Source organism: Nicotiana tomentosiformis, chromosome 2 (assembly GCF_000390325.3).
Source record: "Nicotiana tomentosiformis chromosome 2, ASM39032v3, whole genome shotgun sequence".
NCBI classification, from domain to species: domain Eukaryota; kingdom Viridiplantae; phylum Streptophyta; class Magnoliopsida; order Solanales; family Solanaceae; genus Nicotiana; species Nicotiana tomentosiformis.
In genome coordinates, this window is record NC_090813.1 from 126929983 (window position 1) to 127002071 (window position 72089).

General features: G+C 39.0%; 3 protein-coding genes and 1 non-coding gene across 9 annotated transcripts; 1 reads left to right on the plus strand and 3 right to left on the minus strand.

The window, feature by feature from the left end:
• Positions 1 to 9259: 9259 nt before the first annotated feature.
• TRNAN-GUU (transfer RNA asparagine (anticodon GUU)) lies at positions 9260 to 9333 on the minus strand. The gene has a single exon. It is a non-coding gene; the product is annotated as a tRNA-Asn (tRNA).
• Positions 9334 to 9420: 87 nt separating this feature from the next.
• Positions 9421 to 18447, plus strand: LOC104091701 (protein RIK). 6 transcript variants are annotated; one of them, XM_070196090.1, is made up of 13 exons: positions 9422 to 9675; positions 10480 to 10568; positions 10676 to 10892; positions 11316 to 11414; positions 11525 to 11559; positions 11641 to 11716; positions 12440 to 12535; positions 12612 to 12698; positions 13212 to 13305; positions 13446 to 13563; positions 13708 to 14224; positions 17029 to 17269; positions 17891 to 18447. In XM_070196090.1, exons 3-13 carry the CDS (start codon positions 10758 to 10760, stop codon positions 18016 to 18018), a joined length of 1626 nt encoding a protein of 541 aa, XP_070052191.1. In that variant the 5' UTR covers positions 9422 to 9675; positions 10480 to 10568; positions 10676 to 10757; the 3' UTR covers positions 18019 to 18447. The 6 variants fall into 6 exon arrangements, 4 of the variants coding, with proteins under 4 accessions (XP_070052192.1, XP_070052193.1, XP_070052191.1 ...); XR_011414229.1 differs by lacking the exons at positions 10480 to 10568; positions 17891 to 18447 and adding an exon at positions 16427 to 16668 and having other exon boundaries at positions 9421 to 9675; positions 17029 to 17248; XR_011414230.1 differs by lacking the exons at positions 10480 to 10568; positions 17891 to 18447 and adding an exon at positions 16500 to 16668 and having other exon boundaries at positions 9421 to 9675; positions 17029 to 17248.
• A 144-nt stretch (positions 18448 to 18591) lies between these two features.
• Positions 18592 to 21255, minus strand: LOC104114302 (glycine-rich RNA-binding protein 4, mitochondrial-like). Its single transcript, XM_009624710.4, has 5 exons — positions 21045 to 21255; positions 20018 to 20161; positions 19870 to 19938; positions 19607 to 19713; positions 18592 to 19391 (listed from the first exon to the last, which is right to left on the minus strand). Exons 2-5 carry the CDS (start codon positions 20151 to 20153, stop codon positions 18921 to 18923), a joined length of 783 nt encoding a protein of 260 aa, XP_009623005.1. The 5' UTR covers positions 20154 to 20161; positions 21045 to 21255; the 3' UTR covers positions 18592 to 18920.
• Positions 21256 to 53387: 32132 nt separating this feature from the next.
• Positions 53388 to 54794, minus strand: LOC138905581 (uncharacterized). Its single transcript, XM_070194101.1, has 3 exons — positions 54411 to 54794; positions 53794 to 54293; positions 53388 to 53742 (listed from the first exon to the last, which is right to left on the minus strand). Exons 1-3 carry the CDS (start codon positions 54792 to 54794, stop codon positions 53388 to 53390), a joined length of 1239 nt encoding a protein of 412 aa, XP_070050202.1.
• Positions 54795 to 72089: the final 17295 nt, after the last annotated feature.

A 72089-nucleotide genomic window follows, 5' to 3' on the forward strand; every position in this document is an offset into this window, starting at 1 on the left:
ACGTTAAAGTTCCGTCGCAAGTTAATCGATGTAAGCTCGGGAATGAGATTATAAGTATTATGCTATTTCAAGCAAGTGATAAGTAAATTCGTGAAGGTGAGAGGGTAAGCAAATAGATGAAAATGAATTTCATCGAAATTTGGCATTTTGAGATAAAATATGGTTCGGGTTATAAATACCCGTTATTTATGGACTAGTGTCATACAAGGTACCACATGACCATGATAATAAGATGCATGAAGTGTGTTAAAAGTGAGTAGTATTCTAAGTAATTTGGGATAATTTTTAATTATGTGGGTAATTGATTAATTATTGGATTAGTGAGGGATTAATAAAGTTAATTAAGTTATTGGATAATCTTAAAGCCAAAAATGTGGCAGCAAAATGTAGTCAATCAAATGACTCTTAAATTATGTTGCTAGGTGTCATAATTTGGACATTATTTGGCCAAGACATCCCTATCAAGTAGGGCTCACATATATCCTACAATTTTAAGAAATTTACCTTATTAAGGTATGATTCTAAGTATGGTTCTAAGTATGGCAAGAGACGGATTAAGCTTCAATTCGGACTCGCAACTCTAAGAGATTTGCAACAAAGCTATTCGGTGTAATCGCAATGAGATTTGCAATTCTAAGAGAGCACGGTACAATCTTTATCAAGAACATTATACGGATTTTTTCCTACTTCGATCCGCCATTACGTGTTATCGTAATTGACGTGTGTTTGAGGGATTGTCAAGAAAATTGGCTCAGGTATGTTAAGGCTAAACTTTTCTTCATTTTGGCATGATCTTGTAATTACATGTGTTTGATAACGAGGCATAAAGAGAAGTTCATACTCCCGAATTTATATACATTATCCTACTCTCATAAATTACAGTATTTTTCTTATCGGGACTTCAGATTTAATTGAGTATTGTCTTCTTCCAGTCAAGAGAGCAGAGAGCCTATATTTACAGTATTACAGTATTTTCATTACTATCGAGCTATAATCGATGGGCAGGCCCCTATTGGGCAACCTCTGATCAGATGGTAAGTTATATACCGAGCCTACTGTGGCCTAGCGCCTATGAGCAAGCCCAGTTGGCTGAGATACAAAGCCTAGTATGGCCGAGCGCCTATGAGCGAGCCTACTACGGTAGAGTAGTTATATATACCGAGCCTTACAAGGCCGGACAACTATTTTACTTACTATATTGAGAGATTTGAGTCAGTATCAGCAGGTGAGCATATCTTCAGATTATCTTTGACTCCCAGTTACTTTCAGTTATTATATTATCATTTCAGTTTCAGCTTTCAGTATATTTCCTTACCTACTCGGTACATTATTTCATACTGGCGTCCCTTTTCTGGGGGCGCTGCATTTCATGCGTGCAGGTTCAGACAGACAGACGGGTAGACCTCCTCATTAGGTGTTGCCCGAGTTCAGCTTGATCGGTAAGCTCCATGCCCTTCGGAGTTGCCGAGTCTAGAGATCTATGTACATCTTGTGTATATATGTATATATGTTATGAGTAGGTTGGGGCCCTGTTTCGATCACAGTATATCCATCAGTAGAGGCTTGTAGACATATCTTGTCAGTTAGTGCAGTATGTTGGGCTTGTAGGCCTTTTATGTATAATTTGTTGGTTTGCCAGCCGTAGTTATTATGATGGCCTTGTCGGCCCAGCTTTATATTGATATTTAGTCAGCATTCGCAATTGTCTTGAAATGTAGCCCATGGACAAAGTATGACATTATATGTTCAGAGTACCTTAGTCACAAGTTGGTACGTAAGGATAGGTGAGGCACCGGGTGCCGGTCTAGTCCCCCAGGTTCGAGGCATGACAAAAGTGGTATCAGAGCAGTTCTGTCATAGGGATTCTACAAGCCGTGTCTAGTAGAGTCTTGTTTATGGGTGTGTCGTGCACCACACTTATAAGCAGGAGGCTACAGGGCATTTAGGACTGTCACTCTTTCTTCTTACTCTAGATCGTGTGGTAGAACTAACTTGTAAGAATTCAGATTCCTAAATTCTATTATATTCGTAATACAATGATACCGACATCTAGAAAGACGGTTGGTAAGGGATTGAATATGGTTGTGGAAGAACTGAGTCAGAGGAACTCAATTTTGCATCATGCTTATGATGAGTAAATGTAAGGTCTCCAGTAGAACATGTGGATACTAAGACGTGTAAGCTTCTTGATAAGGATCCCTAAGGCAAGAATATCTATCCAATGTTATGGTAAAAAGGAATAAGAGATTTAGAAGCTAGATACAAGTTTCAACAAGTAAAAGAAGCAAGGTGAAGAAGGGTACGACGCACCCAGTTAATGAAGATTATCAGTATTTGCAACTAAGGCAGAGAAATATAAGCATTTTGAGTTACCTTCAACGGTAACAGAGGTATGTACAATCGGCCACACCCATCTCAGTTATGCCCTATGGGAGCTAACAGATATAGTTTAAGAGAAAGACGGGATATCAGGATCCGACTGGGGTTAGAGTAACCCAAAATGATGGATGGATTGTCTGCGTTTGTTGACATTTCTGAGGGATATTGCAAATATGCTAATGAATCTTCTTGTGAAATACCCAGATGGTGCACTCCAGAATAGTACAGCTAGATATGAATACTGGAATGTTCAAAGACATGCACTAAAATCCTGAAAGGAATAAATATTACCTTAGTATGGCTCCCGTCCCTAGTAGAGCGAGAATGCTAGGCAACCCGAAGAGCCAATGAATGAAGCAAGGGGAGCTAAAAGCAAAAGAATGTCTTGTTGAAGTTTTCAAAAGAAAGTGATCGGCAGAAATATTTCAGGGAAATAAGAAGAGAGATAAGGAAGCATTATGAGTAAGATGTGATACATGGATGACAATGGTAGAAAAAAAATGAAATGACAGTATTACAGAGTCTATAGTTAAGTAAAGGAAAAGATGAGAGACGACATGCCTTGTGACAACAAAAGAGTATGGGCCATAAAGTCATCCTCATTTCGAGAAATAAGTTCGTGACTCTAACGTGATTACCAGAAGGAAAAGTTAGATCCTAGAGTAATAGAAATCGGTATGGACTGATGAACAAGATAAACTAAACATGAATTAGGGACTGAGTGATTTAACAATGGTCGGCATCATGAGAATTTCAGATTTCATTCCAGCGATAATGGAATAGACAACATAAGAAAATTCATGAGAAATTCAGAGAATGGTCATTCAGGAAGACGCTTCCCTAAAGCAAAGAAAATCGCAGTTACATTTGACCCAAAGTTTCAGTAAAACTTATGAACGTAACTTGTGATGACTTTTATCGACTTTTGTTCCACAACTCGCTTGACTTCAAAACATAACACACGACTATCATACGACTAACATAAATCATAACATAACCTCCTTATCATGTTAAGTACCCTAGTCTCACCCCAAAAGTACATGTTATAACATTCCCAACTTGTCGACTTTCAACGAAATATTATTTTCTTCAATTCCTTTAGCTTCTGAACCTTCCAACCCTCTTTGTACTTGTTGTTCATAATCTTCAACATTTGTAACCTCCGAGGTAATATGATAACTTACTTTATATACTTCCAAAGATGATCTCATTTTTGGTCTTACATTAGTTTGCTTATGACGCACTTTTATATATGAAAATATAGGGTGTAACAGGTAAGATAGTGTCAGCTAGCGTAGTTTGGGAGAATATGTCTAGTAAATTATGGTAGTTGCTCGGGAGAGAATTACGACATCTAAAGTGCTCACGATCAGTAGCGAATAATTAGGCGAAATTATAGGAGACGTAGTGGGAAGGATTCCGGCAATTGGGGAAATCATAACTCTAGACCTCCTTAATCTTGTCTCCAACCCTTAGTATCTTTAGTTGTTAATTTACTATTTTAAGTTGTTAGTTAATTAGTTAGACATATATTTATAACTTAGAAATTGTTCGAGCTTGTCTTCTTAGTGATAGTGAATAGTTATAGCTAAACCTTAGTTCTCTGTGGGATTCGACTCAGACTTTTAGACAGGATTATATTTGCAGCAACCGCTTATCCTTTTTAGGACTAGAGTTGGGCGTGATCAAATTTTGGCGCCGATGCCGGGGAACTAACGGTGTAGCTGTAGGTGTACATATTGCTAGGTTTCAAGTTTGAACTTTTATTTTGTTTTCTAGTATTTGATTTTTTTTTGTTTTACTTGGTAATTTGAGAAACATGACATCTTGAAATTATGAGAGTTTTGATGTTGGTACTTCCACTTTTGATCCTCCTTATGCATATTGTGGAGGAAATCACCCATGGCAAAATTATCAAAATATTTTCGAGAGCGAGTTATGTGCACCAACTCAATCTTATAAGTGGAAGGTGTGTGATATGTGTGGTGGTCAAGATGGTCACTTTCATGGTTGTGCTTATATTTCTTATCCTCCCCCAACCCCTCACTATAATGGTTCTACTTTTTCTTGTGAGGTTAACAGGAACAAAGAACCCGGGGATGACAACCTGAAAGAGATCAAGGATATGCTAAGGTACATTATGGAAAAGAATGATGAGACACAACTGCGGGTACAAAGGCAAGATACAACTATTCGCAACTTGGAAGCTCAAGTGAGTCAACTAATTGAAGCTTTTAATGCTCAACATGTTAATATTATGGATAGTAGCCAGGAGCAGTGTGTATTAGAGATGGAAATTGAGGTGCCAATGGAGGGGTCCAAAGTAGAATACCAACACTCTAACCAGCTAGAATTTGAGGATGCCGATGTTGAAGAAGTAATACTAGAGCCAACCAAGGACATTGAGTATACAAATTTAGTTGACTCTAGTGTGATTGGTTTTAAGGATGTTGAAAATCTTGAAGTTCATGTATTTGAGCGCGTTGGACCTCATTCCAAACACTTCTCTACATTATGTTCGGACAGTGAAATAAGAATGGATCTTTACGAGTATAAAAAGGAGTCCAAGGAAGAGGTAGATGAGCCTTATATTTTAAAATTTTCAAGGTCATCTAGGCAAGGTGACACTCCTCGGCGGAGAGCCAAAAAGTGCATGAGAATTTATTTAATTTTTGGCTCGCAAGAATTTAAACTGTCCCATGAGCATAATCATAAACTTGAAGAAAAACTTGGGGTTCAATTCATATGCTCAAGGTGGAGACAAAAAGTGATTCGCGTCATGCCACGACGTTAAATCAAGCGCTTATTGGAAGGTAACCCAGCTTTACTGCTTTCTTTTATTTTTAATTCTTTTATTTTTATTATTTTATTATATTATTTTTGTAGTGTCATTTTTTATTTTCTAGGAGCATGGGAAGCAAAGCCATTGGAAGAAAGCAAAAGCAAGTGAGATGGTTAGAACTAAGTATGGGGTGCCCTCACAAAGAACCAAGTCTGGGGGGAAGTCTGAGTACCCCATGAGTTGCTAATACTTCGGCCTTTGACCTATCAGGGAGTTTCTTTTACCCTCTTGTATTTATGGGTGTGCATTGAGGACAATACATAATTTTAAGTGTGGGGTGAAGAGACTGTTTGGGTGATTTTCTATGCTATTTTAGTTGTATTATTTTATGTGAGTTGAAAAAAAATCAAAAATCAAATAAATAAAAAAAATTAGGTAGAAATAATCCCTCTTGGTTTTTTTTATGGCCACGGTTCTTTTTCAAGGGATGACTCTTTGAACCGGGTAGCAATTTTTTTTCTTGTATGCAAAAAGTTTTGGACTTTTCCCGATGATGGACCTCCTAGATAGTTTTTTTGAGGGTTTAAAGTCCAAAGAAAAATAGAAAAAAAAAGTCCATTATTTTTTATTTTTGAACTGATAATGGAATGGGAAGAGCTTGAGTATCTATGCTTTTTGACATGTTTTATGTCGGGGCTGGAACATTTGTGCTGAGTACTTTCTTCTTGAGTCTTGTGACTATATGCCTTGAGAGTATATGCGACTTATTCTGACACTTGGGCTCGTCTTTTGACTCCTATTATGTACCTCCTATATGATTGAATTATATTATGACTGTGCTAGTTGCTTTAACTTGAGAGTGGGGTCTGAGCCGTCCTGAGTAAGTCATGTGCATTGTGTGAGGTGAGATTTGGTTGTACTATGTGTCGTCCCTTGCTAGTCTAGAACTTGACCTGTGTATGAGTTGAAGCGAAATAAGTAAGCTTTGCGAGTCTAGAAAATGATATAGGCGTTTCTTTGATTGGCCTCTGAGCTACTTGCCGACCAGTGATAAAATTATCCATTGTTAGCCTGTTTGAGCATGTAAACCTTTTCTTTGGTACCCACATTACAAGACGAATCCCTTTTATTCTTAATTAAATCTTGTTGAACCTTTACCTCCGAAAGTACTTAAGTCGCTAAAAGTGAAGGAAAAGAGATTGGGTAATTTTTTAGTGGAATCATAGTAAGGCCAAAAGGTGCATGTGTGAATGGAGAGAGCTACTAGTTGGAAATACCAATTTATGAAGGGTGTTGAAAAGATTTTGAACAAAAAAAAAAAAAGGAAAATCCCTCCAATTCACTTTGATATGTGCTAGTGCTTATGTAGATGTGCTTAAAGTCAATGGGCTACGTTATTTATGGTGTCATAGCGATATGTTGAGTGATCATGAAAAGAATGTGCTTAAAAATTAAAGTGTATTGTATTAAAAGTGCTTAGGAGGGTTAGTCACTATTATCCATATCTATCCTACCCGTCCCTTAGCCTACATTACAACTCATGAAGACCTAATTGATCCTAGACTTTGCGAGCTTAAATTAGTAGAGACTTACATTACGGGCAAGCCTATGGTATGAGCTTTGGGGGAACGTGAGTTTCTTTGCGAGAGTGAGTGAATTCTTTCATTCTGTGAGTCCTTAAATTATACTTGAATTCATATTTGAGTGTGCGAACTGATTACTCTCTTTGTTTTGTTGGTGAGGGCACATGCTTTACAATGGATTGGTAAGAAACTCGTATCTTTAGTTTGCACAAGAAGCGAGTCACAAAGAGGAATGTAGTGGAGTCAATTTTTGAGGCTAGGATGTTAGAAGAATCATACAATAATTTTAAATAGTCTTGGCATTGGTCTAAAAATGGAAAAATTTATGAAGAGTGCATATGATGGGTTCTAAGCGTTGATATAAACCATTGTCATTGGTGTGATGCTTGAGTATGTTTTGAAAGGTATTTCTTGCCTATGCGCTTAATTTTAAGTTGCTCGAGGACGAGCAAGAGTTTAAGGGTGGGGTGGTGATAAATGATGAAAAGTACATATTTTTGTGTATATTTGCATATTAATTCTTGTGTGAGTCGCGGAAGTTACATAATTTTTAAAGTGAAATATGCTCATTATGTATTTTTATGTGTAGGAACGAGTTCGGATGAAAGTAGAGTAAAAGAAGAATTATCGCAAAACAGAAGTAAGGGAGCAAAATTGGGAGCTCGTCTATGCCCGTGCGTCGCGCAAGGGCAGACGCGCCAGATGAGACAGAAGCGATGCAAAACAATGAAGTATGGCAAAGGCGCGAATCACTTCGCGAACACAAAACTAAAAGCGGTGGGAGCTCATCTGTGGTCGCGCGCTGCATGAAAGTTGACGCGCCCTCCAGTTCTCCTATCCGATTTTGGATTGTATTGGATGAACCTCCACCCTACCTAGGTCATATAAATACACTCTAAATATACTTTTTACATAACGTTGGAGGAGGAGACACTACTTTAGTGTTACACGACATCTTTGGAGCCAAGAATACACTAGGAGCAAGGATGAAGATTCAATCACGAGTTTTTCCTTTCTTCTTCCTGTTTTCTATTGTTGGTTATGAATTTTAGTGTTGTATTTTCATACACTAATATGAGTAGCTAATTTATCATTTAGGATTTTGATGGAACCTTTTGGAAGATGAATTCTTGTTAAGTTTGAATATAATTTAGCCTTTGAATTTCTTTACTTGTTTAACTACATGCTTATTTCTGTTGATTGAATGGCCATCAATTGACTGTGACTATTTATTATGTATTGCTTGGGAAAGGATACATATTTAGGTAGTTATTGAACAACGTCACTCCTAACATATATGAGGAATCAATACGGCAGGTTTAAAGGTGGGTTTAAGAATAACAAAGCCTTGACGTGGTCATAGTAAGCGGTAAGATAATGCCAGCTAGCGTAGTTCGAGAGAATATATCTAGTAAATTATAGTAGTTGCTCGGGAGAGAATTACGACACCTAAAGTGCTCACGATCAGTAGCGAATAATTAGGCGAAATTATAGGAGACGTAGCGGGAAGGATTCCGACTATTGGGGAAATCATAACTCTAGACCTCCTTAATCTTGTATCTTTAGTTGTTAATTTACTATTTTCAGTTGTTAGTTAATTAGTTAGACATAAGAATCTTAATATTTATAATTTAAGAATTGTTCGAACTTGTCTTCTTGGTGATAGTGAACAGTTGTACCACCAATTTCATTCCCAAATTCGCCAGATCCAAAAATCTCCAATTTTTCGATTTCCTCTCCTTAAACGATATATCAAAATAATGAGGCTTTGAGAGGAATGGAGAAGAAGGGAGACGACCTATGTGTGAGAATACAAGAAAAGCAAGCCGCAATGGAGGATTCAGCTGTGGGAATGGGGATTGGGACGGCAGAAACGACGGGAAGGGTTGGGGATTTTTTTATTTTAAATATGAAAATATTAGGCTTACAAAGTGTAATAAGTGAAACATTAGAGATAAAGACTGAATTTTCCCCCTTCACTTTATAATCCTACTTAAGCACTAATTAAGCATGAAAGTCAATCCTACAATAATTAAAACTTGGCCAAATCAAGTTTGAAAATGGATCATGTGGCCAAGAGGCCCCACTTACTATATATGAACTTTAACAACTTAATTACACATCTAATCTCACAAATTGTCAAAGAAGGACTTTTGTTAATCTTTTGCTTGTTATTTGGAGCATTAAATTTGCTCATATTCGAACTTTTGTGGTAAGAAAGAAAATAGATATTCCAAATGAACAAAATGAAAGTTTCTAATACAAAAGAAAAAAGAATTGTTGTCGATTGCTCATATCTTTTCTAAAGCAATTAAAATTAATTGCTCGAAAGAACAAAACTTAAAGATGAGAGAAATCAATTCCATATTTATTAACGAAAAGGTTACTTCAATCACTCGTGTAATATGGCTATATACAATGCATTTTAAAATTAATCACGTATATTCCTTATCCTTATACTATAAAAATCCTACTCCAAGTGGTATTCCGAAAAGAAAAAAAAGATGATTTGAAACGCTAGAAGGAGGGCTTGAACCTCCGACCTTGTGGTTAACAGCCACACGCTCTAACCAACTGAGCTATTCCAGCTTTGTTATTTCTGTATTGCATAAAGTTATATTTATTAGACCGTTTAATTCTTAGCACGTACATGTCACGAGATTCACATCCCTGGCAAGCAGCGCCTCAGCATTTGGCCGTTCGCACCGAAATCCAAATGCAATGTGGAGTCTCGACGCCACTAATTCTTACAATTAGATGCGTCTGAAATCCTTGTTTTTGTGAAATTCAATCATTCTTCCGCTCCGTTGAATCAAAAGAAGCATTGCAATCAAACGAACTAGAAATTTCTTAAGCGATGACGGAGGATAATTGCCCTAGAGTTTCATCTTCCGAATCCTTAGACTCCAATTCCTCATCAACGAAGCAAAGGTGCATAAAATTTTCATCTTTAATTTTATTTATCGAAGGCAATCCACTTCAATTGAGATCTAAGTTTCCCTTAATATCATTGACTTAGGTCAGAATTGAAACTTCACGTATTGATTAAATTTTGTTCCCTATCTCCTGAACATGTTTTTGATTGATCGTGTATACCTTCACTAGCTTGGGATTTGGCCTAGCTGATTGAAATTTCACATGATTGTGTCTACTTCTCCACGGTTTATTCCTTTTAATGTACTATTGGCTTCATGAGATTGTCATGTCCTTTTAGTCTGATGCTAAGCTGAAAAAATTGGACAGCTAAATTTGTATATACAATTGCAACTCTATAGGAACAACTAGTATTGAGGTAATGGCAGTAGTATTTGCACATGGAAGATCTTATACTCGCTAGTAGTGGTTTAACCTTTCAGAGATTTATACATTTAGAAACTGTACAGAATTTCTAATACTTTTTTATTTTTATTAACATAATATTGGCATTAGATGATTTAAATTAGTGACGTGTTCAGTGAGAATCCCTATAGTCGACCCCAACTTGTTTGGGGCTGAGGGGTAGTAGTAGTTTTTGTTTTTGTTAGAGAATCTGGTTTAACACAATAAATATTAGTGGGGTTGTTTGCATTATGCTGCAGAAGCAGAAAAAAATAAGCATAAAAGATTATGTACTGGGGCCAAATAGAGCTGAATTGATATAGAGATTCACATAACTGGACCCAGCTACTTTAGGATTGAGTCATAGTTGAGATTCATATCATAAATTTGATTGGTTTTGTGTTGGTGTACCTACAGTAACCATCCTCTCTTTTTGTGCGCTTGGTACCGGCATGTGACGCAAACTAGATGCGAAGCTCATACCGATGAAATTATTTGATTGATTGGTTAGTATAAGAAAAAAAAATGTTCAATCATGTCGGCAACACTTCATAGTCTAATAAGAAGTTCTAAGTAAGCTCTTCTGGTGGTTTAACTTTTCAACATCTTCCAGGAAGAGGAGAAAGTGGGATCAGCCTGCGGAGACATTTGTTCCAGATGGAGTTGCAGTATCTGGGATTTTTCCAGTGGCAAACATGGGATCTCTTGCTGGTGTCCCATTACCCGGTGTAGCTCCAGTCTTAGGTGCTGCTTTTATGAATCCTCTTACCGCTATTGGTGCTACTACAGTGCAGCAGCATCCTCTCATTGTTGCCCAAAACTTAATTCAAGTAAGATTATCGGAGAAGATGCTGCTTATTCTTTTCTAGCTTGGAAGGTTTCCCCTATTACTTGAGGGTTGTTACCTAGCTCTATGAGTTATTATCCAAATGCATGATCCACATATCAGCCAACATGTGCTTCTCTTTTTTTTTTCTTTGGGGGCGGACATTATTTCTGTTGTCAGTAGCCTTTTCCCATTATCTACCTCCTTGTATTGTCATCAAAATCAACACGTTTTCTGGTTCACTTTCCTGCGGTTGTCCTACTGCAAATCAACAGTTAATGTGTTTGTTATGCGTCCTTTGAGTTTATATTGAATCTGCCATGCGCTTTATGCCATTTTTCCATTATCCTTCTACATACTGTTGTTTAACATCAGCTTCCTTTTTTGTTTGGGTCACTTCTGATTTTCTAATCATGAACTATTGCAGCCGAAAATTCAGGATGAGTTGATAGCAAGAGAAATTGTCATTAATGACGCTGATCCGGCTGTTCGCTACAGGCTCACAAAGCGCCAAACCCAGGAAGAGGTGAATATTGTTAATGGGTTCTATAATACTAAAGAGGAGTCAAGAAGCAAATACTGATTATATTAAGGTTATGCACCTTATTTATTGATTAATTATCATTGTTTCTGCAGATTCAGAAGAGCTCGGGTGCTGTGGTTATAACTAGGTAGTACATCATGAAGTCTTATATTGCTCATTGTTTAGCTTTTATTTGTAGTATAATACCTGTTTAACCTGGCTATTGCAGGGGTAGATACAGGCCTCCAAATGCACCATCTGATGGTGAAAAACCCCTCTACCTTCATATTTCTGCTGGGGCACATGTAAGCAATTTTAGTTGTTTGCTTTTAAGATGCACCATTTGATTCAGGAAGATTGCTAATAAAGTTTGTCCGTCACCAAATTGCATAGATGAATCATTTTTGAGCATTTTAATTACTCAACACATTTGCCTATTGTTAACTTGTTTCTCTTAGTTTCGTTTCTGTGTTTTTCCAATCATTGAAGTGGTTACCACCAATATTTCTTTTGTTCTATTCTCTAGCTTAGAGTTCATTTACTGCTAGTTTTTTTCCTGATTTATCCAATATATACGAATTACTACATATGACGGTAGAATCTTGGAAAATCTTTTCTCTTTTAAAGCAAAAGCTGTGGCACATTTCTGAACCTTTCTAATTTTTTGTTTTTTAATGTCTACATTTTTTGTCTATCCATCTCAAATTTAATGCTCACGTTTGACTTGGCTAAGTTTAGAGTTACAAGTTCACTAATAACTTTTGCTTTCTTAGGAACAAATTAAAAAAAGAAAAGTTGAGTAGAGAAATGTAAAAGGGGGCTCTCATTAACTTTTTGGTGATGATATATTCGATAAAAATTTCCTCATAGGGAAGTTGAACTTATCTTGGGTCACATTATGAAGAAATATTGACATTCATTGAAGTGGGACTTATCTCTGTAATCTTTCAAGTTCTTAATGTTTTGACCTCACTTTACTGTGTAAAGTTATTGTTACGGTGTATTTACATGTACTATGGTTGGTTCAGCTAGAAACAACACTGGAGAGGATCAAAGCAGTTGATCGTGCTGCTGCTATAGTGGAGGAAATGCTGAAGCAAGGTACTGTTAACAATGGATTGAAGGTAAGTAGTATCTGGTGAGGTTTGATAGGAGCTGAACCCAGAAAATTACTGTAACATCTAACTCTTTTACCATCAGGTCAATCATCTGCTTAGCACCTGTGTCTACCTGGGCTTTGATGCTGATCCATCAGCAAATATTGCTGCGCGCATTCGTGGACCAAATGTGAGCTCCCTCTATCAAACTTTGCCCTTTTTCCCCTGGTTTGTTGAGTTATGGTGGTATGGTCGAGGGTTAACTGTTTTGGGAAATTTTCAACGGATAATCTCTCGCATTGTTAGCGACATAAAATGGCGGAACCTTTTATTGTATGATTTTTTATCCATTTGCCTTTTCAATTTCTTTTCTCTATTTGTTATGAGTTGCTTGCAAGTTCAGATATCGGGAATGTACAACCAGTCGTTACTTCTCTGTTATTGATCTGATGTTGGAATCAATTAATTATTGTTTCTCTTCATTGATCAGATTCTGGTCTGAGTAATTATATGATTGTTTCTTTCCAGTAGTGTAATCTGTTTCCCACCCTGTTTGGCATGCATTGATGCTTGATGTACTCTTCTTAAATTTATTCTAATTTATAGAAAGCCAAGAGATTCTAATGTTCTGAGCTTTCTCTGACATCTCCGTCCATTTGGAGAGTTTTTCTTCTGTGCTGGTGGTTGGCTTTTGTAAGTGCAGGATCAGTATATAAATCACATTATAAATGAAACTGGAGCGACTGTCTTGCTACGAGGGCATGGTACGGGATATTCAGATGGAGAACAGGGTGAAGGTGCCTATTTGTTGATTTTTGATGCAATTTTTCCCCATGCTCCGTAGTTAGCATGACAAGATCAGTTATCAACTGTGCACCCTGGGGGATTTCTTGGTTATAACAAAGATTCCTCTTGAATGTTTTCTTTTTATGTGCAGATTTGCATCAACCTCTGCATTTACTCATATCAAGCAATAACAGTGCAAGTCTTGAGCGTGCAAAGCTTTTGGCAGAAAATCTTTTGGATACTATATGTGCAGAGTGTGGTGCTTCTAGGTATGCATGTTTCTTTGAGTGTATAAAATGTGATTGCAGCATTTTGTTAAGAAGAGGTTTATATGGGTTGTTGTTTGGTATGATTCTGTTTCTTCTGTTGTTAGACATACCCGAATCCTCATTTTTGTGACTGTCATTGTGCAGAGTCTCTTCTTGTAAGGTTTATGGTGCTGTTCCACCTCCACCACAACCATTAGCCAGCATTCAGGGTTCTGGAAGTGAATCAGAAGTCAATAACATACCTGCAGCCAATGTAGCTGCACAGATTCTGAGCTCCACAACAGCAGCAGCAGTTCCCGTGACTGCAGCTGCAGGTGTGACTAATGTTGTTTCTCAGGGTACAGTGCCTCAATCTGTTGGTTCACTGAATCCTGTGCCATCTCAACCTCCCACCGGTTGCTATCCTCATCAATTAGTTACAAGTAGAACAAGCTATATTGGTTATGATGGTATATATCCACAAGCCACTCCTCTGCAGCAAGTTGCTTTGGCTCTTAGGCATTCTACTTCTCCAGTCACTGCCACAGTTGCTCCGGCAACAACAGGAGCAAGCATCACTTCACAGACAAGTATAGGTTCTGAGAAGGACAAGCGCCCTGCACAGAAGCGTAAATTTCAGGAGCTGCCGGCTGCTGGAAAGAGCCAAGTAACTGTAAACCAGGTATGTGCTAAATCTCCTTGACCTATACTAAGGTCTCTCCAGGCAATTGCCTTTTACTAGCTTTTGATGCGAAGATTATATTGGTAAGAAATGAACACTGAAAGCATTTCTTGTTATAATTTCTGGCAAAGGAATCTATACTGGAGTATTCAGGGGTTCTTCTGTTATCATTTTCTGCTTGTTGAAGTATGCAACGGGGCACTAGCGGTGCAAAAAGTTTTGCTCCAATAGCCTTTCTTTTGGATGAGGACTAAAATGATAGATGATATGATCCAAAATTAATAAAAAGGTAGATTATATATGAGTACTGGCACTACTACAGTTCCAACTACATAGTGGAAGATTGAGGCGTACATGTATCACTAATCTGAACGGATCAAAAGCACCTCTCCAAGTACTGCTCTTTGACCATTCACTATGTGGTATCTGGCTAATCGATTGCTAGAATGATGATATAACTGAAAAAAGATGTCAGTTTGTATAAAACAAGTTTCCCTTAGTTTTTGGTGTAAATTAGAATATATACAGTGTCGTATCTAGAAGGGGGTTCCTGGGGCACGTGAACCTATGCTCCCCTCCCTAGGTCGTGTATAATAATGTTATATTTTTTCAAAAATAATATATATATATATATATATATATATATATATATATATATATATATATATATATATATATATATATATATATATATATGTGTGTGTGTGTGTGTGTGTGTGCGCGCGCGCGCGCGCGCGCACCCAAGCTCAAAGTATCATATGATGCAATGGTTATTTGGTGCACCTCTCTAAGTAAGGTTGGGAGTTCAAATCTTATGTCACTCTTGTTGTTTTTTTCCTTTTTGTTTTTCTAGAATTGGGCACAACCACTGGAGACGGGCATGTCCGGTGTCACTTCTTGCGTATTAATTAATTACTTTTTTTTTTGTTTGGTTTGGTCTTTGAAAATTTCCAAGTCTGACACATTCCTATTCTTCTTTTATCACCGTAAAATTTTATATAATTAAACCAAATGTGTATATTAAAACTAGTAGCAGTAGATTATGTAACATGTTGTCAATGGGTTCAACTAATTCCACCATTTTCTACACAAAGTACTAGATATATATGTAAGAAAATTACTATTACTATTTTTAGAAAAATTAATTTTGAACTTATAATTCCAAAAGCTAATGAGTGCAATAGTAAGAACTAAAGGTTAAACCCGTAAAATTTATATCCTGGATCTACCTCTTCGTAATAGTGCACTCATCTTCCCAAAATCCTGGATCCACCTTTGAATATGTAGATGACCCCGATTCAATTCTAAAAGTTTTAGAAGAACAAGGATTGTAGGTTTTTGGCTTTTCACTGATGTGATGTCCATATTTTGGTATCCAGCACAAACTTTGTGCTGTTGATTATATATATACATGTTTTCTCAAAAAAAACGAAAAAAAGAAGAAGTTTCCCTTAGTGGTTGTGGCTGAGAGGTCACTGAAGTTGTATTGATTCCTATTCCTCATTTGGAGGGCCTCTTCACCTACTTTCGAAGCTCCTGTGGTTTCTCCAAATTTATGCTGAAACCAACCTTTCATAAACTGTGGCATCGTAGCAATAGCCTGTATATCTGCCTCGTTGTATAATAAGTTATGTCCTTAATTATTTCTTACAGCTTGAGTGGTCTTCTGCACAGGAGTATCCTGTGTATGTGATTAAATTCTTACTTTGCCTTCACTATATCAATGGTATTAATAAAGGATGAAGTGCAGCTTGTGTATCATGATGATAGGCAAAATCTGTTTTTATCAGATTCTCCTATTTTTGGGTCTCTTTTAAACTTAGTTTGCCTTCACCGAACATCTTAGTTTCTATTCAGCCCTCACGTGTGGCAACTAGCAATCCATGGGCTGCATACCGATCTGGCTCTGAAATTCCAATTTGCTAGTTAATTTAAAGAGCCTTATATCCATCCCCTTAGGAGTTTATTAGTTTGATTCTTTCCCTTAATTGCTTTGGCTATTTTGTAACATTTGCCTGTTTTGGGGGGGGGGGGGGTAGGGGGAGGAGACAAAAAGAACGTGACTTCCTTGGTTCTCACTTTAAATTTGTATTACATTGCTGTTCCAAATTGAGCATCTGAAATTCCTCAAATTTCCTTACATTTTTCAGATAAAATGCATATATTTATTTCTGGTCTAACCTTTTCTACTTGATATTCCAGGTAATTTCTCTGACCTTGTATGAAGCTAACAGGCTGATAGTGGAACTCTGTTGGACCTTTGTATGTTTCACAGGATTCTGGGATATGGAGGAGGCATGGGTTGCTGCATGCTATTTCAGTTCTTTTTTATGGTTCCGATGAATAGAGACCATACCCCTTCTGGTTTTGGCATTCTGTCAATTGTTCATACACTAATTTGAAATGCACATGCGTAAACCAATAATGCTTCAACTATTCAAAGGGTAATAAGACTGAGGTCACATTACATTCTGCACGGGAGGCTTTCAAACAATTTCTACTTCACTCTGAAAATGTTTTTGTTTTGGGCATCTGCAATTTTTTGATTTTCCACACATAATGATCTAAGCTCCTTGTAGCAAGTGATAGAAGAAAAGTCAAGTTGCATATCCCACGCTTCCAAGTTATTCAAGTTGAAATCAATAATTCTTAGGATCACACATTTATTTTAAACTTCACTTGCCTGCTACTATACAAGTAAAAGAATGTTCAAGTATGTTTTCGAAAAACTCAAAACTTTTACCTCCCTTTCCTTGAATTGATAAGTTTTATGGATGGACTCCATCTCCCCCTTTGGTTGTCAGAATTCATTGCAGGGTTCAGAGCTCCCAACGCCTCAGAAACGAATGTCAGACGCAGGTGATAGATACAACATTGGAGCGGCTCCGAAAAAGTTGGTTCAGCCATTATCCAGTCCGATGGCACCGCCACCTCCTAGAACGATGCCTTCACCACCACCACCACCACCACCAAAGTTTCATTCATCAACAGAGAAAGTGCATGCTAACAATGTAGCTCATAGAACACCATGTAAAATTGTTCCAGGTATTTGCCAGTACTCTAGCTTTTTGGTCTCAAGATTTAAATAACTCTTGTTAGACAAGAGTGGGTTGCTCTAGTGGTAAGCACCCTCCACTTCCATCTAAGAGGTTGTGAGTTCGAGTCACCCCAAGAGCAAGGTGGGGAGTTCTTGGAGGGAGAGAGCCGAGGGTGGGTCTATCGGAAACAGCCTCCCTACCCCAGGGTAGGGGTAAGATCTGCGTACACACTACCCTCCCCAGACCCCACTAGTGGGATTATACTGGGTTGTTATTTAAATAACTCTTGCTTGGCTTGTATATTAGTGAGACCTACAGACCTTCATCACCCCCTTCCTTTTCTTGCATTTCTTGTTACTAAGGACGTGGTATGAAGGGAGACAATGTTTTTCAATTTTTCCATGTCTGGTTAGTCAAAATATTTTGGAAAACATTTTCTCTAGAAAAAAATATCAGAAAAATGACTTCCCTGGTGGGAGTAGGGAAAACAAGTTTCATAAGTAGCATTTCACGCTGATTTTTTCCTCCCCTCCCTCCACCCTTGACTACTATCCTCACCCCCTCACCCTGCCCTGCCCGCTACTCCATGCCGATTATTTAATGGTTTGATACAATTTGTGCATCTCAGATACTTTAGTCCAGCTAATGGAATATGGGGATGATGACGACGACGATGACACTGATGAAGCAATTGACAGACCTTTGAAAAGCAGCTCAAATGTGGTAGCAGCTCCGAAACCATTTTGGGCTGTTTAATAATGATCATTGCACTTCTCTTGAAAATTTTGGCAACAACGCAGCTTCTCTTGAAAATTTTGGCAACAGCTGAATGTTAACTGGAAACTGAATGGTCGTTTTCAATGGACCTGGAACTGGCTGGTGGATTTTCCTTGGCTGAGGATCATGTTTACTGTGAAATATTTAATATGTACCCATCTCCCCCCCCCCCCCCCCCCCCCAAAGAAAAAGACGGGGAGGGGGGCAACTAAAAGGGGGGAAAGAGGAAAAAAGAGAAGGTTCTGTAGTATTGAGGACTATGTATTTGTGGACACAGCCTTGTATTTCCATTATCCTTCAGGAAGTAACCAGAAATTCTTTGATGCTGTTGCTTGTAGTTTCAGTCTGAAAATTTGAAGGAATTTATCTCACCGAAACAAAGAAATGGTACCCGTTTCGTTGAACTAATTATCTGTGTATTTAGTAACAATAAGCAGCCATTGAAACTCGCAGGTAATCAGCAAGTTATGAGTGTTTATATAACTTTATCAACGTAAAAGTTAGAATAAAAACAACTTGAAGATCCAAGTATGTGTTTAACTCTACCGACTGTAAAGTAAAACATTTACACTTAATAATTATAGGATCTAATCAATTTAACATTACAATACCTGTTTCTTGTTCAAATTTCAGTTCGAGTACACGCCCAAATGTCTAAAGAAACTAAAGAGTAGCAAACGATGAGCACTGCACAATGCTTAAAATCGGTACTTGGAGAGCTCCATTAAAATGAACACCGTTTAAAAAGAAAGAAGAGAGATGGTAAAAAAGGCTAGAGTTTAATCCTACGCATACATAAAACTAGATAAACTAAGCTATCAGTAGCAACCCTGCTGGAAATATAATATACTTTTGTTGCCTCAATGGCAAGATAAGACATATTATGAACCCCTGGAGTTGGCATAGCCATTTGGCTCATCATCGTCATCCCTGTAACTTCCTTCTGCACCCGCTGTGAAATCACTGTTTACAGATTCAGTCCCTTGGTCTGCACTAAGCTGTTCTTCCACACCATTGTCCACCATACCCGGTGTGAAACTAGCGTTGTAATTTCCAGTATTCCCACCACCATATCCACCGCCAAAACTGCCTTGTCCGACACCTCCAGCATCGTTGTCACCTTCACCACTACCATACCCCACTCCTCCACCATAGTTGCCACCACCTGCAGAATAACTGTTGTTGGTACCGTAGTTACCACCACCTCCATAATTGCTGGATGCATAACCTCCAGCACCTGCAAAACTTCCATCTCCCCCACCATATCCACCACCGCTACCATAACCACCCCCAAAACTGCCACGAGGCCTTTCTGTGGCATAATTAACCCTTATCTGTCTCCCATGGAGATCCTGAAAAGTTAAATAAATATCACCTGATCCTGGTCTCAAAAAGCTAGTTCGAAAAAATTCATCTCATTTAACTGAAGAAATAGACAAAAACAATTTGGTGACAATATGAAAGAAAGGCACCAAAAAGTGAAGGTGAATAAAAAAGCTGAAGGCGTTTGTCATTCTTCGAGAATAACTCTCACCAGCAGTTCAGAAAGAAACCTGGACATAATTACCTGGCCATCCAAGGCAGTCAATGCACTTGCTGCTTCTTCAGTTGACGTAAAACTAACAAAGCCAAATCCTCTGGATCTTCCTGTGTCACGATCCATAATAATTCTAGCTGCACGAACCACAGATTTTATCCTTTCATCAATTTCAGTGATATATATTCTAATTTGTTCAGAACAAAAATTAATTTCATAGGCTCTGTGAACCACGCTTATGGAGTCCACTGTAAAATTTTACAGTAACAGAGGTAAATTCACAAGACAAATACCTTCAATCACTTCACCATGTTGTGAGAATGCCTCTTTCAGAGAGGTTTCATCAGTGCCCCATGAGAGACCTGCAGTCAATAGTTGACAATTATAGAGCAACAAAAATAACATAGCTACTTCGTACAACGGGGAACAAAATCCTTTTACCTCCAACAAAAAGCTTTGAAGAAGACATGCTTCTTATAGCCTGGTAAAGTGATGTTCTTGAGGCACACAGTTCCAAGTTCGCATGCCTGCTTACACTCTGTTTAAGCATATTTCCAATTCTATTGACAAAAGCCATCTTTAGACCTATGAAAAGAACAGAACGCCAAGAGTCAATATTAAACATCAACATTAAAATAAACATTAAGATGTTAGATACAGAAGAAATTTTTGGTCATAGAATCAATTCCATTTCCACCATAAACTGCTGAAAGGCACTTAGATATTATGAACCAGTGCATAAAAGAAAAAGAACGGATCGTTACTTTTCTCTAAGTTCATATTCCTTTCGTCCCAATTTATACGACAGTCTTTCCGTTTTGGAACATCCCAAAATATGTGATCCATCCCGTTAACAATATTATTCAATACAACTTCAAGAATCCAAATTCATTCTAATACCAAACACATTAAAATTAACTTTCCAACCATTATTTCTAAATGTTCTTCCACTTGCAAGAATATCATAACTAGCTCAAATTAACATGTTCAGTCAAACAAAATCATATAAAATAGCATGAAGGGAGCACATAGAAATTATTCCACATTTTTCATATAACTAAAAGCAGGAAATCACTAAAATAGACGGGTCATGAACTAATCGTTCTAGCATTCAAAAAATCCACCAACCCCACCAACAAAACAATTAAAAAGATGAGTTTATTTTTTTAATTAGCAACAATCGGCATCCAAATGTGCTCACCATTGATATCTAAAATAACAATTTTGTACCGGGAGGAGCAGGCATAACTAGTTAAAAAGATCATATAAAAAGTGAAAAAATCCAAAACCAAGACTTATTGTAGTAAACTAGTACTGGTATTCAAGAAACAGAATGGAAATGGCTAAAACCCTAACCTTTTGACTAAAACTAAACAACTGTGGCAACAAATGAAACAAATTGAAATAATAACAATCTATGTAACGGGAGACAGATATACAGGAAGAATTTGCAGAAGAAAAAACGTACCTTTGTTGTGTTGATGAGAACTTTTCCTTAAACCCGAGCTCAGTCAGTACTCAGTACTCAGTAGTAGGGTTTTAGAAGTTTGTGGGTATAAATATTGTAAAATATCTTGGCCGTACGATTATAATCAGCAAGACCTTGGCCGTTGATGAAAGAGAGTGTACACGTGGCGGTCGTCAACAGAACATTGGATTAATTGGAAAAAAAAAAAGAAGAAAAAAACTCCCTCTATTTCAATTTATTTAAGCCCTTGATTAGGGCATGTTACGTTAAAACACATAAGGTGCTACTGCAAACTTCCTTCACATCCACCTAACTCCTAGTGAACCAGAACGAGTTGGCGAGAGAGACCAAGACTGATTTATGTTCCTTTTTTTTTTTTTTTGATCATAATTAAGAATGATCAATAAAAATCCCTTATTTTTTCATTTTGACATGGAAATGGTTCACTCTTTTTGAATTTGTTACTAGCACAATAGATTTTACCTTCAATTTGTTAGAAAAATATAGATTTGGGAACAAGAAAAATCGACAGTAATTAATCTTTGTCCGTAAGGAATTTAAAACCGCACCGCCTTGCTGCATGGATTTGTGGCATAATGAATTTAAGTTACAAGACATTTTTTACATACTTAATGCGTATTAATGGCAGTTTTTATGTACTTAACGCGTCTTAAAGATAATTTATATGCTCTTAACGCGTCTTAAAGGCAATTTTTACGTACTTAACCAATGAAATAGCCGTGAATCTCGCCAAGATGTTCAAACTTTAAAGAAATCAATAAATTTTTCGATGAATAGGTGCATCGAAATTTTTTAAATCAAACTACGCAATATTTAGCTAAGCAATTAAAATAATTGCAAAAGAATTATAGTTTCCTAAATCAAAACTAACATAAAACAAGACAATAAAAGAAATTAGTCACGATCCAAAACTCTGACCTGTCGTGATGGAGCCTAACATGGTACTAGGCAAGCCGACATTTATGAATAATTCTAATACTTTTGACAAAAATGGGTTTAAAGCAGTTTAAATAGCAATTTCTCATAAGCAGAACAGAAAGACCCAAAATACAGCGCAGAATAATAACTCCCAAATCGGGGTGTCACGGAGTACATGAGTGTCTACTGTCACAAGTCTAGAATACACTGTCTAAGATAGTCCAAAAACCAAATACAATATAAGGAAAGATAGGGAGGAAGAAACAAGGATTGCGAACACTGGGCAACTACCTTGAAATCTCTTAGAAAAGTCAACTGTGCGAAGCAATCAACACCCATCGTGCCCAGAAGCACCTGAATCTGCACACGAAGTGCAGGGTGTAGCGTGGGTACAACCAACTCAGTAAGTAACAATACTAAATAAGGAACTGAAAGATAGTGACGAGCTACACAGTTATAGTTCAATTTCAGTTCAACAAAAGAAGTGATATATGGCAGCTAAGTGCAACAACAATGAGATCAAATGCAGCCACTCAGAGCAACAGTCACTCAGTCCTCCCCTTCTCTCCAACCTCACCATCTCTCATTCCTCACAGTCACTCATTCCTCTCAGTCGCTCGGCACTCAGCACTCGGCACTCGCACTCAGTAGGTACCTGAGCTCATTGGGGATGCGTATAGACTCCGGAGGGGCTCCTTCGGCCCAAGCGCTATATCAAGCTAAATCATGGCATAAAATCAATGAAACATGATGCAGCGTGTAGCCCGATCTCATAAATATTCTCACAATCAGGCCCTCGGCCTCACTCAGTCATCAATATCTCCAGTCTCTCGGGCTCTCAGAAAGTATGAAAGAAATTCAGCCCAAACAGCAATAACATGATGTATCAACAAGGAATAATGGAGTCTGAGATATGATAGGAAATTAGAATCTGAGACTGAGTACAAACAACAAATAACACGTAATTCAATAAGTACACGGCCTCTGTGGGTTCCAATAGTACCAAGACATAGCCTAAACATGATTACTAATATGATTTGCAGTCAAATTTCTTTAACACATGGGGAGCATATAGCTAATTAACAAATTATTCGACTTCACAGGTCCATGGAATGGACCAAGTCACAATTTCTACGGTATACGCCCGTCACCTAGCATGAGCGTCACCTCCAACTAAATCACAATACACATAACATGGGGTTTCGTACCCTCAGAACTAAATTTATAACTGTTACTTACCTCAATCCGAGCAAAATCCCTACTCCAATACGCCTTTGCCTCACAAATCGACCTTCGAACGTCTTGAATCTAGCCACAAACAATACAATACAATCAACACGCGCTAAGAAATCAATTCCATAAGAAATATTCGAAGTTTTAATAAAAAATCCAAAATCGGCTCAAAATCGGCCTCCGGGCCCACGTCTCGGAATCCAACAAAATTCATAAAATTCGAAAGCCCATTCAACCACGAGTCTAACCATACCAAATTTACTTAAATCCGATATCAAAATCCCATTCAAAACCTCAAAAATCTAGCCTAAGAACTTTTCTCCATTTCCCCCAATTTTCACCCCAAATCACAAATTAAATGATGGAATCAAAGGCATAATCATGAAAATTAACCAAAACCAAATATGAATCACTTACCCTAAACACCCACGCAAGAATCTCTCCAAAAATTACCTTCTACCGAGCTCTCAATTCAATTTTGTGTTATGAACTCAAAACCCTCATTTTTGAATCTTTTATTCTGCCCAGGTACGCCTCCTTCGTGAACGCGGAAGCACCCTCGTGTTCGCGAAGCACAATTTCCTCTGACCAAGAATCACTTCTTCGCGAACGCAATGAATCACTCGCGAACGCGGACCTTTACTCTATCATCGTGAACGCGACCTTACCTCCGCGAACGCGTAGAACAAATGCATGGGGTCCCCAGTTGCCTTTTCTCTTCTTCGCGAACGCGTCGCCCATCTCACGTTCGTTGTGCACTCTCCTCCTAGACCTTCACGAACACGTCCTATTCTTCACGAATACGAAGAACAAACCTTCCTCAGCCTCCATTTACACTTCGCGAATGCGAGACCATTCTCGTGAATGCGTAAGAGGAAACCAGAACCAACAAAAACCAGAAATCTTCAACCAACATGCCAAGTCCAAAAATGATCCACCAAATATCCGAAACTCACCCGAGGCCCTCGGGACCTCAACCAAACATACCATCAAGTCCCATAACATCATACGAACTTAGTCGAACCCTCAAACTACCTCAAACAACATCAAAACACGAATCACACACACATTTAAGCCTAATGAACTTTAAAATTTTTAATTTCTACAACCGACGCCGCAACCTATCAAATTATGTCCGATTGACCCCAAATTTTGCACACAAGTCACACATGACACTACGGACATAGTTCAACTTCCGGAATCCCAATCTGACCCCGATATCAAAAAGTCCACTTCCGGTCAAATTTTCCCAAAAATTCAACTTTTGCCATTTCAAGCCTAAGTCCACTACGGACCTCCAAAACATAATTCAGACACGCTCCTAAGTCCAAAATCACCCAACGGAGCTAACTAAACCATCAAAATTCAAATCCGAAGTCGTTTACACATAAGTCAACATCCGATCAACTTTTTCAACTTAAGTTTTCAATTATGAGACTAAGTGTCTCAATTCATTTCGAAATTCTTCCGGACCCAAACCAACTAACCCGGTAAGTCATAAAATATCAGTAAAGAACAAAATAAGAAATAAATGGGGGAATGAGGCTACAACTCTCGAAATGACCGGCCGGTCGTTACAAAATTTACTAATAAAGTAAGCATAAAACCAAAGAAAAGAGAGACTCAAGAGGGTTTGTAGTATATAGTGAATTTTTGTTGAAGAAAGTTTTGTAGAGCTTGAATTTTAAATTATAAACACTGTTTAAGAAGCAACTTTTTAGATTAGTTGTTTGTTTTACACAAATTTTAAGTTTTAAGAGTTATTTATTAGGAATTTTTTAGATTGAAAAAGAGTTAAATAGACCACACATGGTGGTCTCCATTTTATTTTGGCAAACAAAATGAGCAAATAAAAATGATAGGGATTCAAATCTGTGAACAATACCTCATTTTGAACGCCCTTGATTGTTGGATTACCTCACTCAATTGTGTTAAGGGTATTCAAAATCTTATATATAGCCATATAAAGTAATATTTAACCTATATATATATATATATATATATATATATATATATATATATATATATATATATATATATAAAATCATCCGGCGAAGAGTGTTCGCTTGACCATCCTTGGCATTGTGTGGCTACATCATTGTACTTGATGAATCTTAAAACAGTTCACATACTTAACGCGTGTTAAATATAGTTTTTACGTACTTAATGCGTCTTAAAGACAGTTTTTACGTACTCAACGCGTCTTAAAGGCAATTTTTACTTACTAAACGCTTCTTAAAAATAATTTTTACGTAGTTAACGCATCTTAAAGGCAGTTTTTACGTAGTTAATGCGTCTTAAAGGTAGTTTTTACACACTTAACACGTCTTAAATATAATTTTATGTACTTAACGCATCTTAAAGGTAGTTATTACGTACTTAATGCGTCTTAAAGGTAGTTTTAACGTACTTAAATGCAATATTTATCTTCACAGTAATTTTACGTACTTAACGTGTCTTAAAGGGAATGTTTACATACATAACATGTCTTAAACGCGAATTTTACGTACATAACGCGTGAGAAATGTAAGTTTTACGTATTTAATGCGTCTTAAAAGTAATTTTTACGTACTTAACATGAGTTAAATGTAGTTTTTACATACTTAACACATCTTAAAGACAGGTTTTACGTACTTAATGCCTTTGAAAGATAATTTTTACCTTTACGGTTCACGATGCACCATTCCCGGTTCACAAAGCACCATTAATCATTCCGAAATATCGTTAGCATCGTTAACCATTCATACCGTTAGCGGTTCACAAAACATTGTTAGCGGTTCACAAAGCACTGTTAGCGGTTCACAAAGCACTACTAGTGGTTGCAAAGCATTGTTAGTGGTTCATAAAGTGTCATTAGTGGCTCATAAAGCAACATTAGTGCCATTAGCGATTTACACAGTTAACAAAGCTTCATTAGCAATTCACAAAGTTGCATTAGCGGTTCATATTGTTAGTGGTTCACAAAGCATCGTTAGCGATTCACAAAGCACCATTAGCGGCCCTCGACGTGTCATTAGAACCACTACAAAGCACTGTTAGCGGTTCATAAAGTGTCGTTAGTTGCTCATAAAGCTCCGTTAGCTCCACTAGCAGTTCACGTAGTTAGTGGTTAATAAAGCTCTGTTAGTGCTTCACAAAGTGGTGTTAGCATTTCACAAGGCGCCATTAGAGGTTCTCAAAGCATCGTTAGCGCCATTAGTAGTTCATGTTATTAGCGGTGCACAAAGAACCGTTAGCGGGTCACAAAGCATCAATAGCCACTCATAAAGCGCCGTTAGCAATTTACAAAGCACCGTCAGCATTTTCTAGCGCTGTTAGTGGTTCTCTGTCACGATCCTGTTTTTTCTCCGTAGGATATCGTGATGGCACCTAGTATTAGGGACTATGTAAGCCTAACACTTACTGAATTAATAGCAAAATTCAACCAACAACAGTTAAATATTAAATAGAAATCTCTATACAAAACTTACAATCCCAAAACTGGTAGTACAACTCATAAGCTCTATAGAGTTTGCTAGAAAATCCCTAAATACAACTATTCCGAAAGAGAAATAAACAGTACAAGAGAAAGTTTAAAAATGTGACTCTGAGGCATGTGAACGCGATGACAGGTTTACCTTGAGTCTCCACAGCAATACTCGATCAACTAGCTAATAATCAATAACATCCGAGGCACCTGGACCTGCACAAAAAATATGCAGACGCGTAGCATGAGTACACTACAGCGGTACCCAGTAAGTATCAAAACTAACCTCGGTGGAGTATTGACGAGGAACAGTCAAGACACTACTGGACTAAACAACCTTAACAAGTATAAATGTTAAACTAACAGGGTACAATATCAATTTAAAGCTAGGCATGATGACAATAATAATACAATATTTTGTGATAGGAACTAAAAGCAACAGTTGGTAACGAGACACAACAGTAATAACATTGTAGAGTAAGCTGAACACAGTTCAAATCCGGTGAAACCAAATAAAGGAAAACAAGTGACAACTCAATAGGAATAACCGCTTTCATAGCAGGTTTATCCAAGAATTTCCACGAGGTACCAAACCTCAAAATCACAAATTACGGGTCCCAATTCGTGAACCCTAATCACTTGGCATCTTGTGCCCATATTTCACTTCATAACAGCACGGACGACTCACGTGCCAAAGGAGTGACAATATCTATCATCCGTACGGACCACTCACATGCCCACAATAATCATGACTCATGACTGCATGGACAACCTACGTGCCAACAGAATAACTCTCACACATGAGGCAAGTACACGGGAGAACATGTAAATGGTCAAAACATCAGGATTCATCTTCTTAGACCGATATGGGTGATTTATTTACATGTATGCTTGTGTAAGTGTTCTACCATAATTCAAGTCGACCAGTAAGAGTAGAGACAATGAATGGAACATAAGGAATGATCACCACAAAATGTAAAGTGTAATAAAGACAGTAATGAAATTGAAACAACGAATAATATAACAAGGTTAGCTACACAGAACTAAGCAAATAGTGCAACACCGACAAAGACAATTAATAGTATGCTAAGAAAATAACTATCAAAGACAAGAACAAAATAATAGGAAAATGTCAACAAGAGTCACTACCGAGGTACCGCCTCGTAGTCTTAAATCACAAAATGAATCACAATCTTTCCTTATATCACCGCGGAAGTCTTTACATTTAGTTTTAAAAATCATTTTTCGCGAAATAACATCCCGCAATTTAGCTAACCTTATCACATGGCATGGCTTCTATTAGTTCTCCTACTACCCACACGTATTAAGCCCACCTTATCTCACCGCATGCATTTCAACACCCTGACCTTATACCACCACATGCATATCAATATCACAACGTATCATAAGTCGATATAACGACCCAACCGGTCATTTTGACTGTTAGAACCCCGTTCCCCTAAATAAGACTCCCCGTATGTGCTTTTACTAATTTATGACTTGCGGGGATGGTTGGTTCGGTATTTGGAAGTGTTCGGGTTGAAAACGGAGCATTTGGTTCCTTAATTGGCTTTAAAATGGGCGAGTTTGACTTGGGTCAATATTTTTAAAAAACGACCTCAGAATCGGGATTTGACGGTTCCAATAGGTTTGTATGATAAATTTGGACCTGGGTGTATAATCGGATCAGGTTTTGGATAACCAGGGAGCATTTCAGCGCCTATTGTGGAAAGTTGGTATTTTGGAAGAATTTCATAAATTTGAGTTGAAATGCATTTCAATGTTATCGATGTCCGTTTGGGATTCCCAGTATGGGAATAGCTCCGTGTGATGATTCTGGTCTTAGTAGCGCATCCGAATGTTAATTTGGAGGTCCGTAGGTAATTTCGGAGTCATTTGGCGAAAGTTAGAAATTTAAAGGTTTTTAAGAAGTTTGACCGGGAGTGGACTTTTTGATATCGGGGTCGGATTCAAATTTCGGAAGTTGGAGTACGTCTGTAATGTCAATTGCGACTTGTGTGCAAAATTCGAAGTCAATCGGATTTGATTTGATAGGTTTCGGCGTCGAATGTAGAAGTTTGAAGTTCTAAAGTTCATAAAGCTTGAATTGTGGTGTGATTCGTGATTTTGATGTTGTTTGATGTGATTTGAGGCCTCGAGCAGGTTCGTGTTATGTATTGGGACTGGTTGGTATGATTGGACGGGGTCCCGGGGGCTCGGGTATGATTCGGGGTAGTTCCGGACCAAGTTTGGGTGTTTTGATGCTGCTGGTTCTGGTGTTGTTCTTCGCATTCGCGAGGAGCCTCTCACGTTCGCGGAGAAGGATTTTGCTGCTGGGACTTTGTTCTTCGCGTTCGCGAAGAGGCTTTTGCGTTCGCGAAGAAGGAATTTCAGCTGTCCATCGTTTGACTACGGAAGCTTATATCTCTTAATCTAGAGATGATCCAAAAATAAAAGTTGTAGATATTGGTGTCTAGTTTTTAGAAAAGTAAACCATTTATCATTTGGACTTGTGTACAAAACATTATGGTGGATACACTATAGACTATCCGGAAAGAGTTTGGAAATCTCTACTGCACATGGCTGACTTTGGAAGCTTTTATCTCGTAATCTACAATGAATTGGGAGATGATCAACATATGCAAGTTATATCCCTTGATGTGTAGTTTCCATAAAGTCAAACCATTTGTGATTTGGAGTTTTGTACAAAAAGGTTATGACCATTATACTAGAGGCTGCCTGAAAAGAATTTGAAAATGGCTTTTGAGAATTTTGTTCATCGCGAACGCGAAGAAGACCGGGTCGCCTGGGCAGTGTATAAATTTGCAAAAATGGGTTTGGCTCATTTCATCTCATTTCCTTCATGGGAGCCGACCTAGGAGCGATTTTGGAGCTCCATCTTCATCATCTATGTCAAGGTAAGTGATTCCTACCTATTGCAAGTTAAAAACTTGGTTTATATACGAATTTAGGCGAAAATATTCATGCAAATTAGTAAAAATTTGGGGTTTTGAAGAAAAACCTAGAAATTAGTATTTTTTAATTTTTACCATGGAATTGGACATGGAATTTGGAATAAATGATATAATCGAGTTCGTGGTGTTATGGGTAATGTTTATCTTCGAAAAATTTCGGAATCCGGGCACATGAGCCCGAGGGTAAATTTTACTGACTTTTCAAGCGGAGTTGAAAATTATTTAAATTGATTAATTATGGGTATTAGAACACATATTTATTGATTTGCACATTGATTGCATAGTTTTGGATCGACAAACATCAATTTGAGGTATTAGAGTGGCGTTGGAGCCGGCTATGGAGCTTCGGAGCGAGGTAAGTCTCTTGTCTAACATTATAAGAAGGAATTTACCCCATAGTTGATTTAAATTAATAATTGTTGCTAATTGTGGGGGGCTACGTACGCACGAGGTGATGAGATTCTGTGCGTAGCTACTAATATTGCTAAGTTCGGGTAGGTTAGGACTCAAATCATGAATTACTTATGATAATTGTATCTTTATTTAATCAAAGCATTGGGATTATATTGTAAATTGTTAGAGGAAAATTGAAAAATTCTGAAAGTTTACATATTTGAATTTTGTGAAAAAATCTTTAACTGCTAATGGAAATTGTACATCCTTATATGTTAATCTTATAATATCTTCTCATTCCGGAGGATCATAAGAAAATAACCTCCTTTCTTTTGGAGCGGGCCGAACGCCTCGGCAGTATAGATGCATCTATGGATCGTGCCGCACATCCCTCGGCAGTGTACACGATACTCTGGATCGGGTCGTACGACCACAGCGAAAATCGTACCTAATAATAATAATTTACACGATACCTTGATATTTTATTGCAGCTTGTGAAGCTAATTGATAAATTGAGAATTATTTGAATTGAAAGAATTATTATTTCTGCTTATTAAGGAAATTATTGTTGTTCACATAAATCATGTTTATTTAAATATTTCTATTTTAATATTATTGACCCTTAGTGAGTGTCAAAGTCGACCTCTCGTCTCTACCTCCGCAGCCAGTAGAGTCTCCTTCAGAGTTATTTATATTTTTCCTGTCTAATTTGTATTCCGGACAGTTGCTGTATTTTATTTTATATTCATAGTAAATGTTCATGCACTTGTGACACCGGGTTTTGGGAGGATTTCGGGTTGTTCTGTATTGAATTTGTTAAAAGTATTATTATTTAATCTGTAAATCCCCATTCTTTACTATGTATATTAAAGGTAAATATGATTTCAAAAGTAATAAAAAATGAGAATCCAATTTAGTATTTATTATTGGCTTGCCTGACAGTGGTATCCGACGCCATCACGACCTTAATGGATTTTGGGTCGTGACAACATGGTATCAGAGCACTAGGTTCACTTAGGTCTCGCGAGTCATGAGCAAGTCTAGTAGAGTCTTGCGGATTGGTACGGAGACGTCTGTACTTATCTCCGAGAGGCTACAGGGCTGTTAGGAGCACTCCCCTTCTTGATTCCTCATCGTGCGATTCCATTCCTTTGAGGCTTATGCCTTCGTTTCCTTCCTATTCAATATGAATATTATGCGGCGTGAAGAGCTTGTTATAAATTGGGAATCGAGGAAATTTAATGGTACTACAGATCTGGTGCAGGATGTTTCTCCCTGCGCATTTGATTGAGCTATTGTCACCGTCTTGCGGAAGGCCGCTCTGTCGTTTCAGCTCGGTATCAGTATTACCTAAGGTTTTGAGATTTAGCATTAGTTGTTATAACGATTCGTGCGTTGCTATCGCACAATGTTCATGTAATGGTAGGATGCTTGACTATGCGTCGAGGCAGTGAATGACTGGAAAGTAGGTTTTACTCAGTGCATGATTCAGATATTCAGTATTATTATTTTCGGCGGAGGAAAGGCAATCGGACTACGAATGCTCAGGTTTGGGTCGATGGGGTAACAAGACTTGGTATTTTCAAGCGTGGTGGAATTTCCATCTATGATGTGATGACATCATCCTTGATGGAATGTGTTAAGTTCGCCGGTGTTATGGTCTTCTTCAATTCGCCTTTGGGGCAGAGTATTGTGAAATGATATCGGGGAAGCGGCTGTAAGAGACCGCGATGTGCAGTGGTTCAGGACTGAAGAGGTGTTCCTAGTATTAATGGCTCGAGAAAGATGATCCACGGAAAGGCTTAAAGTTGGTATCGATCGATTGGTTCAAGTGCTACAGAGATAGATTTTGATTTAAGGCAACAACTGGGCAGCGAAGGATGAGGAAGAACATGTGGGAGGTGTCTTGTGGTGGTTAGGTTCCTAGAAGGCCAAGCGTGAGAAACAGAAGTCGAGTAGTTGCTTAAAGGAGAGGGTTTGACCAAAGTGGGAGAGTTGCAAGGTAGCATATGGATTACGTGGTAGGATAACTACATATTTTGAGGAAAGTTTAGAGTGATTTGGAACTCATGGTGGACAGTGACTAGGTCTACGGGCTTAATTTGGAATATTGGCTGCTATACGGAGAAAGGTTGGATACGACAGAAAGGAGCTACTTGATATGAAGAGAAATGCAACATGACTTCGGGTTGGAATGTATTGTCGCACTTGTAGTTGATGTCAATGGGGAGTGAACGTACTTGTACAACTGGTGAATGAGCACGGGCTCAGGATGTCTTATTGATTTTGTAGTAATTGTACTCAGCGCAACGTCATTGGAAGGTGTCGGCATGGAATTTCTATAGGTAAGTTATCTCTGGTGAGCAGGTTAACGGTTGTGTGGTGTTGACGAAACTCCTACGAAGAATTCTACTGGCTAACAGTAAGGGATCGAATATGTGAATATGGCTAGTGACTCAGAGTGCCCATGAAATGTTTAACAGAAAGGTTGCGAGAAATTTGGCAGGTTAGTTGTGCAAGATTATGTCAATGGGGAGCAAGGAGTATCGGTGGGTTATGGGGTTATGTAATGGTAGCTTCAAGCTAAGTGGGAGAGCCCCACAGTCTACAATTTGATTGCATTTTTGTCTATTTATGAGGTTTCTGGTTAGCAGCATATTGATAGGTTATTACGACTAAGGAAAGAAAACATCAGTGGTAATTTGAGCAAAGGATTTGAGGAATGTATGCTATATTTGGCCTTATCGATTCATGTTCAGGCTATGGAAAGACTCAGAGTTTATGCTTTGTGTTGATGTGATGTACAAGGAAGGCGATTCAGCCAGGTGCTTCTTTGAGAGAGTGTTCAATTGCTAGCAGAGCCTTAGAGTTGATTATATTCTGGACCAGGTCAGAATGGGTGATCCTAGTGGATTCAAAACGTTAAAGTGCGGTGCCTAAGGATTTCGAGCATGTAGTATGGTTAAGTATCGAGCTTTTGCAGCAGATTATGAAAAGGGTTTAGTGTGTTCTATGTTATCTTCGGTCTGTGGTGTAGCATTGGAGAAATAGGAGAAAATGACTTCAGATTCATAAAGGAAATATTAGAATGGGCGTATCAGTTGAAGATGCGAATGTGCGCACAAGGAGTGTATGAGACTGTTTGTGGGTTTTAAGACAATGTGGTCTCATGAAATGGGGTCACTCAGAACGAGTGCAGATTTGGTTCGTTACGTTGGAATGGAGCTATTGTTACTATTTCTAAGGCAAGTAGATAATAAATTGGAATAAGCGGGGTCGGCTAGTAATGGTTGAATCAGCATGATTATGGCAGTGATCAGTTTCTTTAGCGTGAAGTTATACATGTAGTTTGTGGTTATACACTTGGGCTTGAGCGCCACCACCACTTGGTTGATTTGGGAGGTATCTGATTCGAATGGCTTTATTGTGTAAATGGATCCCGGAAGAGTTATGGCGGCTTAGATCATGACTTGAGGTTTGTATTTTCTGCGGTTTGAGAATTCAGTTACGTGTTATAATAGTTCTCCTGAAATGAGTAAAGTGAAAGGTTTCTATATGAGATATGTATCCTATTAGTGGTTCAGGAGTTATGATGAAATTCTTGGGCTTTTGCGTATTGGTAAGGCGGGTGCGGTGAGTGACACAAAATTTGAAAGTTGAGGATCAAGGTTACAATTCGGTGTTGACAGAGATGTCATGAGCTCGGACGAGAAGGGAAGAATTCAGATGTTTAGAGTAAGCTAGTATTGTCTTTAGCGTCACGTGAGATCGGTGTCATGTGTAAGAGGCTTTGTGTATTGATTTGCAGATTTTCGATTTTGCTCTACAACTTTAGTGTGGTTGGCGGTATGGATGTGCAGACTTGTTGCCTGGTAGAGAAGGTCGTGGGAGCATATCCCACGGGGAGATTATATAAGTGTGACATGTAGTAACTTGATTGGTTAAAGATGGAAACCAAGTATGGAGATTGTGGTACTATCGCTTATGTGAGAATTTGTGCCTGAAGGGCGCTCGGTTCATTTGGTTGTGAACTGTGGAAGGTTGTTCCGAGATTGGCGGTTATTTTTGCGTGTCAAGGGAAAGAGGGTTATTGTGGATCCTTGAAAGGTTATTTAGTCCAGTGCTGAACGATCAGAATTGGTTTGAGGTCCGTGGATCAACCTAAATGTGAATGTAAGCTCTATATCAGGCCGGATGTTTTCATTTCAGCATAGCGTTGTTTGTGGAGGAGTCTTAGGGACTTGGATGCTATTTCTGTCGTCATCTATTCTATGTAATACCTTATTGTGCCATGTGAGTTGTGAGACGACTTGATTATTCGTACATGTGTTGTGGTCCCGAGTAGCTTGCAGTGTTATATGAGCAGGATGGCTCTCGATATACAGGTCATTTATTGCACCTTAGTTGTGCTTGAGTTTTATAGCGTATGGTGCTACCCATCTCCCCAGGATTTATATTATGCACTTGGTGTGCTTATGGTTTATATTCAGGCATTACGTGAGTATAAGCGTTCCTGCACGATGGGTGTTTTCTTTAGATTATTATGTGTGGATCAGGTGGCATACCGCCACGGGTATGTTGTTTGGATCGGGTGGCAAGCCGCCACGGGTATCATGTGTAGATCGGGTTGCACGCCGCAATAGTGTGATGATGGGTACAGTTCCCCATATCTATCTTGGGTGTTTAGTTTCTCATTTCTGAGGAAGGTTCATAACATCCTTTCGGTTGTTTAATTAGTTACGTGGGTTGAGTGGTTCTTTCCAGAGTTCATTTTCTTTATGTATCACATTAGAGTTTGTAGTTGTTGGGCACATTGTGGCATCATATGAGATTTTTGGTAGTATCTGAGATGGCTTATTACCTGAGTAGCTTATGCTGGGGGAGACGAGATTATTGGACCTGGGATCAGTGCGATCAGATTTATATGAAACATATTAAAGAACAAATATCATTATTTGGTTCACAATGAGGTAATGGTTCTTGTTAGAAGGAAAAACTCAATGATTTATTGACTCGGCAGTTGGTTATGAATTTCTACACATTTCTTCCATCGTGGAAACATTGCAAGAGTTGGAACATGACTTATATGTGGCATGAGGTGTGTTGTGGGCATCAGTTTCATGGAATTTCGGCTATTGTTATCAGAGGATGTTATTATGGTCATGTGAATTATGTGATGCATGGTCTAAATTCAACAAAGGTATGCAATCCTGTATTGGTGCTTCGTGTAGTGATTGATACGGTGTTCGTATGTTGGAAACATGCCTGGTGGAGAATTCTGGATGCTAGAATTGGGTTCTAAGGCTTATTTTCCTAAATAAAGGGGAGTATATTTAGATTGGCTCGAGCTAATGTGCTCAACTGAGTAGTGGTAGCACGGGCAGGTGCACGAGGTGTTAAACAGTGATTTCGGACAACTCCAGAGCAGTTCTTAGCATGTTCGAGGACGAACATATATTTAAGTGGGAGAGAATGTAATGACCCAACCGGTCGTTTTGACTGTTAGAACCTCGTTCCCTTAAATAAGACTCCCCGTATGTGCTTTTACTAATTTATGACTTGTGAGGATGGTTGGTTCGGGATTTGGAAGTGTCCGGGTTGAAAACGGAGCCTTGGTTCCTTAGTTGGCTTTAAAAAGGGCGAGTTTGACTTCGGTCAACATTTTTAGAAAACTACCTCGGAATCGGGATTTGACGGTACTAATAGGTTCGTATGATGAATTTGGACTTGGGTGTATGATCGGATCGGGTTTTGGATGACCCGGGAGTGTTTCGGCGCCTATTGTGGAAAGTTGGTATTTTGGACGAATTTCATAAATTTGGGTTGAAGTGCATTTCAATGTTATCGATGTCCATTTGAGATTCCGAGTCTGGGAATAGCTCCGTATGGTGATTCTGGTCTTAATAGCGCATCCGAATGTTAATTTGGAGGTCCGTAGGTAATTTCAGAGTCATTTGGCGAAAGTTAGAAATTTAAAGATTTTTAAGAAGTTTGACCGGGAGTGAACTTTTTGATATCGGGGTCGGATTCCGATTTCAGAAGTTGGAGTAGGTCCGTAATGTCAATTATGATTTGTGTGCAAAATTCGAAGTCAATCGGATTTGATTTGATAGGTTTCGGTGTCGAATGTGGAGGTTTGAAGTTCTAAAGTTCATAAAGCTTGAATTGGGGTGCGATTCATGATTTTGATATTGTTTGATATGATTTGAGGCCTCGAGAAGGTTCGTGTTATGTATTGGGACTGGTTGGTACGATTGGACGGGGTCCTGGGGGCCTCGGGTGTGATTCGGGGTCGTTCCGGACCAAGTTTGGGTGTTTTGATGCTGCTGGTTGCTGGTTCTGGTGTTGTTCTTCGCGTTCGCGAGGACCCTCTCGCATTCGCGAAGAAGGGTTTTGCTGCTGGTACTTTGTTCTTCGCATTCGCGAAGAGGCTCTTGCGTTCGCAAAGAAGGAATTTCTGCTGTCCATCGTCTGACTTCGGAAGCTTATATCTCTCAATCTATAGTGAATCTGGAGATGATCAATGAAAGGTATAGCCCTTGGTGTCTAGTTTTCAGAAAGGAAAACCATTTGTAATTTGGACTTGTGTACAAAATGTTATGGTGGATACATTACAGACTATCCAGGAAGAGTTTGGAAATCTCTACTCCAGATGGATGGCTTTGGAAGCTTATATCTCGCAATCTACAATGAATTGGGAGATGATCAAAATATGCAAGTTATAGCCCTTGATGTATAGTTTCCATAAAGTCAAACCATTTGTGATTTGGAGTTTTGTACTAAAAGGTTATGACCATTATACTAGAAGCTGTCTGAGAAGAATTTGAAAATGGCTTTTGAGAATTTTGTTCATCGTGAACGCGATGGGGGGCTCGCGAACGCGAAGAAGGGTCGTCTGGGCAGTGTATAAGTTTGCAAAAGTGGGTTTGGCTCATTTCATCTCATTTCCTTCATGGGAGCCGACCTAGGAGCGATTTTGGAGCTCCATCTTCATCATCTATGTCAAAGTAAGTGATTCCTACCTATTGCAAGTTAAATACTTGGTTTATATACGAATTTAGGCGTGAAAATTCATGGAAATTAGTAGAAATTTTGGATTTTGAAGAAAAACCTAAAACTTGGTATTTTTTGGATTTTTACCACGAAATTGGACATGGAATTTGGAATAAATGATATAATCGAGTTCGTGGTGTTATGGGTAACGTTTATCTTCGAAAAAGTTCGGAATCCGGGCACGTGGGCCCGAGGGTGAATTTTACCGACTTTTCGAGCGAAGTTGAAAATTGTTTAAATTGATTAATTATGGGTATTAGAACACATATTTATTGATTGCATAATTTTGGATCGACAGGCATCGGTTTAAGGTATTAGAGTGGCGTTGGAGCCGGCTATGGAGTTTCAGAGCGAGGTAAGTCTCTTGTCTAACCTTGTAAGAGGGAATTTATCCCATAGGTGATTTAAATTAATAATTGTTGCTAATTGTGGGGGGCTACGTACGCACGAGGTGACGAGAGTCTGTGCGTAGCTACTAATATTGCTTAGTCCAGGTAGTTTAGGACTCAAATCATGAATTACTTGTGATAACTGTATCCTTATTTAATCAAAACATTGGGATTATATTGTAAATTGTTAGAGGAGATTTGAAAAATAGTGAAAGTTTACATTCTTGAATTTTGTGGAAAAATCTCTAAATGTTAATGAAAATTGTACATCCTTATTTGTTAATCTTATAATATCTTCTCATTCTGGAGGATCATAAGAAAATGATCTCCTTTCTTGTGGAGCGGGCCGAATGCCTCGGCAGTATAGATGCATTTATGGATCGTGCCGCACTTCCCTCGACAGTGTACACGACACTCTGAATCGGGCCATATGACCACGACAGAAATCATGCATAATAATAATAATTTACACGATACCTTGATATTTTATTGTAGCTTGTGAAGCTAATTGATAAGTTGAGAATTATTGAAATTGAAAGAATTATTAGCTCTTAGCACACAAAGCGAAGGTATGCCTTCTTTTCTTTCAATACTAGCTAGTAGTGAAGACTCTTCTTGCTCACCTTTCTGGGATAGTTTTCATCATAGTCCTTAGTTAGACGAGATAAGATTCTTAGCCCTGTAGATGACTCCATCTAAAATATAATAGGGTTAGCCATTTTCGGCTGCTCGTTTCGTATCTTGAAGAAAGAGTAGGCTTAAGTAATGTAATAGGGGTCAGGTCAATAATAGATATGCTATTGACCTACTGATTTAAGGCCTTCGTCCGATCCCGAATGCACATTTTTTCGGGTTCATCTTCAATTGATGCTTTCTTAACCTTTCGAAGACCTTGCGTAAATTTTCGATGTGGTCAGTTCTTTCTTTTGAAAAGACTACCAAATCATCCACGTAAGGCTCACATATGTTATGTAGGAGGTTAATAATAATTTATGTCATCGCTCTTTGATATGTTGCACTTTCTTTTTCTTTTTTTTGGGCATATCGTAGTAAGGAAAGGAAGTGAAGGCACTCATTCGAATCGAATAGCTGAAACTACTATAACTCCTATTTTTCTGCATTGAAAGAATTATTATTTCTGCTTATTAAGGGAATTATTTTTGTTCACATAAATCATGTTTATTTAAATATTTCTATTTTAATATTATTGACCCTTAGTGAGTGTCAAAGTCGACCTCTCGTCACTACTTCTTCGAGATTAGGCTTGATACTTACTGGGTACACGTTGTTTACATACTCATGCTACACTTGCTGCACATTTTTCTACAGGTACATATATGTCTAGCGGCCTTGTAGGCGCAGAGGTGTGGTTAATACAGAGACTTAGGTGAGCTGCATTCTATATTACGATCCACAACCAGTAGAGTCTCCTTAAGAGTTATTTATATTTTTCCTGTCTAATTTGTATTCCGAATAGTTGTTGTATTTTATTTTATATTCCTAGTAAATGCTCATGCACTTATGACACCGGGTTTTGGGAGGATTTTGGGTTGTTCTGTATTAAATTTGTTAAAAGTATTATTATTTACTCTGTAAATCCCCATTCTTTACTATGTATATTAAAGGTAAATATTATTTCAAAAGTAATAAAAAATGAGAACCCAATTTAGTATTTATTGTTGGCTTGCCTGACAGTGGTATCCGGCCCCATCACGACCTTAATGGATTTTGGGTCGTGACATCATCAGGTGCCCAAAATCACAATTTACAAGAGAAACCAAACAATAATAGAATTTCACAATAAGGAGCCCACGGCTCAACCACAACATACAATAGCAACAATAACAACAATAACATGAGTATACGACAAGTAAATCCTTACAAGGACTTCAGAATATAAAGAAATGGAAGAACGAGTTCGCAAGAAAGACACAACAGGGAATAATGGTCTCAACAAGAATAGCTCAACAAGGGAGAGATAATGTATAACAATGACTCCGCAAAAGTATAATTCGACGACAAGAGAGATAACATGAATCAATGACCCCAAATAAGAATACGTAAACAATGGAAGTGTAATGACCCGGCCAGTTATTTTGAGTATTATAACCCCGTTCCTCCATTTACTACTCAATTTATGCTTTACAATTATTTTATGACTTACCGGATTAGTTGGTTCGGGTTCAGAAGGAATTCAGAGTGAAATGAGACACTTAGTCTCATAATTAGAAATTTAAGTTAGAAAAGTCGACTGAATGGGGACTTATATGTAAATGACCTCGGATTCGAATTCTGATAATTCCAATAGCTCCATATGGTGATTTTGGACTTAGGAGCGTGTCCGAAAAATTATTTGGAGGTCCGTAGTAGAATTAGGCTTGAATTGGCGAAAGTTAGAAATTCGGCGATTTTGGTCGGCAGTGGAAAATTTGATATCGGGGTCGGAATGGAATTTCGGAAGTTGGAGTAGGTTTGTAGTGTTATTTGTGATGTGTGTGCAAAATTTGAGGTCATTCGGACGTGGTTTGGTTAGTTTTGGCATCGGTTGTCGAATTTATAAGTTTAGAAGTTCTTAGACTTGAATCCGATAGTAATTTGGTGTTTTGATGTTGTTTTGAGTGATTCGAAGGTTCAACTTTCGACTAAGTTCGTATGGTGTTTTAGGATTGGTTGGTATGTTTGGTGTAGGTCCCGGGGGTCTCGGGTGTGTTTTGAGGTGAGTTTTGAGCGAGTCTGGGTATTTCCGGAACTCAGGTATGGTTCTGGTGCTTTGAATTTCACGGACCTCAACAGAATTTTGCGGCCGCGCTTGGAATTTCGTGGGCCGCATAATTCTGCCGCGGCCGCACTCCAGGGAGTTCTGCAGATTCGCCGGTCCGACTTCGGAAGCCTATATCTTTTGATATACAAGGAATTTTGAGATGATTCAAAAACGAAAGTTGTAGCCCTTTGTGTCTAGTTTCCAGAAATGTAAAGAACTCATCATTTTGACATATGTCGAGAATGTTATGTCCAAAATACTAAAGCCTGGCAGTGCAGCCACCAAGAATTTCGTGGATCGCACCATTTTTTCGCGACCGCGGGACCTGGGAGGCGCGGCCGCGCTTGGAATTTTGCGGATCGCGAAGTGGGAGTTCAGAGGGTGCACTATATAAACACGATTTAGGGTATTATTTCACATTTTGGACCTAGGGAGCTCGGTTTGTGATGAATTTTCGTGGATTTTTCAAGAAATTCATCGGGGTTAAGGATTCTAACTCGAATTTTGTTAATATACATGAATATATCAATGATTTCATCATCTGATTAGTACTTTGAGGTGGAAATTTGGGGAAAATTGTAGAAACTTCATAAAATGAATTTTGGGATTTGAATGTCGATTCGAAGTCGGATTTGAGTGAAACTAGTATGGTTAGACTCGTGGTTGAATGGGCTTTCGAATTTTGTAACTTTTGTCGGGTTCCGAGATGTAGGCCCCACATGCGATTTTTGGGTGAAATTTCGGATGTTGATGGAAAATTTTTATTTTCTTATGGAATTAATTTCTATCATTTTTATTGACTAAAACAAATTATTTGTGGCTAGATTCGAGGTGTTTGGAGGCCAATTCACGAGGCAAAGGCATACCGGAGTAAAGAATTACACGGTTTGAGGTAAGTAATACTTCTAAACTTGGCTCTGAGGATATGAATCCCCGAATTTGGTATGATATGAATTATTGAAGGTGACACACACGATAGGTGACAAACATGTAGACGTGCACCATAGAAATTATGTCTTGAATAAATCCTGTGAAGTTGTAAAATCAAAGAATCATGTTATTATCTGAACGTGTGGCACGTGTTAGAGGAATTGAGTTGAGGCTTGTAATAAAGATCGTGTTTAGGCTACGTGCCGATATTTTAGGACCCATGGGGTCGTGTTGTTGTTGAATTAATTGTTCAAAAATATACATTTCATACTCAATAATAATTGTCCATTGTGAGGATATTTATGGGATTGAGCTGCGCAACACAGCAGGCCATAATGACTTTATACATTATTATTGTTTTGGATCGAGGCTGCTCGCCTACAGCATGCCTTATAGGCTTTACTATTTTGTGGATCGGGGATGCCCGCCTGCAGCAGGCCTTATAGGCTTTGTTATCATACGGATTGGGACTGCCCGCCTACAGTAGGCCATATTGGCTTTGTATTACGCTTGGGTTGAAGGAGGCCCTCCAGAGTCTGTACACACCCCTAGTGAGCATAGATGATCATCGATATTCGGGATGGACTTCCCATGGCATGGACATGCCTTACTTACTGCTTATATATATATATATATATATATATATATATATATATATATATATATTGGATGGATTTTCCAAGGGCATGGACTTGCCTTACTTATTTGTATTATAATGAGTTATCTGGACATGGATCTTGTCAGTATCATTTATATTTAGGGATAAATTATCCCAGGGCTGGATTGGCCTTATACGGTACTGGGTGACTGACTGTCATTCAATGTGCATGTATATACGGGTTGGAACACCCCTGGGCTGGATTGGCCATAAATAGTACCGAATGACCGGATAATTTGTGACCAGTATTTACATGAGGTATTTCTACTGAGATGTCATATGTCTCATATCATGCAGTATTGATCTATTTTACTTGTACTGAGTTTAACTGTTGAACTTGAAAGCATGCCTACATTTCTGTACCATTATTTTTTTACTGGACTGTACCTGCGGAGCTCATCATTTCTTTCAGCCCAGAGGTTAGTCTTGTTACTTATTGAGTTAGTTGTACTCATACTACACTCTGCACCTCGTGTGCAGATCCAGGTGCTCCCTGATACGACGACTGCTAGAATTCGGAGTTATTTCTGTTAGAGAGTATCAAGGTAGCTGCTTAATGACCGCAGACTTGATTCCTTTCCTGTTTAGTTATTGTACTGTTTTATACTTCAGACAGTGATGTTTATTAGTCAGACTTTGTATTCATTTTGATGCTCATGTACTTAGTGACACCGGGTTTTGGGAGTGTTATATTTGAAATTGAGAGATTTTCTTCCGCTGAATTTAATTATTTTGTTTTCAAATTAAAAAGATATGGTGTTTTATTGAGATTTTTGGCTTGCCTAGTATTGAGATAGGCGTCATCACGACAAGTGAGATTTTGGGTCGTGACAGGAAGGAATAACAAACTTCAATTAAGGCTAAGCAATTACGAAAGAGATAATAGTAATTTCAATTAAGGTTAAGCAAATTACGGAAGAGATACTAATAACTTCAATTAAGGCACGTAAGAATTTAATCGATAATAAAGGTAGAACATGAAATAATTAATTCCAAATAAGACACATAAGGGTGAATTTAGTAAATGGGGGATTTAACATGACGCAATTTGCACAAATGACTCAAATCCTAAGGGGTAGTTTCCCCACATAAATTTAGGCAAGATACTTACCTCAAAGAAGCTAGACCAATATTCTAAAATGACCTTCTCGAGTGAAACAACCTCCGGACGGCTCAAATCTAGCCAGAAATAACTTCAAATCATAAATAAAACTCATAGGAAACAAATTCAAATAATAAAGCTTCGATCTTTAATTAACGCCAAAGTCAACCCTCGGGCCCGCACCTCGGAACCCAATAAAATTCAAAAAACCCGAACACCCATTCCGATACGAGTTCAACCATACTAAAATTATCAATTTCTGACATAAATTTGTCCTTCAAATCATCATTTTACATTATGAGAGTTTTTTGCAAAACTTCCCATTTTCCTCAACTCAAACCACTAATTTAATGATACGAATAAAGATAGAATCATGAAATATAATAAATTCCGGGTAAAGAACACTTACCCCAATTATTTGCTTGAAAACCCACGAAAAATCGCTCAAATCCGAAGCCTACAACTCAAGATATGATAAAACTGGCTAAACCCTCGATTTTGAAAAATATATTCTGCTGGACAGCTATTTACACATCGCGATCGCGGAAATGCAATTGCGATCGCGAAGAAGGAATGACTACTGCCCAAAGATATACCACGCGATCGTGAACAAATTCATGAGATCACAAAGAAGGGAACTACTGCCCCAAGAAATGCACTACGCGATCGAGAACGAATACATGCGATCGCGAAGGAGGAAAATACCAGATGCCAAGGCCGTGCTACGTGAACGCGAAACTATCAACGCGAACGCGATGTAGGAGGATACACACATACACGAACGTGAAGAGGAAATAGGTCCAGCCACCAAAACAGCCTACGCGAACGCCGCTTGAACTTCACGATCGTGTATAAGGGGACACCAGATATAAGATCAGCCATCCAAAACATGAGGAAATGGCTCATAACCCATCCGAAAATGCCCGGGTCCCCGGGACCCCGTCGAAACATACCAATAATTTTTATAACCTAACGCGGACCCGCTCGAGGTCCCAAATAACATCAAACAATGTCAAAACTACGAATCGCACCACGAATCGAACTTATGAATTTCCAAATCTTCTAACTTCCAAAACTCATGTTGAAACATATCAAATCAACCCAGAATGACGCCAAATTTTGTATGCAAGTTCCAAATGATATAACAGAGCTAATCCAATTCTCGGAATCACATTCCAACCCCGATATCACCAAACTCAACTCCTGTGCAAACCTCTCAACCTTCCAAAATTTTAACTTTTCAATTTTCGCCGAAATGCTTCAAATTACCCTATGGACCTCCAAATACAAATCCGAACGCATGCCTAAGTCCAACATTACCATACGAAGTTATTGGAATCATCAAAACGCCATTTCAGAGTCGTCTACACAAAAGTCAAAACTCCGGCCAACTCTTACCGCTTAAGCTTTTAAATCAAGAATCCTTCTTCCGAATTGATGCCGAATCATCCGAAAACCTAACTCGACCATACAAACAAGTCATAACACATAATGCGAAGCTGCTCGACATCTTAAGCCGCAGAAACGGGACGTAAATTTTTAATACGACCGGCCGGGTTATTACATTCTCAAAGCGTTGTTAGCACCATTAGCGGTTCACAAAGAGGTTTATAAAGCACCATTAACAGTAGGAGACATTATTGGACCACACATTATCGGTTGGGTTTGGACGTTTGATTCTAGTTCAACTGTTTTTTATTAATACCATATCAAATTATATATATTGATATTATTATTCAACTCAACATAAAATCAAATCAAGTCAAAGTGACCAAAGTTTATTTTTTCGTAGTCGATTGACTCAATTATTTCATTTGGTTTGATCTTATGATTTTTCTTAAATATTCTTAGCTAATATACCTGCAAAGACCCTCACTTTAGGATGAAGTTTTAGATGTAAAGTAAAGAACATCACTTTAGTTAAACCTTTCCTGGTACATGAGCAATTTAGGTCAAAGAGTCAATAGATTTAGTCAAAATAATCTCAGATTTAATTTTTCTAATTACCTACCATTTATGACAATGAGAAAAACATAAAATTGTTTGGCGCTTTTAATAAGTTGATTAAAAACGAATCTGAATCTAGATTACTTATTATCAAACATTAAACGGAAATTAAGTCACTCACTTTCCAAAGTAATTCCTGCAAACAAACATTTTGTTACCTTAGTATTAAATTTGATTTCTTTAATTTATGGAAATGACTTAAAGTTATTTATCTTTGTTACTATATTTTCTTAAATTGTAAATTTGGTGCATATCTTTTGCTTCCCTATAAATACATTGCTAAAGCAACAATCAAGACATCGATAATAATAGTTATAGAATTACTGTAGTAGTACCAGAATACTTGGAAGACAATGGAGAAGGCAACATTCCTTAAGATTTTCTTGGTCTCTTTTTTTGCTTATTTTGCTAGGTAAGCAATTTAGATCTATTCACATATTTTATGTAGTAGTTCATATTCAACCAGGTTATAGTCACACTTTACTGACAACCACGAGGTAATTAATACTCCATTCATTCCGTTTTTGTTGTCATGTTTCCGTTTTGCATGCCTTGAAAAAATAACTTTCTTATTAGAACCTTTTACTCTAGAAACAATTTGTGTGTCTCTCTTATATTATGAATATGATAATTTTAGTTAATAATATTTTTTTATCTTTTTAATAACTTATTTAATCATGTCAATGTTGTTAGGACAATCAAACAATGCGGTATTTGCATGTACTAAAGATATCGATTGCACAATCAACTGCTTAGGACATCCCAAATGTGACTTGACTACGCACAAGACTCCCGTGCACAAACTCCAGCAGCTAATAATGGAGTAGAAAAAGTTCACAAGATAGTGACGAGCACAAAACCAGCGTATAAACTTAGGCTCGCTAATTAAAGATAGTATAGTATCGAATCGTCTCCACAGGGATTGGTTTCAATAATGTTCTATTAATTCTTCAGCTTAACACTATCCAGGATAATCAACCTTTTGATTTATGTTATTATTGACTACAAATAAACTAAGATTATCAGTTGTAAGAAACTGGTGATACCCGAATGATTAGTAATAACAAAGGAATATCAATGAGAGAGGCAAGGGTGATGACAAGATATGTGATCAACTATTGTTCCGGGTAACTCTATGCTAAATTCACTCTTAGCTTCTATTGATTCTTTCGACTTCAACAGATGATAAGTCTACTTCAGGTATTTCAATTCTTCTTCCGAATAAATTTTTATTCCTTTCACTAGCCCAATAACCGGCCCTATGAATGTATGCACAAAAATAGTGAATGAATGATCTTCCGGAGAACACCTCTCGGTTATTCTCCTGAACTGGGTAAATCAATAATTCCTTAAGCTCTTTCGATTACCTAGAAGGGACGTAAAATCAACCTAATTAAGATAGCACAAAACAAAATAGCAGTAAACGTCTCTTTTGATTAAAGTGAAACTACAATAAATCTTGCAATTCAATTAAAAACTCATTCAGTAAGGTCGGGAAATTAACATAGAGTAAAACCCAAAATAATAATCAATTCACAACATCTGTTAACAACACTGAGGAGAATTACTCCATAACAAAGAAAGTATTCAAAACAAGAGTGTTAGAAGAACAAGAAGATATTACAATTCCCAAATTCAACCAAACTTTCGTATTGAATGAATTCGATCAAGTATCTCGATTTCCCGTTGCTTCTGTTCTTCTTCTCTCTCCAAATTTTACTCCTCAAATCCCGATATCCTCTTTTTAGACAAGCTGGGCTTCATATAGGTCAAGGAAAGTCACCCCCGAAATTACAATTTTAGCCTTGGGAAATATTCTCTCGGAAGGACGTGCGCGGCCGCTCACCTGGGAAGGTGACCGCACATCTGGCCGCGCACATTGGACAGTTTCTGCTTGACTTGCGCGACCCAGTGCGCGGCCGCGCACCTGGGAAATTTTTTGCTCTCTTTTTCATTCTTCTTTTTAAGTGCGCGAACCTTCTTTGATCCTCGAACAAACTCCCAATTTACTCCATAAGCTTTTACTTGGCCTTCAACGCTCCATATTAGCTCAAAAACGCTCCCTAATCTCATTGTAGCCCAAAATTTCTCCTGCAAAGCATAAAGCACTCTGTCAGAGTAATTTACTACCATTTAACGCTTAAACATCAGTAAAGTGCAGCGAATTAGAATGCAAATAGTGGCCAAAATACATAGTTATAGCGTACCATCAACACCCCACACTTAAATCATTGCTCGTCCTCGAGTAATCAAACCACACTTTACATAGACGCAACCTCACTAAGTGACTTTTCTAACTCATTACACCAAGAATATTTAAAATAGGCTTATAAGCACACTAGTGTAACATCTTCACCTCAAGAATTGACTCACACGCACCATGCATTATTCATAACTTACTCACTTACTCTAACACAGAGGTCAAGAATTACCGTTCCTTCATAAATCATGTTCTCTCACACAACAAAAGAGAGTAGTTCCACAAACAATAAAATTCAAGAACAATTGGAAACCCAAAATAGAAAAAATTTACTCACTCTCAGAAACAACATTCATGTGCCACAAAAGATGTACCATAGGCTTGCCCGTAGTGTACTACTCTACTAATTGAGCTCATTCAGTCAAGGATCAAGTAGGACTTTTAACTGGTTGTAATGTAGGCTACGAGATAGGTATGATACATTTAAATATAAGAGTGACTACACCTCCCTAAGCACTTTAATACATACATTTCATTGTTAAAACCCCATACTTATGTCAAACCAATACTCCACCTTTACATCAATTTACATTAACTCCCAACTTCTTTAAGCATAATTATATCAAGAGTTACCACTTATCAATGATCATTTTTCATAATCATACAACTACATAATTTTTTTTTCTTTTTCAATTCAAGTGGCTCTTACTTTTTCAATTCAATGCACCTTCTCCTTATTTCATTAGTTCCACTCAAAAGCCAACCCAATCACCCCACACTTTAACTTTTACAAAGTTCATACAATTTCAAGTGCTCAAGAGAGGTAAATGGTTCAAATAGATAGTCAATTCAAACAAAAGGGTAAGTCTTGTAATGTGGTTGCCAAATAAACAGGATTATAAGCTCAATGGGGTTAACTACGATACACAACATGTTGGTGGGTAAACTATATAGCTGGCTCAACAAAGAAACGCCTATATCACTTCCAAAACTGAACAAAACTACTATTTCACTTTGCAAGCACACGAGGCAAGTTCTAGACATCAAATGCAATGCACATAATACACCAAACCTCACACTCACATGGCACATAACTCACATAAGATTGGACTCATCAAGACACTCTAGTCAAAGCAGTTAAGCAAAGTTAAGATCATACGATTTAAGGTACTTATGAAAGAGTCAAAAAACGGAGTCTAAGGTCACAACTAAAGCACTTACATTCTCAAGGCATAATAAAGTCAAGAGATATTATTTTTATTTCAACCCATAGCACAAGGGTTCCTACTTCTAAAAAAAAAAAAAAAAAAACTACACCCGGTTCAAACGAAACCCTTGGAAAAGAACCGCGACACAAAGAAAAACCAAGGGGGAATTATTACACTAACTACACAAGAAAATATTTTTGCATTTTTCTTTCAACTTTATTCCCTCAAGAAACCCGTCGAATGATATCCATCGTTGGGAAAAGTCGAATTTTAAACTTTTATGTTTTTTTTCTAACTACTCAAACTAACAAAAGAAACTAAAACTAATATACATTACTACATACATACACTATACATACAACATATCCCCACCCCACACTTTAAAATGGTGGCATGTACCCATGTCACACAAAGAAAAATGTAAGGTAAAGAAAACTTCCCTGATAGAGTCAGTCGGTGTCGGAGACAGTGCCAGGGTCTAGATGGTAAGCCCGGCCAAGCACACGTAGCCATGCCATGACCTTTCTCTCAGACTTGGCATTTTAGGTAGAAAGGGCATCCACTCGAGCTCCCACGTCTATGACAAAAGTACGCACCCCCGCCATTTCCTGCTCTAAGGCGCTCATTCTTGTGTCCCATATGAGAACTCAGGTTCCCTCAACAACCTGCTCGTGCGGGGGTGAAGCAGCCACATACTTAGCTTGCACTTCATTACCCTCTTCTGGTGCATCAGATTCATCACTATTTGCCTCAACAGGTCCAACAGGGTCCTTCCCAATTACTATTTTATCAGCCTGGAACTTTTGTTCCCTTTTTACTTTCCTATCCAAGTCCCTGTATTCCGGTACACGTGCCTGACGGCATAACCGAGTGATTAAGGATGGAAAGAAGAACCCATACCTTTGCATAGGACAACGAATGAACATCTCGCCGTGAATAACCTTAGCCACATCAAAGTCATGGCCATTGATAAAACACCAGATCAGTGCAGCCCGGGGACCATTCACCTTAGTGGTATTTGAGGAAGGCAGCATGTGGCTATTTATAATGTAGAGCCAACACTTCCCTTCAAAGGTAAGCGATGCCGAATGAAACTTTCGCCCCGACGTAACCCACACTACCTCCTTATTGGGCACACAAATTATTCTAAAGAACAATTGCCACACAGGTGGTTCTCTGGTATATGTGTCATAGTAGTCTTCTGCTTCGGGATTTTCCCCAAACACTAGCAACCGGTAGGCCCTCTGAATGGCCTCTATGGATGCATCCACACTCTTCTTTCGAACCGTGCAGACATGGTTAACATGTTCCGGGCAGTTCGCATAAAACTCCCGAACAACCATTAAATTGGCTTCGTCAGGTTCTTCAAAACATATCCCCAACCCTCGCCGGACCAATTCATGATACATATTGGGGCAGTTATTTTGGAGGGACCCAACATCAATTCCCCTCTCCGGTATGGGTTTCTTGGGTGCCTTTTTACAGAAGCATTCCTGGGGTACACTGGATACGAACTTGTTATTATCAAACGGGTGAGCATTGGCAGAAGCTCGCGGCCGGAACAAGCCAGCGTGATCACTGAAGGAAGCACCTGTGGTTCTTCGTTTCTTGGATGGCGTCATAATACCTGTAACAAACACCAATAGCAGCTAAAAGCATGATGGTTGGACTAACAACGGTTACTCAGACTTCACCAGCACACTTGGTCACAAACGTACATTCTCAAACTCTTTGGGGCATTTACACAAATACCTGATGTGCACAGTTCACCCGAACCCCCAAACAACAATTATTTAGCCCCCAATTTCGACAAAAGATACATCAATGTCACACCCAACCCATCATGGTGAAATTTAACTATTATCCCAACACAAGAACAAGTATAACTAGAAAGAAAGAACTAACAAAAATCTACTACAATTCAAGGAAAAGAAAAGAAAATAAACTAAAATAAGAGGGGGAAAACATCTCACTTACCTGAGGGGAACTTGTGAGGATTTGGGTTGGGGAGAAGGAGGAAGGCAATTCAATTGATGGTGGGGATCTATGTAGAGAAGAGATGAGAGAATGCGGTGGGGTTAGGGTTGTTTAGAAGAAGTGGGGGGGGGGGGGAGGGGTTCGAATTATGTGAAGAAAAGAGGAGGGGGCGGAAGTTCTAAAGAAACAAGAAAGAAAAGAAAAAAAAATTACCTGTGCGCGGTCGGTGCACGGCCGTGCACGTGTGGTAGTGGGAGGCCAAAAATGCGCGTCCAAGTGCGCGACCGCACATATTTGGCAGTGAGGAACTGAAAGTGCGCGGCCATATGCGCGGTCACGCACATTTGTTTTTTTCCCGATTAATACCTACTACATCATAGTACACACTAAAAAAAGGAAATCTAACTAGCAGAAGGGTTAGAGGTAGTTCTGAGTTATAGTCATCAGCTTGACTCAACCGGGAATCCTCAGTTGATTTTGATGCTCGAGGATTGCTGTGCAAATCCTCCAACAAGATACGATTTTAGTCTGTGCCCATTTACTTTGTAACTTTCTATTCCGTCTTGGTACTAGATCTCAATTGCCCTGTATGGTGATACATGCTTCACCACATATGGTCCTGTCCATCTAGACTTGAATGTTTCGGGAAATAATCTGAGTCTACTGTTGTACAGTAAGACTCTGTCCCCTTCATGAAACTCCTTTAGCTTAATTAGACGATCATGCCACCTTTTGGTCTTTTCCTTGAAGATCCGCGCACTTTCATACACGTCTAGTTTGAACTCTTCCAATTCATTCATCTGCTCCAACCTGTGATCATCTACAAGACTAAGATCAATATTAAGCATTTAAATTGCCCAATAAGCCTTATGTTCTATCTCAACAGGTAGGTGACACGACTTACCATACACTAATTTGAATGGTGAAGTCCCTATGGTCGTTTTGAACGCAGTTCTATACGTCCATAGTGCTTCATCCAACTTGACAGACCAATATTTACGAGAAGCACTAACCATCTTTTCAAGAATTCGTTTTAGTTCCCGGTTAGCCACTTCGACATACCCACTAGTTTGGACATGGTACGGGGTTCCTATTTTGTCTGTGACCCCATACTTGGATAGCAGTGCAATAAACTGCTTATTCACAAAGTGTGACCCATTGTCACTGATCATTGCTCGAGGTGTCCCAAAATGGGTAAAGATGTTTTCCCGCAAGAACTCACACACCACCCGAGCATCATTGGTCCTAGTAGGGATTGCTTCAACCCATTTAGAGACGTAGTCAACAGCTACTAGGATATACTCATGAGAATGCGACATTGGGAACAGACCCATAAAGTCAATGCCCCAAACGTCAAAAATTTCATATACTAGAATGGAGTTGAGCGGTATTTCATCCCTCTTGCTAATATTACCTGCTCTCTGACACTTGTCACATGAAACTACATATGCCCTTGCATCTTTGTACAGAGTAGGTCAAAAGAAACCAGCTTCCATGACCTTTGCTGCTGTGCGATTTCCACCATAGTGACCTCCTGCTGCTCCATCATGGCAATGAGAGAGAATGCTTGCCATTTCTCCTTCAGTAACACATCGTTGAATCACACCATCTGCACATAATTTAAATAAGAATGGGTCATCCCAAAAATAACTTTTTACCTCACCTTGAAGCTTCCTTCTTTGATCACGAGTGAGGTCACGGGGTAACCATCCACTAGCCAAAAAGTTGGCTACATCTGCATACCAAGGCGGCCTTTTCGAAACCGCTGCTATGAAAAAATTCTGCTCATCAGGGAACTCTTCCCTTATTTCGACTGTTTCAACTGGGGGTTTCTCAAGACGAGATAGATGATCTGCGACTTGATTTTCTAGTCAAACACTTGGAGCAACAACACCCACCGTATCAGTCGCGACTTGGATTCCTTCTTACTCAACATGTATTTCAACGCTAAGTTATCAGTGTGTACAATTACCTTGCTTCCCACCAGGTGTGATCTAAACTTGTCAAAAGCATAGGCCACAACAAAAACTCCTTCTCAGTAGTGTCATAATTTACTTGAGCATCATTCAATGTCCTGCTTGCATAGTAGATAGGTCTAATCATTTTATTTCTTCGTTTCCCCAGAACCTCTCCCACAACTACATCACTCGCATCACACATTATCTCAAATGGCTGGCTGTCACCATAATAAGAGCACTCACAAGCTTTTCCTTTATCAATTCGAATGCTCTTAAGCACTCCACATTGAAAATAAACTTTGCATCCTTCGATAGCAATTGTGTCAACGACTTGCTAATGCTGATTTTTTTTTATAAACCTCTTATAGAACCCAGCATATCCCAAAAATCTTCCTATGCCCTTTACCGAAGTCGGGGGAGGGATCCTAGCAATAACTTTCACCTTAGCTTTGTCAACCTCAATTCCATGTGCAGTTACCTTGTGGCCCAGGACAATTCCCTCCTTTACCATAAAGTGACACTTCTCCCAGTTAAGAACCAAGTGAGTAGCTTCACAATGTTCAAGCACGAGCTTCAAATTCATTACCAAAAGGGTGAAATCATCCATGAACACCTCTAGACACTTCCTGTTTAAGTCGGAGAATATAGACATCATGCACCTCTGAAAAGTGGGAGGTGCATTACATAGCCCAAACGATATCCTCCTGTAAGCAAAAATACCTGACGGGCAAGTGAATGTGGTCTTCTCAACATATTTTGGGGCAATAGGTATCTGATTGTAGCCTGAATACCCATCCAGGAAGCAGTAGCATCCGTGTCCAACAACCTTCTCGAGCATTTGATCAATAAAAGGGAGTGAAAAGTGTTCTTTCCTTGTTGCCTCATTCAGCCTTCTATAATTAATGCACATTCTCTACCCGGTGACTGTTCTTGTGGGGATCAATTCATTATTTTCATTTTTCACCACTGTCATGCCCCCTTTTTGGGGACAACTTGTACTAGACTAGTCCACTGGCTATCAGAGATGGGAAAAATCACTCCCGCGTCTAGCAATTTGATGATCTCTTTGTGCACTACCTCCTCCAAATTTTTGTTCAGTTTGCGTTAAGGTGCATCACTGGTTTGCTATTTTTTTCCAACAGGATTTTGTGCATGCATATGGCTGGACTGATTTCTTGAATATCATCTATGCTCCAACCAATGGCCTTCTTGTGCTTTGACAGCAGCTCCACTAGTTTTTGCTCCTGTGTACCTGTCAAATCAGCATAAATAATCACAGGAAAGTTGTTAGTTTCAAGAAAAGTATATTTCAAGTGAGTGGGGAGGACAATCAATTCCACATTGGGCTTAGAAGCCTCCTCTTTTAGTTCCTCCTCATCAACCACTTGCTCCTCAGTTTCAAGAGCTTCGGCCTCTTTCTTTATTTCAGGATCTTCATCATCCACTATGCTAGACTAAGTAATACACCTCTTTAGCGTATCCCCCACAAGCTTGTCAAACTTGAACTTCTCAGCCAACTCCCCAATGACATCTAGCTTGAAACATGAGTAGGCAGACACCTCATCAGTGGGGTATTTCATCATTCTCTTCATCTGGAACACTACTTTCTTAGTTCCCACTCTAAGCATAAGCTGCCCCTCATAAATATCAAGGATGGCTCTACCTGTACAAGAAAATGACCTCCCTAGAATTAAATGCACCTCCTTGTTTACCTCCATATCCACCACAATAAAATCGACGGGGAACACAAACTTATCCACCCGCACTAGAATATCTTCAATGATTCCCTCAGGAGGAATGTTGGTCTGGTCGGCTAGTTGTAGGGACACTGGTATTGATTTGATCACTCCAAGTTCACCTTCCAGTTTCCTGAATACAAATAGAGGCATTAGATTTATAGACGCACCTGAATCACAGAGGGCCTTGTCAAAATTTTCACTCCCTAACGAGCATGGTATGGTGAAGCTTCCTGGGTCCCCACACTTTTGGGAAATTTTGTTCTGCAATATAGCACTGCAGTGGGCATTCAACTTGATCACTGTTGTCTCCTATAATTTTCTCTTGCTAGACAGGATTTCCTTCAAGAACTTTGCATAAGCGGGCATCTGAGTGAGTACCTCTATGAAGGGGATGTTCACATAAAGTTGTTTGAGCATCTCCAAGAATCGCCCAAAACACTTGTCAAGTTTATCCCGCTTCATCCTTTGAGGGAATAGTAGAGCTGGCATATGTCTATTTTCTTCAATTTCTTTTTGTACCTCATTATTCTGGCTCTTTTGATCTTCATTCTTTTCCTCTGCTGGTGTCTCAGTCTGCTTGTTGACCACTTCCAATCTAGCCTTCACTATTGGGTTAGCCAATACTTTTTCGCTTCTCAGAGATACAACTTTGATTGTTTCCTTCGGGTTCTTTTCAGTGTCGGATGGGAGAGTCCCAAGAGTCCTCTCAGATAACAAATTTGCAAACTGTCCCATTTGCTTTTTTAAGTTCCGGATAGCCATTCCCTAAGTCTCGAATTTTTCATATGTTTTGTTGATGAATGCCTATATGAGATCTTCCATATTTAACTGATTTGGCTGTGGTGGCTAGTATTGTTGCCTCTGCTGGCTCTGAAAACCTGGTGGGTCCCTGACCCTGGGGTCTGAGATTATTTTGCTGCCATGAGTTCAAGCTCCCATTAGGTGAACTCCACAAAAAACCTGGATGTCTTTGACCCATAGCATTAAAGTTTTTCCCACCTTGTAGTTTCTTCTATTAAAATTCCCCACAGTGTTGACCTCCTCAGCTGTAGATTGACACTCGTGTGTAAGGTGTCCCATTCAACAGATATCACAACCCACATGTGGTTGAGTTTGCATATGAGCCATAGTTAATTGCTTGATGTCCTTATCCATTGCTGCAATTTGGGATTCCATTGCTACAAATGATTCTACTTGGTGCACCCCTAAGGATTTTTTCCAATCCCTTTGGTCTGTGTATCATTGATCTGCATCTTCATATAGTTCATTCAAGAGAGTAACAATCTCTTCCGGAGTTTTCTTCATCAGAGGGTCTGCAACTGCACTATTTAGCAATCTCCTTGATGACGGGTTTAAACCGTCCCAAAAGTCCTGAAGTTGCATCCATTGCTCCATTCTGTTGTGAGGGCACCTCCGCAACAGCTAATTAAACCTTTCCCATGCTTCGAACACTTTTTCTCCTTTGCTTTAGCTGAAATTATGAATCTCCTTCCTCATCTTTCCCGTCTTAGCAGCCGAGAAATATTTTTCCAGAAACTTGGTAGTCATCTCCTCCCACGTACGGATTGACCCTGTAGGCAAACTTCTCAGCCACTGCTTCACATCATCCTTCAACGAGAACGGGAATGATCTGAGGTATATAGCATCATGTGATGCTCCATTGTAGCGGAACATGTTCATAATTTCATCAAAGTCCATCAAATAGTTGTTGGGATCTTCATTGGGTTTGCCTCTGAAAATTTAATTATTCTGAATGGTCTCGATGACTCCCTGTTTGAGTTCAAAATTGTTGGCATCGATGGGTGGGGGCCTCACACTAGACTGTTGTTGGTTGTACACCGGTCTAGCATACTCTCCCAGTGATCTTCCAGGCCTAGGGCCTACATTTTTAAAGGCATCCTCGACAATTTGGTTGAGATTGAGTCTTCGATCTCCATCAACCATTTCATCAGCAATTCTGCGGTCTGCTTCAGCCGCTAACCGTGCTTCCTGTTGCTGAGACGCCTCTCTTGCAGCTAGGTCTACTATCTCTTCATTGTTCACCATTTTATCCTGAGTTGAAGGCTGACCCAACAACAATCTACTCGCTCCTTTCTCTCTTTTCAACTACCTCAGGTGTTTGTCTAACTCTGGGTCGTGTGGCACCAAGTCCTTTGAAGAGGATTGAGTCATACACCGCTAAACTTAACATGTTGCCTGTACACAGATGAAAAGAGCGTAAAAATAAAATAAAATAAAATAATTCCTGAATTAGCATTGAAAACTAATTGAAACACTATTAATCGCCAATCCCCGATAACGATGCCAAAATTTGACGAGCGCAAAACCGGCGTATAAACTTAGGCTCGTTAGTCAAAGATAGTATCATATCAAATCGTCTCCACAGGGATTGATTTCAATAATGTTCTTTTATGCTTCGGCTTAACACTATCTAGGATAATCAACCTTTTGATTTATGTTATTATTGACTACAAATAAACTAAGATTATCAGCTGTAAGAAACTGGTGATTCCCGAATGATTAGTAATAACAAAGGAATATCAATGAGAGAGGCAAGGGTGATGACAAGATATGTGATCAACTATTGTTCAGGGTAACTCTATGCTAAATTCAATCTTAGCTTCTATTGATTCTTTCAACTTCAACATATGATAAGGCTACTTCAGGTATTTCAATTCTTCTTCCGAATAAATTTTTATTCCTTTCGCTAACCCAATAACAGGTCCTATGAATGTATGCACAAAAATAGTGAATGAATAATCTTCCGGAGAATACCTTTCAGTTATTTTTCTGAACTGGGCAAATCAATAACTCCTTAAGCTCTTTCGATTACCTAGAAGGGGAGTAAAATCAACCCAATTAAGATAGCACAAAGCAAATAGCAGTAAACTTCTCTTTCGATTAAAGTGAAAGCACAATAAACCTTACAATTCAATAAAAAACTCATTCAGTAAGGTCGGGCAATTAACATAGAGTAAAACCCAAAACAATAATCAATTCACAACATCTGTCAACAACCTTGAGGAGAATTACTCCATAACGAAGAAAGTATTCAAAACAAGAGTGTTAGAAGAACAAGAAGACATTACAATTCCCAAATTCAACCAAACTTTCGAATTGAGTGAATTGGATCAAGTATCTCGACATAAGCTTTTACTTGGCCTTCAACGCTCCATATTAGCTCAAAAACACTCCCTAATCTCATTGTAGCCCAAAATTGCTCATGCAAAGCATAAAGCATTCTGTTAGAGCAATTTACTACCATTTAACGCTCAAACATCAGTAAAGTGCAGCAAATTAGAGTGTAAATAGTGGGCGAAATACATAGTTATAGCCTACCATTAGATAGATTAAGACTGATTTAAGTTTGTTATTTTACAAATTGAACCATGTTTTGTTATTATATTTTTATAATTAATAAGGTTCAATAAAAATATTTTTTCATATTGATATGTTGGAAAAGGCAACATTCCAAAATAGTTTCTTATTCTCTTTTTTGCTTTTTTTTTTTTGTTAAATAATCTAGCTCCTTCTCTATATTTCACTTATGAGGAGGTTGGCCAAAGGAAAAAATCGCGATAACCTCCTCCAATTGTTTAGATCAAAATTTGAACAGTAATATCAAGAATTTTCAAACTCACCAAGTAGAAGATAGCTATTGACCCAATAAGATCTCTTACTATCCCCTTAAATCTTGAAAAAGAAAAGAAAAAGCAGAAACTTAACAATTGGTACTTTTTGGGGTTTTCTTTTGCACTATATAACCGAAAAAGGTTATGAACAAACAAATATAGATAATTTTGTTTTGTATTTCTTGCAATAATTTTTTTAAAATATTGATGCTCAATATCACACCAATACATGCTAAAAGAACATAATAATCAATATTTTCTGTTCTCCCCTTATGAAAAACTAATCTAAATAGCCGCCTACCCAAGGGATTAAATTTAAAATAGTCGATGAATGTAAAATATATGTATAATCCATATATATATAAATATAACATCAACAATAACAACAAACCTAGTGCAATCTCATAAAGTGGGGTCTAAAGAGGATAAAGTATTCGCATACCTTACCCCTACCTTACTAAGGTAGAGAGAATTTTTTGATAGACCCCCGGCTCAAAAGAAAAAAAAAACTAAAAAGAAGCAGAAACAACAAGTAGTAACCATAGTAAGAAAAAATGATATAATAATCGAAGCTAAAGAAACTACATAAAGTAAACAATAATCTGCGGATATGAAGAAAAGAAAATACGGGACTAATACTAATGAATCCGACATGAAAATGTGTTACGACCCGGAATTCCCAACCTCAGGACCGTGATGGCGCCTAACATCCACTTGCTTGGCAAACCGATATTAATAAAGAAATTAACCAATTTGTTTTAGCAATTAACTCAAATAATGACAATAAACGAGAAATAAACTCCAAATCTAACACAATGCGAATATAAACAACGTGATGCTAACTACTCCAAAAAATCCGGAGTCACGAGTACATGAGCAACTAGAGGTCCACAAACATAGTCTGAAATAAATATAATTGTTCGAAAAATATAAACAGTAAAGGTAGGAAATGGAAGGGGACTCAAGGGTTGCAAACGCCAACAGATCTATCTCGAATCTCCGTATGAAAGTGATCTGAGCCGATGCACCTCTAATCATCGTTGGAACCGATACCAGTATTTTCACAAGTGCAGAAGTATAGTATGAGTACAACCGACCTAATGTACTCCGTAAGTGTAGAGCCTAACCTCGACGAGGTAGTGACGAGGCTATGACAAGACACCTACGTAAAAGTCCTGTGCAAATATATATAAAGCAGCAAAATTACAAAAAGAATGATAAAATATTAACTGGGAAGAGACATGCGAAAGGGAAGAATATCATAAAAGCGGCAAGTACGATGTCCCGAAATAACATCTTCCGAATTAAGCAACAATATAACCAAGTAAATCACCAAAAACGGAAATCAGATAAAGCAATGATATGAAAATGAATGGCACGACATCACACTTCGTGCTTTTACTCTCGTACTCACCATGTAATATCATGAATATAATGGCACTAGACATCACCCTTCATATTTTTACTCACCAGCACATCATCACCATTCGTGATTTTACTCTCAAATCTCTCAATATATGATAATGAATTAAAATAAGGCACGACAACACCATTCATGCTTTTCTCTCTTTCTCACCAAGCAACAATTCAAATATGAATAATAAAAATGAAGGCGGGAAACAATTTCACTTCAAATATAATTCCACAATATCAAACTCAACTTTCAAAATATACAACATCTTTGAAGTAAGCAATAAATACGAAACGAATAATTTAAAGAAGTAATAATCTAACCTAAGCATGAATAATATGATTAACAAAACAATTTAATACACGGAACAATTTTTACCCGCATGCTTTAACCCAATGACAACGCATAGATACTCGTCACTGCACATCTACATTGTCCCCACACATAAAACACGTAGCAAATAGACCAACAAGTCCTAATTTCTCTGTAACGACCCGACCGATCGGAGTGGATTTCGAAAGAAAATTTGAATTTCGGAAGCCTTAAGTTAGGAAAATTGATTAAAGTACGATTTTTGAGTAAACGACCTCAAAATCGGGATTTGAAGGTCCCAACAGGCTCATATGAAGATTTTGGACTTGGGCGTATGTCCGGATCGAGTTTTGGATGACCCGGGAGTATTTCGACGCCTATTATGGAAGTCGGCATTTTGAAAGAATTTCATAAATTTGAGTTGAAGTGTATTTCAATATTATCGATGTCCGTTTGGGATTCTGAGTCTGGGAACAGCTCCGTATGGTGATTCTAGTATTAGGAGCACATCCAGAAGTGGATTTGGAGGTCCGTAGGTCATTTCGGGATCATTTGGCAAAAAAATGGAACTTTGAAGATTTTTGGAAAGTTTGACCGGGAGTGGACTTTTTGATATCGGTGTCAGATTCTAATTTCGGAAATTGGAGTAGGCCCGTAATGTCAAATGTGACTTGTGTTGAGATCAATCAGACGTGATTTGATAGATTTCAGCATCGATTGTAGAAGTTTAAGTTTTAAAGTTCACTAAGTTTGGATTGGAGGGTGATTCGTATTTATAGAGTTGTTTGATGTGATTTAAAGGCTCAACTTAGTTCGTGATGTGTTTTGGTACGTGATGGTATATTTGGTTGAGGTCCTGAGGGCCTCGGATGTATTCTGGATGGTTAACAGGTCGAGTTTGGACTTGGATGAAATGTTGAGGCAGCTGATATCTGGTGCGATCGCACCTGCGTGAAAAGGGCCGTAGGTGCGAACTCGCAGGTGCGAAGGAGAGGAGGCTGTCCAGCAACAGCAGGTGCAGAACATTTGGGCGCACATGTGAAGGCGTAGGTGTGAAGGGGGCAACGCAGGAGCGGGCGATGGGCGCAGGTGCGGCGCATGGACCGCAGAAGCGGACGCATAGATGCGCTACATGGAGCGCAGATACGGGACTGTTGGGCCGAGCTAGAGATGCACCTGCGATGGAATTTCCACAGGTGCGGAGCCGCAGAAGCGGCTATTTGACCGCAGGTGCGAGAGGTGCTGGGCAGCGTCATTTTAAAGACGAGATTTGGCCTAATTTCCTTCATATTTCATTTTGGTTGGTCGGATTTTGGAGCTTTTGAAGAGAAGATTTCATCATCTATTATGAGGTAAGTAATTCCCACCTATTTTGAGTTAAATACATGGTTTTATATGGATTCAAGCATGGAAATTGGTAGAAATTGTAGGATTTTGATAGAAAACCTAGAATTGGTAATTTTGGATTTTGACCCCAAATTTGGGCTGGGAATTGAAAAAAAATTATATATTTGAGGTCGTGAGGTTATGGGTAATGGTTATCTTCGAAAAGTTTCGGAATCCGGGCATGTGGGCCAGAGGGTGATTTTATGGGCCTTTCGAGCGGAGTTGGAAATTATTGTAAATTGAATTATAATGAGTGTTAGAGTATATATTTATGGATTTACATATTTATTGACTAGTTTTGGAGTGATGGATATCGGTTTGAGTTGTTGGAGAGGCTTTGGAACCGGTTATGGAATTGCGGAGTGAGATAAGTCTCCTTTCTAACCTTGTAAGAGGGAATTAACCCCATAGGTGAATCAAAACATTATGTGCTTCTATTTATGGGGGCTACGTATGCACGAGATGACGAGAGTCCATACGTAGCTGCTATTATGCTTATGTCCGGGTAGTCTATGATCCATATCATGTTGTACCTGCGATGTTGTGCCCTACTTGTTAAATTAATGGTTTAAAATATTTAGAAACTCGATAAAGGAATTGTAAAAAGGTTAAACTTCATTTACTTGACCGTTAAATGGGAATTTGAAAATTTTGGAATATTTTTCCCTTAATAAATCTTGAATTGGTTGTTTAATGTGTTTTCTCTTTTGTGGAGCAGGCTGAACGCCTCGGTAGCAGATAGATGCATCTATGGTTCGCGCCTTTCAACCCTCGGCAGTGCACAATTTAAATATTTATGTTGGATCGGGCCGTACGACCTCGACATAATTTGTGCATGATTGAATTGTTTGCTTTGGAATATATGAAAATTGATATTGCTTCATTTGCCTGAGATACTAATTGATATATGATGAAAAATAAATTTGAAAATTTCTTATTAACAAAAGAATTGTTTACTTATTTCATAATATTGAGCTTACATCCGTTCTACGTAATCCATGCTAAATTATATCATTGGTGTTTTATTTATAGCACATAGTAAATCTCGGAGCCGACCCCTCCTCACTACTTCTTCGAGGTTAGGCTGGATACTAACTGGGCACGCGTTGATTTTCGTACTCATACTACACTTGTTGTACATTTTTGTGCAGGTACATATATATCTAGTGGCCTTGTGGACGCAGAGGCGCGGTTATAGCAGGGACTTAGGTGATCTGCACTCTATACTACGATCCGCAGCCAGCACAGTCTCCTTCAGAGTATTTATATTTTTCTGTCCAATTTGTATTCCGGACAGATGCTGTATTTTATTTTACATTTTTAGTTGATGCTCATGCACTTGTGACGCCGGGTTTTGGGGTGATTAGGGGTTGTCCTGTATTGAAATTATTAAAAATATTATTATTTACACTGTAAATTCCATATTTTACTATTTAATTGAAGGAAATATGATTTCAAAAATATTAAAATGAGAACCAAATTAAGTATTTTATTTTGGCTTGCCTGACAGCGGGGTCCGACGCCATCATGACCTTTAATGGATTTTGGGTCGTGACAACGTGGTATCAGAAGACTAGGTTCACTTAGGTCTCACGAGTCATGAGAGAGTCTAGTAGAGTCTTGCGGATCGGTACAGAGATGTCTGTACTTATCTTCGAGAGGCTACCGGGCTGATAGGAGCACTTCCCTTCTTGGTTCCTCATCATGCGGTTTGCTTTCTTTGAGGCTTATGCCTTCATTTCCTTCCTATTCAATCTTATGCGACATGAAGCGCTTGTTATAAACTTGGAATCGAGAAATTTGTTTTAATGGCACTACTGATGTAGAGCAGGATGTTCCTCTCTGTGTATTTGATTGGGCTAATGTCGTCGCCTTGTGGAAGGATGTTCTGTCATATCAGCTCAGTAGCGGTATTTCTGATGGTTTTGGGGCTATACACCAGTTGCTATGATGTTCATGAGTTGTTATCACACAGTATTAAAGTAATGGCAGGATACTTGTCTACGTGTAGGGGCAATGAATGAATTGAAAGAAGGGGTTCTCAATGCGTGATTCAGAGGTTCAGTGTTTTATTTCCAGCGGACGAAAGGCAATCAGACTAAGAATGTTCAGGTTGGATTGATGGAGTAACGAGACTTGGTATTTTCGAGTGTGGTGGAATCTTCATCCGAGAGATGTGGTGTCATCGTCATCGTCCTTGATTGAATGTGTTAAGTTTGCCGGTGTTATGATCTTCTTCAATTCGCCTTTAGGGCAGGGTATTGTGAAATGATGTCAGGGAAGTGGCTGTCAGAGATCACAGTGTGCAGTGGTTCAGGATCGAAGCGGTGTTCCTAGTATTGCTGGCTCGAGAAGGATGATCTTCGGAGAGGTTTAAAGTTGGTAGCGATCTATTGATTCAGGTGCTACAGAGATGGATTTTGATTTAAGGCAACAACTGGGCAGCGGAGGAAGAGAAAGGACATATGGGAGGTATCTTGCGGCGGTTAAAATTCTAGAAGACCAAGTGTTAGAAATTGAAGTCGAGTAGTTGCTTCAAGGAGAGGGTTTGACCAAAGTGGGAGAGTGGTAGAGTAGCATATGGGTTATGTGGTAGGATATCTACATGCCTTGGGGAAAGTTTAGAGTAATTTGGGATTCATGGTGGACAGTGACTAGGTCTACGAGCTTAATTTGGAATAATGGCTGCTATATTGAGGAAGATTGGGTGTGACAGGAGGGAGTGCTTAATGTGAAGCAGGATACAACATGACTTTGGATTGGAATGTATCGTCGCACCTTTAGTTGATGTACTCGAGGAGTGAACGGACTTGTACAACTGGTGAATGAGCATGGGCTCAAGATGGTTTATTGATTTCGTAGTAATTGTACTTGGTGCAGCGCTGTTTGGAAGATGTCAGCATGTAATTTTCACAGGTGGGTTATCTCCTGTGTGCAGGTTAGTGGTTGCGTGGTGTTGATGAAGCTTCTATGAAGAATTTTACCGGCTATCCAGTAAAGAGGTCGAATATGTGAATGTGGCTTGTGATTCAGAATGTTCATGAAATGTTTAACATAAGGATTTCGAGGAATTTGGCGGGTTGATTATGCTAGATCACGTCAATAGGGGATAAGGAATCTTGGTAGGTTCCAGGGTCAGGTAATGGTATCTTCAAGCTAAGTGGGAGAGCCCCACCGTCTATGATTGGATTGCGTGGTTGTAAACTTTTGCGGTTTCTAGTTATCGGCATATTGATGGGATATTACGACTAAGGAAAGTAAACATCAGTGGTAATTTGAACAAAGGATTTTAGGAATGTGTGCTATCTTTGGCCTTATCAGTTTATGTTCAGGTTTTGGGAAGACTCAGAGTCTACGCTTCGTGTGGATGTGACGTATAAGGAAAGAAATTCAGCCGACTGCTTCTTTGAGAGAGTGTTCATGTGCTAGCAAGGCCTTGAAGTTTGTTATATTCGGGACCAAGCCAGAGTGGGTGACTCTCAACAACGGTCCTAGTGGATTCAAAAGTTAAAGTGCGGTGCCTCAGGATTTCGAGTCTGTAGTATGGTTAAGTATCGAGCTTTTGCAGTGGATTATGAAAGGGGCCAGGAGTGTTATACGTTATCTTCGGTCTGCGGTGTAGCATTGGAGGAATGGGGGAAAGTAACTTCGTATTCACAGAGGAATTATCAAAGTGGGTGTACCAGTTGAAGATGCGAATATGCTCATAAGGAGGGTATGCGATGGTTCGTGGGTTTTGAGACAACGTGGTCTCGTGAAATGAGGTCACTCAGGATAAGTGCGGATTTGGGTTCGTTATGTTTTGAATGGAACCATTATTATTCCTAAGGAAAGTCCCGGGTAAATTAGAAGAAGTCGGACCATTTAGCAATGGTTGAATTGGCATGATGGTGGAAATGATCGGTTCCTTCAACGTGTTAAGTTTTACAGGTAGTTGTGGCGGTACGTACGAGTCTTGACAGCTGCCGTAATTTGATTTATTTGGAGGTATTCAGTTATTATGGCCTGTTATGTGTAGATGGATCTCGGAAGGGACATGGTGGTTTAGACCACTACTTGGGGTTGTATTTTCTGCGATTATGAGAATTCAGTTGCATGCTGCAATGGTTCTCCTGAAATGAGTTAAGTGAAAGGTTGCTATATGACAGAATTTTTATTCTATTAGTGGATCAGGGGTTATTATGAAATTCTTGTACTCTCGCGTATTGGTATGTCAGGTGTAGTGAGCAACATGGGAATTAGGAGTTGAGGATCAAGGTTGCAGTTGATGTCGACAAGAATGTCAAGAGCTTAGATGAGCAGGGAAGAATTTAGATGTTTAGAGTAAGCTGACATTGTCTTTAGCATCACCTGAGATCAGTGTCATTTTGAAGAGGCTTTGTGTATTGACTTGCAGATTTTTGACTCACTCTATAGAATTAGAACGGTTGGTGATATAGATGTGCAAACCTTGCTACCTGAGCGGAATGGTCGTGGGAGCATGCCCCACAGGGAGATTTGTATAAGTGTGACATGTCAGTCACTTGATTGTTAAAGATTGAGACCGAATATGGAGGTCATGGTAATATCGCAAGTGCGAGAGTTTATGCCTGAGAGGCATTCTATACCTTGGGCTGTGGACCATGTGAGTTTATTTCAGATTTGACCAATGTTCTTATGTGTCGTGAATAGGTCATTGTGGTCCCTTGAGGGGCTATTTAGCCAAGCATGGTATGATCAGAATCGGTTTGAGGTCCGTGGATGGGTCTAAATGTGAATGTGGGCCCTATATTAGGCTGGATGTGCTCATTTCAGCATAACATTGTTTTTGGAGGGGTCTTCGGGCCTTGGATGTTATTTATGTCGTCAGCTATTCCGTGTAATCTATATTATTCGAGGTGGGTTGTGAGGTGGTTTGATTATTCGCACTCGTATTGAGATCCCAGGAAATTTGTGGTGTTGTGAGAGCAGGAAGGCTCTCAAGATACAGACCATTTATTGCACCTTAGTTGTGCTTGAGTTTCGTAGCGTATGGCGCTATCCGTCTCCCCAGGATTTGTATTATGCACTTCGCGTGCTGATGGTTGATATTCGGGTATTTCACAGGTATGAGCATTTTTGCCCGGTAAGTACTCCCTTATATATTATTATGTATGGATCAGGTGGCACGCCGCCACATGTATATTATTTGGATCGGGTGACACGCCGCCACGGGTATCATGGTTGGATCGGGTTGCATGCCGCAACAGTGTGATATTGAGTACAGTTTCCCATATCTATTATTGTGTGTTTTGCCTCCCATTTCCTGAAGAAGGTTCCTAACATCCTTTCGGTTATTTAATTAGCTACGTAGGTTAATTAACTCTTTCCAGAGTTCGTTTTTCCTTATGTATCACATTCGAGTTTGTAGCTTGTTGGCCATTGTGGCATCATATGAGACCTTTGGCAGTGTCTGAGATAGCTTATTGCCTGAGCAGCTTATACTGGATGAGACGAGATTATTTGACTTGGGATCAGTGCGATCAGATTTATATGAAGCATATTAAAGAGTAAATATTGTTAATCAGTCCAGAATGAGGTAATGGTTTTTGTCGGGAGGAGAGACTCCATAAATTGTGATTTGACATGTGGCTATGAGTTCTACACATCTTCACTGTCGTGGCAGTGTTGCGAGAGTTAAAGCAAGGTTTAATTGGTCATGAGGTACCCTACGGGCTTCGGTCAGTGGAAAATTTGGCTATTGTTGTCAGAGGATGTTATTATGGTCATGTGAATAATGCGGTGCATGGTGTTAATTCAGTGAGAGTATAAAATCATGTATTGGTACATCGTGTAGTGATTGAAACGATGTTCATATGTTGGAAGCATGCCTAATAGAGAATTTTAGATGTTGGAATTTGGCTCTAAGGCTTATTTGCCTAAATAAAAGGGAGGATATTCAGATTTGCTCAATCTAATGTGCTCAACTGAGTTGTGGTAGCACATATAGGTGCACGAGTTGTTGAAAAGTGATTTCGGACAACTCCAGAGCAGTTTTAGCACGTTCGAGGACGGACGTATGTTTAAGTGGGAGAAAATGTAACTACTTGACCGGTCGTTTTGAGATCTAGCACGCCATTCAACGGTTTGAGGCCCTGAGCAGCTTCACTTCAGGTATTATGACGTGTACACGCGGTCGGAATTTAATTTCGGGAAGTTTGGAGTGGATTTGGAAAGAAAGTTCTAATTTCGGAAGTCTTAAGTTGGAGAAATTGACTAAAGTGTGATTTTTGAGTAAACAACCTTGGAATCGGGATTTGAAGGTTCCAACAGATTCGTATGATGATTTTGGACTTGGGCGTATGTCCGTATCGAGTTTTGGATGACTCGGGAGCGTTTCGACGCCTATTATGGAAGTCGGCATTTTGGAAGAATTTCATAAATTTGAGTTGAAGTGCATTTCAATGTTATCGATGTTCGTTTGGGATTCCGAGTCTGGGAAGAACTCCGTATGGTGATTTTGGTATTGGGAGCGTGTCTGAAAGTGGATTTGGAGGTCCGTAGGTCATTTCGGGGTCATTTAGCGAAAAATGGAAATTTGAAGGTTTTTGGAAAGTTTGACTGGGAGTGGACTTTTTTATATCGGGGTCGGATTCCGATTCTGAAAGTTGGAGTAGGCCCGTAATGTCAAATGTGACTTGTGTGCAAAATTTGAGGTCAATCTGTCGTGATTTGATAGGTTTCGGCATCAATTGTAGAAGTTGAAGTTTCAAAGTTCATTAAGTTTGGATTGGAGGGAGATTTGTGTTTTTAGCATTGTTTGATATGATTTAAAGGCTCGACTAAGTTCGTGATGTCTTTTGGGACGTGTTGGTATATTTGGTTGAGGTCTCGAGGGCCTCGGGTGGATTCCAGATGGATAACGGATCGACTTTGGACTTGGATGAAATGCTGAGGCATCTGATATCTGGTTCAATTGCACCTCGTGAAAAGGGCCACAGGTGCGAGCCAAGAGTGGCAGGTGTGAAGGAGAGGAGGCTGGCCAGCAACCGCAGGTGCGGAACATTTGGGTGCACCTGCGAAGGGGCAACGCAGGAGCGGGCGATGGGCGCAGTTGCAGTGCATGGACCGCAGAAGCGGACGCGCAGATGCGCTACATGGAGCAGATGCGGGACTGTTGGGCCGAGCTGGAGCAGCACTTGCGATGGAATTTCCGTTGGTGCGGAGCCGCAGAAATGACTATTTGACCGCAGGTGCGGGAGGTGCTGGGCAATGTCATTTTAAAGACGAGATTTGGCCCAATTTCCTTCATATTTCATTTTGATTGGGCGATTTTTGGAGCTTTTGAAGAGGAGATTTCATCATCTATTATGAGGTAAGTAATTCCCACCTATTTTGAGTTAAAAACATGGTTTTATATGGATTCAAGCATGGAAATTGGTAGAATTTGTGGGATTTTGATAGAAAACCTAGAATTGGTAATTTTGGATTTTGACCACGAATTTGGGCATGGAATTGAAAATAAATCATATATTTGAGGTCGTGAGGTTATGGGTAATGGTTATCTTCAAACATTTTCGGAATCCGGGCACGTGGGTCCGAGGGTGATTTTATCGACCTTTTGAGCGGAGTTGGAAATTGTTATAAATTGAATTATAATGAGTGTTAGAGTATATATATATATGGATTTGCACATTTATTGACTAGTTTTGGAGCGACGACATCAGTTTCAGTTGTTGGAGAGGCTTTGGAGCCGGTTATGGAATTGCGGAGCGAGGTAAGTCTCCTTTCTAACCTTGTAAGAGGGAATTAACCCCATAGGTGAATCAAAACATTATGTGCTTCTATTTGTGGGGGCTATGTACGCATGAGGTGACGAGAGTCCGTGCGTACCTACTATTATGCTATGTCCGGGTAGTCTAGGACCCATATCATGTTGTACTTACGATGTTGTGCCCTACTTGTTACACTAATTGTATAAACCATTTAGAAACCCCCTAAAGGAATTGTAAAAAGGTTAAACTTTATTTACTTGACCGTTAAATGGGAATTTGAAAATTTTGGAGTATTTTCCCCTTAATAAATCTTGAATTGGTTGTTTAATGTGTTTTCTCTTTTGTGGAGCAGGCCGAACGCCTCGGTAGCAGATAGATGCATCTATGGTTCGCGCCATTCAACCCTCGGCAATGCACAATTTAAATATTTATGTTGGATCGGACCGTGCGACCTCGGCATGATTTGCACATGATTGAATTGTTTTCTTTGGAATCTATGAAAATTGATATTGCTTCATTGGCCTAAGATACTAATTGATAAACGATGAAAAATAAATTTGAAAATTTCTTATTAACAAAAGAATTGTTTACTTATTTCATAATATTGAGCTTACAGCCGTTCTACGTAATCCATGCTAAATTATATCATTGGTATTTTATTTATATCCCATAATAAGTGTCGGAGCCGACCCCTCGTCACTACTTCTTCGAGGTTAGGCGGGATACTTACTGGGTATGCATTGATTTACGTACTCATACTATACTTGCTGCACATTTTTGTGCAGGTACATATATATCTAGTGGCCTTGTGGGCGCAGAGGCGCGGTTATAGCGGGGACTTAGGTGAGCTGCACTCTATACTACGATCCGCAGCCAGCAGAGTCTCCTTCAGAGTATTTATATTTTCCTGTCCAATTTGTATTACGGACAAATGCTGTATTTTATTTTACATTCCTAGTTAATGCTCATGCACTTGTGACACCGGGTTTGGGGGTGATTAGGGGTTGTCATGTATTGAAATTATAAAAAATATTATTATTTACACTGTAAATTCTTTCTTTTACTATTTAATTGAAGGAAATGTGATTTCAAAAGTATGAAAATGAGAACCAAATTAAGTATTTATTTTTGGCTTGCCTGACAGCGGGGTCCGGCGCCATCGCGACCTTTAATGGATTTTGGGTCGTGACACCCTCAAGTCAAGGTTAACCATGACACTTACCTCACTCCGCAACTAAATCAATGCTCAACCACGACTTTTCTTCTAGAATTAGCCTCCAAACCAATCAAATCTAACCCAATATAGTTCAAATAATTCAAAATAGGCTTTAGAAACTACCCATTAATGAAAGAAGTTCAATTTTGATCATTTTTTAAAAAGTCAATCCCGGGCTTGCTTGGTCAAAACCGGAGGTTCGGACCAAAATCCGGTTACCCATTCAGCCCCGAGCCCGGTTATGTGATTTGTTTCGAAATCTTCTAAATCTTAATTTTACAAAAATCTCCAATTCTACCTAAATCCCTAATTTCTACTATGGAAATCCTAAATTTGATGTTGAAATCTCATGAAAAATAAAGGGGAGTTGAAAAGAAATGGATTAAAGTCACTTACCAATGAATTTGGGAAGAAAAGTCTCTTGAAAAATTGCCTCTAGAGTGTTTAGGGTTGAGAAATGGTGTAAAATGAGCCAAGTCCTGATTTCCCCCTCTTTTACCCAGCTGCAGATGTCAATTGCGATGTCTTGTTCGCAATTACTAGCATCGCAAATGCGAGACAAGGGTCGCAAATGTGAACCCCGTCTCAGAATAACAGAAGTCACAAATGTGAATAACCAGCATTTGCAAATGCGGCCAATATCTTCGTAATTGCAAAGAAGTCCTATTTTGCCAGGCATCGCAAATGCGACCAAGTGATCGCAAAAGCGATCATGTGTTGTTCGCAATTGCAAACCATTTCCTCACAAATGCGAGGTTACCCCAACACCAGGCCCTGCTTTTTCCAAATGTGAACTATTTTTCCAAAAGCGAGGCTCGCAAATGCGAGCCAGACCTTGCAAATGCGAGATCTGCATCAGAACACCAGAGTTGGAAGAACATCAACTGACTTCAACCATCCAAACTCATTCGAAACGCGTCTGAAACTCACCCGAATCCCTCGGTCACCAAACCAAACATGCACACAAGTGTAATAAAATCATACGAACTCGCTCGCGTGATCAAACACCAAAATAATACCTAAAACTACGAATCAGACATCAAAGTGCATGAAATTTTCAAATAAATTCAAGAACTTTCAAATTCACAATCGAGTGTCCGAATCTTATCAAATCAACTCCGTTTTGCACCAAATTTTGCAGACAAGTTTTGAATAGTAAAATGGACCTATACCAAGTTGTGGAACCGAAATCCGAACCCGGTAGCCATAAAGTCAACCTACGGTCAAACCTAGAAAATCTTTAAACCTTCAAGTTACTAGTTTTCAACAAATCACATCAAATCAAGTTAGGGACTTCCAGATTCATTTCCGGGCATACCCCCAAGTCCAAAATCACGAAACGAACCCACCAGGATCGTCCAAATACCAATCCGGAGTCGTTTACATAAAGTGTTGACCGTAGATAACTCAAATCATTTTTAAAGCTAAAATTCATGTTTTCTTCAATCCTTCACATAAAATCTTTCCGAAAAAGATACGGACTGTGCATGCAAATCGAGAAACACTAAACGGAGTTAATCGATATCTCGAAACATGGAAATAAGGGCTAGAACTCAAAATGACCTATCAGGTCATCACATTCTCCATCTCTAAAATAAATATTCGTCCTCGAACGAACATAGAAAGGTACCTAGACTGGTGAAAAGGTAGGGGTATCTACTCCACATATCGGACTCGGACTTCCATGTAGATGCCTCGATCGACTGACCTCTCGGCTGCACTCTAACATAAGGATAACTCTTAGACCTCAACTTCCGGTCCTGTCGTGCTAGAATGGCCACCGACTCCTCTCGTAAGTCAAATCTTTGTCCAATTGGACTAAGCTAAAATCTAATACATAGGACAGATCACCATGATACTTCCACAACATGGAAACATGGAACACCTAGTGAACTGCTATTAAGTGAGGTAGCAATGCAAGCTTGTAGGCCACCTCACCAACTCTCTCAAGGATCTCAAAGGTCCGATACACCTAGGGCTCAACTTGCCCTTCTTCCCGAACCTCATCACACCCTTCATGGGTGAAACCCTGAGCAAAACCCTCTCTCCAACCATGAATGCAACATCACGAACTCTCCGACCAAAATAACTTTTCTGCCTAGACTGTATTGTATGAAGCCGATCCTGAATCATCTTGACCTTTTCTAAGGCATCTTGAACCAAATCTTTACCCAGCAACCGAGTCTCTCCCGGCTCAAACCAACCAACTGGAGAACGACGCTGCCTCCCATATAAGGCCTCATAAGGAGCCATCTGAATACTCGATTGGTAGATATTGTTGTAGGCAAACCCCACAAGTGGCAAGAACTGATTCCAAGAGCCCCTAAAATCTATAACACATGCGCGGAGCATATCCTCCAATATCTA

Coding starts and splice junctions, on each gene's coding strand:
- LOC104091701 (XM_070196089.1), top strand. CDS start 9,602: ATGACGGAGGATAATTGCCCTAGAGTTTCATCTTCCGAATCCTTAGAC. Junction 10,893..11,315: donor TTGCCCAAAACTTAATTCAA/GTAAGATTATCG, acceptor GAACTATTGCAG/CCGAAAATTCAGGATGAGTT. Junction 12,536..12,611: donor CTGTTAACAATGGATTGAAG/GTAAGTAGTATC, acceptor TTTTACCATCAG/GTCAATCATCTGCTTAGCAC.
- LOC104114302 (XM_009624710.4), bottom strand. CDS start 20,153: ATGGCTTTTGTCAATAGAATTGGAAATATGCTTAAACAGAGTGTAAGC. Junction 19,939..20,017: donor TTCAAAGCTTTTTGTTGGAG/GTAAAAGGATTT, acceptor TATTGACTGCAG/GTCTCTCATGGGGCACTGAT. Junction 19,392..19,606: donor TGACTGCCTTGGATGGCCAG/GTAATTATGTCC, acceptor TTAACTTTTCAG/GATCTCCATGGGAGACAGAT.
- LOC138905581 (XM_070194101.1), bottom strand. CDS start 54,794: ATGGCTATCCGGAACTTAAAAAAGCAAATGGGACAGTTTGCAAATTTG. Junction 54,294..54,410: donor TGAACATCCCCTTCATAGAG/GTACTCACTCAG, acceptor GCTATATTGCAG/AACAAAATTTCCCAAAAGTG. Junction 53,743..53,793: donor GAGTTGGCTGAGAAGTTCAA/GTTTGACAAGCT, acceptor TACTTAGTCTAG/CATAGTGGATGATGAAGATC.